Raw genomic sequence first — 72,089 nt, 5'->3', positions numbered from 1 at the left:
AGTCTATTATTTGATGTTTACTTCTCTGGGTTGTCTGTTAGAAATCAACCTTTGTAGTGGGTGAGGGCATGGATCGGGGCCTAGAACCTGCATTTTCAAAAGAGTTGGCAATATAGATAGATATGTATAAGCACGGTGTTAAGTGAAATAACTTTTATTAATTAGGATTATGAATTTTTCTTGCTTTCACAGAATTTTAGCATTGGAAGAGGGCTTGAAAATTCTCTAGCTCTTTTTAATGTTTTTAACCTAGAGAAGACATCGAAAGATATCTGACTCTTTGCAACCCTTTGGACTATAGCCCACCAAGCTCCTCTGTCCATGGGATTTTTCAGGCAAGAATACTGGAGTGAGTTGCTGTTTCCTTCTCCAGGGGATCTTCCTGACCCGGGGATTTAACCCATATCTCCTGTGTCTCCTGCATTGCAGGTGGATTCTTTACCTGCTGAACCACTGGGGAAGCCAGAAGTGAGGCTAAAGCAGCTGGATTCCCAACACTCTCTACAATATATCATATTCTGCCTGCCACTTTAATGTAATTTTGAGGTCATTTTCATTATTGTTAAATCAATGTATTTTGGGGAAAATTAATATTTTTATTTTATTACTTTTCACTCGTTTGGGGATAGGAATAACACTGTTAAGTAAAAAGCAGAGTCAATTAAATATATTGACCATAGAGAAGAAACTGAATTAAAATTCACATATTTGTATTCCTTTTTTTGGATGAACAAATATGTATAAGAATGCATAATAATCATAACAGTTATCATCATCACAATCATTATCACCAATTCTTGGTTAAATTACTAAATTGAATTAATTAATTAATCTCAATCTTTGAAAACCTTAACAGGTATCTAAGATCCATGAGAAATACAATTCCTGTCTAATGTCAAAAGAATATCAAACAAACTAGTTGAGTCAAAGGACATTGCAAAACAGCTTTAGTCTGGTACCATAAACACAACTTCCCAGTCCAGGTAATTACTTAAAATTCATCAAAAATCTGAGACTATATGCTAGTTAGAAGGACTAATCCTGTAAGAAAGGCAGGTGTGTAGTCAAGCCACTATGGAGAACAATATGGAGGCTCCTTAAAAACTAAAAATAGATCAATCATCATATGATCCAGCTATCCCATCAACCCCACTGTTAGGCCTATATCTGGAGAAACCATAATTTGAAAAGATACATGCACCTGAATGTTCCCTGAAGCACTATTTACAATAACGAAGAGATGACTGTCCATCGAAAGATGAATGGATAAAGAAGATGTGTGTTTATACAATAGAATATTACTCAGCTGAAAAAAAAAACGAAATAATGCCATTTGCAGTGATATGTTTAGACCTAGAAATTATCTTACTAAGTGAATTGTCAGACAAAAACAAATATTTTATGATATCACTTATATGTGGAATCTTAAAAAAAAAGATACAAATGAACTTATTTACAAAACAGAAAGAGACTCACAAACATAGCTATATTTTTGATAATAGGCATTTGGACAGGGGTGAGGTGTCACTGAGGTTTTGATTTGCATTTCCCTGATAACTAGTGATGCTGAGCATATTTTTATGTGCCTGTTGGTCATCTGTATGTCTTCTTTGGAGAAATGTCTATTCAGATCCTCTTTCCCCTTTTAATTGTTTTACTTGTTTGCTTGGGTTTTGTTGTTGTTGTTGTTTGAGTTATATGCCTTCTTTCTATATTTTTTATATAAACTCCTTATTGGATAGATTGTTTACAAATATCTTGTCCCACTGAGCAGATTGCTTTTTCATTTGGCTGATCGTTTCCTTCACTATGCAGAAGCTTTGTAGTTTGGTATAATCCCACTTATTTTGGCTTTTGGTTCCCTTACCTGTGTGTGTTAGTCATTCATTTGTGTCTGACTCTGTGACCACATGGTCTCTTTTGTCCATGGAATTCTCTAGACAAGAAAACTGGAGTGGGTTGCCATTCCCTTGCCTGTGGAGACATCCAAAAAATATTGCTAATACTGATGTCAAAGAGTATATTGCCTGTGTTTTCTTCTAGAAGATTTAAGGCTTCCGATCTTTCACTTAAGTCTTTAATCCATTTTGAATTTATTTTTGTTTGTAATGTGAGAAAGTAGTCCAGTTTGATTCTTTTGCATCAAAACTGTCCAGTTTTCCCAAAACTACTTATTGAAGAGACTACTCCCTATTAGATATTCTTACATCCTCTGTTGTAGATTAATTGCCCATGTAAGTGTGAGTTCATTTCTGGGCTCTCGCATTCTGTTCCATTGACCTACATATCTGTTTCCTTGTCAGTGTCGCACTGTTTAGATGACTGTATCTTAATAGGATAGTCTGAAATCAGGGAATGTGATACCTCCAACTTTGCTCTTCTTTCTTAAGATTATTTTGGATATTTGAGTCTTTTGCAGCTCCCTATACATTTTAGAATTCTTTGTTCTGGTCAGTGGAAAATGCCACCTGGTATTTTGATCAGAATTGCATTAAGCCTGCAGATTGCCTTGCAGAATATGGCCATTTTCATTTATTAATTCTTCCAGTTCATGGTCATAGTACATCTTTCCATCCGTTTGTGTTGTCTTCAGTTAGTGTCATCAGTCTCATAGTTTTCTGAGTACAGATCTTTTACCTCCTTAGTAAGACTTATTTCCAAATATTTTATTCTTTATGATACAGTTGTAAATGAGATTTCTTTCTTAATTTCTCTTTCTGATATATCATTAGTGTATAAAATACAGCCAACTTATGTATACTAATTTTACGTGGCAACTTTACTGGATTCATTGATTAGCTCTAGTAATTTTTCTATGGGGTCTTTATATTAGTCTATGTATAGAGTTGTGTCATTAGCAAACAGTGACAATTTTATTTCTTCTTTTCCAATTGGGGTGTTTTAGTTTTTGTTTTTTTTTCCCATCTAATTGTTGTGGCTAAGACTTCCAATACTCTGTTGAATTAAAGCGATGAAAGTGGGCATCCTTGCCCTCTTCCTGATCTTAGAAGAAATGCTTACAGCTTTTCCCCATTGAGTTTAATGTTGCCTGTGGGTATGTCATAGAAGGTTTTTATTATGTTGAGGTATGTTCCCTCTATGCCTGCTATCTGGTGAGTTTTTGATGTTGAATTCTTCCAGAAGTTTTTCTGATCTGAAATGATCATTTTTTTAATGTGGTGTATCACATTGATAATTTTGAGGACATTGAAAAATCCTTGCATCCTTGGCATAAATCCCCCTTGATTCTTTCAATTTATCATTGGATTTGGTTTGCTGATATTTTGTTGAGAATCTGCATTCATCAGTGACATCAGCCTGTAATTTTCTTTCTCTCTTTTTTTTTTGTGTGGCATCTTTGTCTGGTACTGATATCAGGATTATGCTGCCCTCTTAGAATGAGTTCAGAAGCTTTCCTTTCACTGCAATTTTTTGGAATAGTTTGAAAAGGATAGGTGTTAACTCTTCTTCAAATGTTTGGTATAATTCATTTATGAAACTATCTGTCCCTGACTTTTGTGGGAGTTTACCAACTATGGATTTAGTTTCATGACTGGTAATTGGTCTGTAGGTATTTTCTATTTCTTCTTGGCTCAGTCTTGAAAAATTGTACATTCCTAGGAATGTGTCTATTTCTTCTAAGTTACCTATTTTATTGAGATATGGTTGTATACAGCAGCCTCTTATGATCCTTTGTATTTCTGTGGTGTCAGTTGTAACTTCTTTTTCATTTATTTGGCTCTATCTCACTTATATTTTTTTAATTCTTTTTTTTTTTTTTGGTGAATTTGAATGGTGCATCTTTTCAAAGAACTAGCTCTTAATTTCATTGATATGATAGTCTATCTTTTAGTCTATTTCACTTATCTCTGCTCTAATCTTAATGATTTCTTTCCTTCTACTAACTTTGGGTTCTGTTTTCTTTTTCTAGCTCCTTTAGGTATATGGCTAAGTTCCTCATTTGAGATTTTTTTCTTGCTTCCCAAGGTAGTCTTGTGTCATCATAAACATACCTTTAAGAACTGTTTTTGCTGCTCTTGAATGAGGAATATAGCAAAGTGTAGAGAACTGCCAGAGAGCCACCAGGGCTCTTTCTGAAAATTCTGGTGCTCAAATATTGATTCCTCCTTGACATCACTAGTATCCAATGGATTTCTCTACACAAATGCTTATTCAGGAGATTAGTTTTCTCTTTCTCATTTCAAACCCGATTTTCCACAATAGCTCAGATTTCAAATTTTCATACATTCTATTAACAAATATTCTTGAATTTTATATTTCTTTTATGTGATGTTATTATCTTAAATAAAGAGAATTTTTAAATTATAAAAAAAAGGTCACATGAAAATAAAAGTATTCTTATTTTAAATAGTTAATTTAAATAGAAACCTTAAAGCTGATAATTAGGTAACATATGAGCATTGTTTTATACCAACTCTAAGACTAGGGGCTAATTGTTTATTGCAATCCTGCATTAAGAGAACTTTTAACTAGTGACTTCAGAAATTTTAGCAGATAGCCTTGGTTTAGATAGAGGTGTTGCTTTCAGGAAAAGTTGAATACCTCCTATTTCAATGTCAAAAATATAGTTTACTGTGTTCCCCATCAATTTGGGGGTGCATCTTGGGAAGAGAGAACTTTCTGATTATAATCCTCTTCACATGCTCCACAGTATCTTTCAAGCATATTTATCTGTCTTATAAGCCATAGACTGGTAATTTCAACTTAACATCTTTTTATAGTTTAATTACAACCTTCTTGTTTTTGAGAAATACTTTATATTCATTCTGAATTGAAGAGTCTAGAGAACTAGACACTGGAGAATTAACTGCTTTTAGCTAATTTAAGTCAAACTCCTATGAGTTCAAATCTATTAAAGACTGAGCTTGAAGTCTGTGCATCAGAATTTTCAGAGAATCTATTTCATGATGCTTGAACATGCATCATAAAGTGATTATAAAACTTGTATATATTTAATCTATTACAAAGAGAAATGATAGTTTGTATAGTGTTGGTTAACATCATTATCATCAACAAGAACAGTCCTTATCTTCAAGGTAAAGACTTAGAAAAGGTTGTCACCACAAGGCAATGGCATCCTCTGGCCAAATCAGCATTGGGACCACAAGTGCTTTAGAGTTCAGAGAAGAGAGGGGAATAAACTCAGGGTGGGAGCTTTTGGGAACACTTCCACAGAGGGGTGGATTGTAAATGAGAGATGGATTTGGACAAGGGAATCTGGGCAAAGGCAGTGATATAACCACGTGGAAACATGAATAAATGATCAGCAATGATTGATGAGAAAAATGAAAAATAAATAATTGAATGACAAGTTTTACAAACATGAGAGACAGGAAGACATACTCAGATCTAGCCTCCTAGCTTTAGGGAGGTAAGATTTTATTATACAATTTTGCTGATTAAACAGCTGATGCTAAAACAGCTCTAGAGGTTAAATGAGGTAACTAAATCCTTAGTCCAGTGATTTTTTCAAACTTTAAAAAGAGATTTTTAAACATGTAGTTTTCTGGATTCAAATCTTAGTGAGTCTGACTTAGTAGGTGGGGGTGGAACCTAGGATCTCCATCTTTCACAAGATTTTCAGATGGTCCCCAAATGCAGAATTTGGGAGATTGTGCTTTGATATAAGGGGCAATCAGGGAATATCCTGTGCTATACTCTTATCTGAAAACTAATCCGGATAAACTTTCATCAACTCTGGGTAGATGGGCAAATATTTGGCTTGTTCCATCACTACTATTCTTTCCCATTTTCCTAGTTTTCAAATATTCCTTTACAGAAAGAAAATGGAGGCCTGACACCACTGCCCCCAGATTTGAAAATACCTGCTTATATCTGGATCCAGGTTCCTCAATGCAAGACTAATAATAAGAATCCCACAGAAGACCTAGGACTGATGGAGTGACTGGAATACTAAGTCAAAACCCCTGAGCTTGAGTTCTGGTTTGCCCCTTAACTGCCTATTGGTGCTTGGTTAAGCTTGGTCATTTTAACCCACATTTTAAATGATCATTTATATAATAAGACCAGTAAGGTTTTGACTGATTATGTTACACAATTATGGAAAGGACAGAAGGAGATAGGCTAGCAATTCTCTAAAACTATGAAGACCAACACAAATTTTTAAAAATTATAATGAGGATTCAATTCAACATAATTTATTTAATTACAATTAAATATCCACTATAAGTAACCCCCTGTCGCAGTTATAGTATAGTAGGAGCCTCAGCCTTGCTCTCAAAAAGGTGAAAATCCCATCCATTCCTATCATCATTTGGTCCATAACATTGATTGGAGAGTGGGGCCACCAAAAAGCAGTGACCTGACTCTCACCTCCAACAAGTCTAAGGCATGAAAAAATTAACAGGAGGGTTGAAAGGAATTGTAAGTATTTTATTCCTTTTGCTGTCTCTTTTTTTCTCTTCCTCTGTAGTCTGAGAAGACCTGGGGACTTGTGTATCTACTTCTTGGGGTTGAGAAATACTACCCTTTGGGAAAATTTTTAAAAGGCAATATTGGGGACTAAGAAAGGAAAAATGGAGTTGCTGTATATTTCATTTGGGATTAGGGTTTTCTGGAAAATTAAAGAGTCTTTTTGAAGTTTCTGCATTTCATAGTTTATCTCATTAAGACTGAAGTTATGGTGATGATGGTGGATGGGAAAAATGCATTTTGGCTCTATTTAATATAATTGTTTGGCTCCTAAGTGGAGTAATAGGCAGTAACATTCAAAGCTGGGTTCAAAGCAGAAAAAAAAAAATCCTATCTCAAACAAGCATACAAACCATGTGCAATGGTTTTCCAGAGAAGGGAGACTGTGGTCAGCTGAGTGGGAGCAGGAGATAAGATAGAGTTTTTGAAAGAAGCAAATGAGAGCAAATGCTGATACAGCAGTAAAAGGAGTGGAGTATGAAAAGCTATAGGGCTATAGATCAAAAAACCTCTCTATGCCACCCTAGTCAAATCTCTGGAAACCCTGGCGCCCGCCTTTATTCCCATCCTGGTGCACCCCCACTTTATTTTTCTTTTAGACAGCTGCACTAGCCTTCTAATTGGTCTCTAGTCACAACTGCCAGTCACCCTTTAAACTAAGGCACTCTGAAGCCAGAATTTTTACCTCGTTAAAACTTGAATCCGATTTCCCAATGAACTCCCCTACTGGAAAACGCAATGACGCTCATGTTGCTAACCATCACCTGGGCCTGACCTCCAGGTCCACCCCCTCAGCTGGCCCGGCCCCTAACGCAGACACTGTGTGCGCTCATCCTTACCCTCCCACACACTTTTGGGCACTAAAATCTGTACTTTTTTCTTTTTAATTGCCACATTTCACTTCTCCTCCTCTATCTGGCAAACTTGTAATAGTCCGCAATATTCAACTCCAGTGACACTTTTTCAGGGAAATCTTTTTTGTCCTTTCTTATTAATTACGAATTAAGTACTTCTGGATTGCAGGGAGACTTTTTTCTTTCCAAGACTTTTCTGAAATTTCCAGATCAAATGGATGAGCTACCCTGCCCTATTACTGACAGGGCTATGCTTCAAAAAATATTATCTTCTTGGTCTTCCTGGTGGTAGAAAGGAGAGTTAATATTATTCTCTGGGTTATTCTCTTTTCATGAACATTTACACAATAGAAATTACAAGAAGGTTCACATTTTACCTGAGGCAAAAGCTCAACCTCTTTTGTGCTTGCAAGTTCTTAAAAGATCTCTTGCTGGATGGAAGTCTGCCTAAATAGACTTAAATTCCATCTGAGTAAATCAAAACAGACATTTTGAGTTGTTACCATCACTCCCTTGAAAATTTTTCCAAAAGCATCTTTTCATCATTTTGAAACGGGTTAAAAAAAACCTGCTTCCATGTATTCACAGAGTGTCTTATGGAGCAAAAAGCTTTAATAGTCAATCCCATGAGGGTTTCATTAAACCAGAAAAAAGTAAGTAGTGGAAGCAGATCAGATCCAGTCTCAGTGATAACTCATGGCATAATGTTTTGATTCTGTAGGACTTTCTCCTTTAACTCTTTAATCTAATTTTAAGTCACATAAACTCTTTACTGCAGTCCTAGGCTTGGATGCTGATACAGCGAACAAGACCCAGGTAGGTACTTTTTTCATTGGTGTGATTTTATTTACAATTATTAGTTGTTATTTAATCCATCCATAGGAAAGTTCCTATCCTACCCGCCTTCTCCCACCCCAAACAGGTTCATTATTGGATTAGATCACGTTTAGGGCCTAAAATCCTCACATAGCCTGGCAGATGAGCAAGTAGAAAAGTGATGACCCTTGTTTTCTGAACTGGAAGCACAAGCATTACTTAGCTAAAGGGAGGGAGGAGCTGGAGAATGACTCTGATACAAATGATTAGATCAAAGGCAGTCTGTCCCACGTCAGGTGGTTTTCTGCCTGCTGTGCACCTTGTCAGGCATAAATTAAGTGCTGTGATCATTGGGAGCTATTCCTTCTCAAGAGCATCTCTTGAGCAGTAAGTTTAAGAAGGACCTTCTTCTTTCATCTTAGCTTCTTTGTTTTTTAAAAATCTTTTTGTGGTAATTCAATAAAATGGCAACTCAGTCATCCCTTTGTAATTACACAAGGAAAGGTTTGTGACTAATTATTTCATTTATTCAAACAGCAGAAGGGTAATTCACCAGGAAGTCACTATTAGGCAATGGTTCTCAAACTTGATGAGCATCCACCCCCAGCAGCGATCTTGCTTGCTGTGATATGAGGACCCCACACTCAACTCTAGACCTTCTGATCTCTGGAAGGACTGGGTCACAAAGGTTACTTTTAAAAAGTTCCCCAAGCTGGTTGTTGTTGTTGTTTAGTTGATCAATCATGTTCGACTCTTTGTGACCCCATGAACTATATAGCATGCCAGGCCTCCCTGTCCTTCACCATCTCCTAGAGTTTGCTCAAATTCATGTCCATTGAGTCAATGATGCTATCCAACTGTCTCATTCTCTGTCATCCCCTTCTCCTGCCTTCAGTCTTTCCCAGCCTCAGGGTATTTTCTAATGAATCAACTCTTCTCATCAGGTGGCCAAAGTATTGGAGCGTCAGCATCAGTCCTTCCGATGAATATTCAGGATTGACTTCCTTTAGGAATGGCTGGTTTGATCTCTTTGCAGTCCAAGGGACTCTCAAGAGTCTTTTCTAATACCATAGCTCAAAGGATCACTTAGCTAGTGGTCTCTTGCAGGACTTCTCAAAGTTATTCTCCTCTGCGGAGACTGTGAAAAGTATAGATTTGATGTCCAGCTCCAAGTGATTCTGATTGCTCCAAGAGGTCTAGAAATAGGTATTTCAAGAAGCCCTCAAAGTGCTCCTGAAGCACATGGCCAGACTTTAAGAAATGCTACTCCATTTAAGATGGGCTTCCCCAGTGGCTCAGTGGTAAAGAAACTGCTTGCCACTGCAGGAGAGGCAGGTTCAATCCCTGAGTTAGGAAGATCCCCTGGAGAAGGAATAGCAACCCACTCCAGTATTCTTGTCTGGACTATCCCATAGACAGAGGAGCCTGGTGGGCTACAGTCAATGGGGTCGCAAAAGAACTGGACACGACTTAGTGACTAAACAGCAACAACTTCACTCAAGGTTTAGCAAAAAGGAAGCAGGAGGGCAAAGATTTGAGAAACTCAACTGTCGTCTGTCCAAGGTCAGTTCCAAAAACCTTCTAAATGTTGTATCGACCTGTACCTGGACAACCTCAGTGCTAGAGAGAGAGAGCGAGGTTGGAGAGGGTGCCTGTCAGGGACAGGGCAGGATTCAGGGTTTATTTTGCTCAGGATGAAGATGGGAGAATTCCAGTTAAAAAAACATGGGCTAATGCCTTCAGGGTCCCCCCTGGCTTGTCCGTCTCCCTTTTCCCAATTGAATTCCAGCCCCAGTTCCCATTGTGCTGCTAGAATGAATTTTGTAAGAGGTGAATTGTGTTTCTCAGTGGCTTAAAAGTCTTTAAATCTCTGTAGCTTAAAAACCTTCTCAGTAGTTTTCCTATACCAAATTCACACTCTTCTGCAAAGAATCTAATGCTATCTGTCACGTAGCCTCTTGGTACATTTCCACCCTCTCCTGCCATCTCACTTCATGTAGGGTTAAGAAATGTCTTGGCCTGCAACATCCTTTTCGTGGACTCTTCAACTTTCAACTTAAGTTAAAACATGAGTCAACCTGTCAAAGCTTCTATGACTGTTCCAAGTAGAACTATTACTCCCTCGGAATCTTATACACACTTGTACCAGAGGACCTATAACCTATATTGCATTTATTTATTTTAAAGTCCAGTCTTCCCAGTAGACTTAATGATGTTTTAATGTTATTATTGTTAATATCAATAAAAGTAAAAGTAATAATAGTAGCTGGGTAGTAGATAGGCATTAAAATAAAACACACATGTGAAGAAATATACATCAAAAAATGACCTGAAAAGCCCAGTCAAAGGAGGAAGGTGGGAACTGTGCATGGTTATTATAACCCGTTTAAGCCCTGGTCACTCATTGTACCCCTCCCAGTGCTTGAGGCCACTTCATCCTTTCCTGGAGTCTCACCCTAGCTGTCCCCAGGAAGCACGAGCTGTATCTCGTCCTCATTTGGAGGCAGCGTAGTCACACCCTCCCATCTGCCAGCCCAGTCTGCTGAGCCTCAGTGCCTAGATTCTGGTAATTGGGCTTCCTTCTTATGCCCAGTGCCTATTTTGCAGACCGCCGTAATGAACTTGCTGCCTTACCTCAGCAGCTGGGCCTGGTTGTTGTTAATTAGCCTTCCGGTGGAGGCCCAAGAAGTACCCTTCCATTATGATCCTGCTACATGCCAGGGATGGGGGAGCCTGGTGGGCTGCTGTCTACGGGGTTGCACAGAGTATGACACGACTGAAGCGACTTAGCAGCACATTCCTGGGAGCCCCACCTGACAGTGCTGCTTGCCTAGGTCTCTGAAAATTCTAATGCAGTAAAAATACCCACAGCTGGCATATGAGCTTTTTTTTTTTGAGATACCAACTGGTTAAATCGATGATTAGTCTGTTTTCAACTCCATAGTCCATTTAGTTTTCACAGGGGCTAGACAGGTAGGTAACCACATAGAGATATAGAGACCCCAATCCCTGCATTGTTGCTGACACTAGAATCCACAGTCCTTCTAGGAATGCAGTGTTATTTATGTTTTACTGTCTTGGTTGCTATGGGAGCTGGGGCAGAGATCCCAAGAGACAATATCATGAAGAAAATCTGAAGAGATGTTTCAATGTGTTCAATACATGTAGTGAGTATTATAACTTCTAGCATGATGTACACTGGACAGTAATTTAGGGAAAATAAAATAGCACTAAGAAAATAAAATTTCAGTAGAAAGAGAGCATACAGAGAATATGAAAAGAACTCTATTTTCATGCTGGTTAAGTTGGTATCTATGTGAATTAGGACAAGCCATACAACATATTGAGGATATATTTTCTCATCTGTAAAACAAAGAGAATTCACAGAGTTCAGTGATGGCAGTATAATTCTATGATTTTTCTAATTATTTTTTGGTGTTATTGTAAAATGGCAGTAATTAAAAGAAACTAGGAGAAAAGTTAAGAATAGTAAAAATTTTAAGAATAATATACTTTATAGTCCATAAAGGATAAAAGCACATTTTAAAAAAAATTTAACTTAAAACACCAAATATATATGACATGTAAAATTATCATATGTTTTCTTTTACATATTTAGATTTTTCTCATTTACAGTTCCAAATTACATTATTAGACAAGTATCCACCAATTAGAAGAAATAAGGTATTTTTAAGAAGATCTTTTCACTAAGGTTTTATGTTCAAGATATTTTCTCATCTATGAAATTAGTGAGGTTGCACTTTGGACTGCTCTTCTGTGATTTTTTAAAAATAGAATGCTATTTTTGAATAAAGACAAAACATGATCAGAACTTAAAAAAAAGAAACATGAATATTGGGAACTGAGACTGTGTCATTGACTTGATTTAAATAGTCCATGGTCTGTAGCCCTGAGGAACTCAGAATTATGTCAAAGGACAAGGGGGGGAAAAGTCATCTAGAAAAAGTTGAGGACAATGTCCCTGGGTGTGATTTGGAAGGAAGCGAGAATGACATTTATATAATTTGGCAAGATAACTATGGGAAAGAGCAAGAGCTAGAAGAGCTGCTTCCAAGTTTTAGGGCAGTTGGGAATCAAAACCCTGAAGAAATCTAGATGAAGGGAAATTCCACTTTGGCATCCCTGGGACTGCTTAAGTGGATAGCCTTGCCTGTCCATATTATTGAAAGGATGCTGATCCTTTCCTTTGTCTAAAGCACGAAAGAGAAGAAAACACATCTTATAATAAAACTCAGACACATCACGGCAAAATAAAAAAAAAATGAAAAGAGTATTTCATATTAGATGTTTTCCCTAAGCCAGAATTCCTTTCTTTGATGACTTAAATAAATAATTAGGAACATTCTAAGGGACATAAATATACTTCAGGGAATACCTAGGAGCAACAACACATATATTAAAAATATAAGCTTCAATGATTTTTTGAAAAAGCACAGGCTTCAATGCATAAATAAATTTACAACTTTCCAAAGCTTAAAACCAAAACATGAAATGATTTCTCCAGGGGGAAAAAAGGAGATAAAAGAAAGCCTTGACAGAAAACCCAGAAATAAGTCCCTGTACAATGAATTTATGACAAAGGGAGCGAGACTGCTCAATGTTGGAAAGATAGTCTCTTCGACAATGTGCTGGGAAAACTGGACAGCTACACTTTTGAAAATGAGATTAAATCATTCTTTACACACAAAAATAAGCTGAAACTGGATTCAAGACCTAAATGTGAGACCAAACACTATAAAACTCCTAGAGGAAAACAGAGGCAGATTTTCTGACACAAATCGCAGAAATACCTTTTTTGATCTGCCTCCCAGAATAATGGAAATAAAAACAAAAATAAACAAATAAGACTTATTTAAACACACAAGCTTTTGCACAGCAAAGGAAACCCATAACAAAACAAAAAGACAACCCACAGAGTGGGAGAAAATATTTGCAAATGATGTGATGGATTTTGTTGTTTTTCAGTTGCTAAGTCATGTCCAACTCTTTGCGACCCCATAGACTGCAGCACACCAGGCTTCCCTATCCATCACCATCTCCTAGAGTTTGCTCAAATTCATGTCCATTGAGTCAGGCATGCAATCCAACCATCTCATTCTCTGTTGTCCCCTTCTCCTCCTGCCCTCAATCTTTCCCAGCATCAGAGTCTTTTCCAACGAGTTGATTCTTTGCATCAGGTGATCAAGGATTGGAGTTTCAGCTTCAGCATCAGTCCTTCCAATGAATATTCAGGACTGATTTCCTTTAGGCTTGACTGGTTTGTTCTCCTTGCTGTCCAAGGGATTCTCAAGAGTCTTATCTAGCACCACAGTTCAAAAGCATCAATTCTTTGGTGCTCAGACTTCTTTATGATCCAACTCTTACATCCGTACATGACTACTGAAAAAACTAAGGCTCTGACTGCAGGGCCATTTGTTGGTAAAGTAATGTCTCTGCTTTTTAATATGCTGTCTAGGTTTGTCACAGCATTTCCTCCAAGGAGTAAGCATCTTTTAATTTCATGACTTCAGTGATTTTGGAGGCCATGAAAATAAACTGTCACTGTTTCCATTGTTTCCCCATCTATTTGCCATGAAGTGATGGGACTGGATGCCATGATCTTAGCTTTTTGAATATTGAGTTTTAAGCCAGATTTTTCATTCTCCTCTCTCACCCTCATCAAGAGATGATGAGGTTTAGTTCCTCTTTACTTTCTGCCATAAGGGTGGTATCATCTGCTTATCTGAGGCTGTTGATATTTCTACTGGCAATCTTGATTCCAGCTTGTGCTTCATCCAGCCCAGCATTTTTCATGATGCATATAAGTTAAATAAGCAGGGTGACAATATACAGCCTTGACATACTCCTTTCCTAATTTTAGACCAGTCCAGATAAGGGATTAGTGCTCAAAATTTGCAAACAGCTTATGATGCTTAATAGCATCAAAACAAACAACCCACTCAAAAAATGGGTAGAACACCTAAATAGATAGACATTTCTCCAAAGAAGATATACAGATGGCCAATAGGCACATGAAAAGATGTTCAACATCACTAATTATTACAGGAATGAAAACCAAAACTACAATGAGCTATCATCTCACACCAGCCAGAATGGCTATCATCAAAAAATCCACAAGCAATAAATGATGGAGACAATGTGGAGAGAAGGGAACTCTCCTAAACTGTTGGTGGGAATCTAAATTAGTACAACCACTATGGAGAACAGTGTGGAGGTTTCTTTAAAAAAACTAAAAATAGAGTACCATATGACCCTGCATCCCACTCCTGGGCATAAATTTGGAGAAGAAAATGATACGAAAAGATACATGCACCCCAATGTTTGCTGCAGCACTGTTTACAATAGCCAAAACATGGAAGCAACCTAAATATCCATCTACAAAGGAATGGATAAATAAGATGTGGTAGATATATATGATGGAATATTACTCACCCCTTGAAAAGAAGAAAATAATGCCATTTGCAGCACCATGGATGAACCTAGAGAGTGTCATACTGAGTGAAGTAAGTCAGACAGAGAAGGAGAAATATCATATTCATCCTTTATATGTGGAATCTAAAAAGACATGATACAAATGAACTTACTTACAAAATGGAAACAGACTCACAGACTTCGAGAATGAACTTAGGGTTGCCAGGAGGAAGAATGGAGGGAAGGGGTAGTTAGGGAGTTTGGGATGGACATGTATACACTGCTATATTTAAAATGGATAACCAACAAGGACCCACTGTACAGCACCTGGAACTCTGCTCAATGTCATGTGGCAGCCTGGATGGGAGGGGAGTTTGGGGGAGAATGAATACGTATATATAGGTATGGCTGAGTCCCTTCACTGTTCACCTGAAAATGTCACAACATTGTTTGCTAACCAACTATACCCAAATACAAAATTAAAAGTTTTTTAAAAAGAAATCCTTGACAAAAAATTAATTTGTCAAAGTAATTCATGATTCTTCACATACGTACTAATGATTAAAACATTTAGAAATAATCAAGGAGTTAATTTTATTTGTGTTAGATGAAACTGCTGCTACATGGAGTTTTTATTTATCAGTATCTGACCCTAGAGGCAGTTTTTAACAGAGTAGCTCAAAGAAGATTTCCAGCATTTATACTCATTAATATGCCTTTGAAGGATGACTGATGCTTTTATGGAGGCAAAACAATTATTCTTGGCAGAATCCTTGTTCTGTGAGATACTAATGATCAGGAGGCAGCTTCCTGGTGTATGCAAGGGAAGGTAATGAAGGGCATAGGGTCCCAAAAGCGCACCCTTGAGCACGGGGATCAAACTTTAGGAAACACAATCCAGAGTTTCCTGAATTTTAAGTTAGATTTTATGTTAGATTTTTTCTATTTCCATGTTAAAGGAACTCTGTTTTGATGCACCTTTGATTATTATACATTTATTGCAGATTTACACTTAATTTGATGAGGCTACCTAGTTCCTTGACTGATAAACCCACTTGCGCAACAGTCTTTAATCTGTGTAGGGCAATCTTTCATATTTATACATGAAAGGGAATAAGCATTTCAGGAGGATTAGAATCACAGTAAGTCTTTTTATCCTAGAAAATTATGATATTACAAATTTGCTTCCTATACTTACTAACAGATTACCTCCATTGGGAACTATAAAAGCTAATGCTCAACTCCACAAATGGTACAAAAGAAATAAGCATACTTCATGAAGTCTTGATTGGCCTTAAGAGAATAGTTATGGCCAAAGTACAGCCATTGTGATTTTCCTGTTTCATTATTTGGAAAGCAGTTGAAAAGACACAATTAAAGGATGGGCACTCCACGTCTCTCTGACTGGGACTTGAGAAGGTCCCACCATCTCCCCTAAACCTTCTCAAGAGATGTTGCTTCAATGTCTTACACTTTTTTTTTTAAGCAGAAGACTGTTTGTACATAATATTACTTATTTCTTCATCCAATTCACTTGCATATCCTAAGTCAGGCCCTTGATGATCATGGCTAGATAGCCTCATACTCGAGTTTCTGTTGTCAACTTGTCTTGTACCCATGTTAGCTATTTCAAATGATAAGTTCCATTGAAAGCAAGCCCCATTTTTTGCCAGTTTCATTGAGAATAATTAGGTACTATCATTCACTATTGGTGGAAGTTGAAAGGGTATAACCTTTTTTGGGGGGCAATTCTATAGTATGTATCAATATCTAAAATGTGTGCAACCACTGACCCTTCAAATCTGTCTCTAGGCATTTATTCTATGGAAATAGTAACACAAATAGACAAAGATGCATAGGTACAACAATGTTTGCTAAAGTTTTTTAACAATGAAAAGTGGAAGTATTTGCGAAAATATGGTGCATATGTAAATGGAATACTTGGAAGCAATTTTTTTTAAATGAGATATAGTTATATTCCTTGGCATGAAGAGATGACTATGATGTATTACTAAGTGAAGATGAAAGCTATGGGAGACCAAATGTATACAAAGCCTTAACATATCCAACGTCTTTACTAAAAATTCATACTCAGATTCCATGTGTTTGTACATGGCTAGACTGAAAGAATACTCATCGAATCACTAAAAGGAATGATCCAGAGAGTAGAACAATTCCTTTCTCCTCTATATCTATATTGTTTGAATTTTTACATCAAGCCTATGTTATTTTTTAAAAAAATATTATGCTATTTCCATTTGGGGAGGAAAATTTACCCCCGTGAGAGGAAAGAAGGATTAACATGGTATCATGATAATGGTATCATGTTCTTGAGGAAAAAAACTTTCTTGTTCTGAACCATGGATATCAAGAAAACTTTTTTTGAATGTCATGATTCTTATGGTCTCATGACTGGACTTTCACTCTTGAATCATTGTTTGGAGAAAGCGCAACGTTTTGAGAGTTCTAAACCAAAGATGACTGAAAGTAAGACTATTTTGCATTAGAGAACATTTTCTAATTCTTCTCAGCCCAGGACTCATACCCCAAGAATGTGGTTTATCTTCTGGTGATTTATTATTATTATCATTACTACTTCTGTCAGTACTAACTGTCATATGTCATTAGGTGTATGCAAGGCAACATGTATAAGTATATGCTAGGAAACATACAAAGTATCTGACATTTAAGATTGCTAATTTAAACACCACCGTAATATAGTTTCTCAATTTACAGACGAGAAAGCTGAGTGTCCTAGAAATTAACTAGCTTGCAAAAGGTCACAAGCTAGTGAATAGTAGAAACAGAATTTCAACATGTCTCCAGAGCTTATGATTCTTTATATAACACTGCCTATAAGGCAACCAGAAAAATATCACAAATATATTAGTGTTCATTGAATAAAAAATTTAGCATAATGACAAAATTTTAATGAATGGCTGTATCCTTACAACCTAAAAATCATTATCAAGAATCTGGTGAAAGGGGTAATAATACTCAGATTTGGAGAATCTTGGCAAACCACTGAATATACAGGAATGCACATTTCACCCAGTGAGAGAGGATTTTCGTCAAGAGGGAAGTTAACACCCACACGGCAAACATAGTTTGCAGATGCCTGACATTTGAGCTTTCTAGGTCAGAGTTCACTGGAGGGAAGTCCTGGCCACAGCAAAAGGGCCCCACAGAAAGAATACTCAGTGTTTCCTCGTAATCAAAATCGTCCTTGGATGGGCTGCTCCTGTTTTGTCTCTATCAGCGTCTAGTCATAGTCGATGCCTGTTGTGGCATCTGCTCTCTGATATTTTCATTCTAGTATGTGATCCTCATTTTGTCTGCAACCTCAGGGTACCCACGTGTTCATCCCAAGCATGCTCTCTCACTATCCCTTCCTCTCGTCTCCTTTTCTTCATTTTTTCCTTCTTTTTCTATTCCTCCTCCCTGACCTCTTTTTCCTTCTCTCTCTTAAACTTTATTTTTTTCCCAAGTGTCTATTATGAATCCAAAACTATGTCAACCGTCAGCCAGAAACACTCTGGATGCATATCCCTTCACAGTCCTCACCTGCCTTCCCTGCTTGTTTTATTCATTCTGTGCCACAGTATCAAACACAAAGACTGGTACTTATTAAACATTTAATGAATACATTAAGCTGAATATCTTCTTCACTTTTAGCTTTATATATCTAATTTAAAACTATATGTGTACAATTTTAAAGCCTGTAGAAGGTAACTGGGGTGAGAGATGGGGAAAAGCAAGGATATGAATAGAAGTTTGGAAAAGATAGGGTGTGTTCATTGTTTGTGGATTGAGAAGAGTTCTTACAAGCACAAGTAACAGTTAGCATGCTACTAAACTTCAGGGCACCAAACTAGCTCTTCTCTATGGTTTATTCCCAACATCTGAAATTTTCCCCTTGTCACAAATTTGGGGAGTTTGTCAGGATTGTTTTAAAAGATGTAAACACTTCTAGTAATGTTACGATATTATCTGTCATATATACCTTAATGTGATGAAAGCCCATCTGATTGATTTCCTCTTAATTCAACAATGAACTCTACAGCAGGGATTCCCAACCCTCTTGTCAGGAACTGGGCCACATAGCAGGAGGCGAGTGGCAGATGAGAGCAAGTGAAGCTTCATCTGTATTTACAGCCGCTCCCCACCACTTGCATTACCGCATTCCTGCTCAAGCTCCACCTCCTGTCAGATCAGCGGTGGCACTAGATTTTCGTAGGAGCTCGAACCCTACTGTGAACTGTGCATGCAAGGGATCTAGGTTGCGTGCTCCTTAGTTGCAGGAAAACAAACACAAGCTCCCACTGATTCTGCATTATGGTGGGTTGTATATAATTATATATGTAAATATTATATTATTCATTATATATATCACAATGTAATTATAATAGGAATAAAGTGCACAGTAAATGTTATGCATTTGAATCATCCTGAAACCATTTCCCCAACCCCACCCCTGGTCTATGATTGTCTTCCATGAGACTGGTCTCTGGTGCCAAAAATTCTGGAGACTGGCGATCTACAGAACTACCAAGTCATACAGAGTAAAATCCCTACCTCTAAAGAGCTCATAGCTAGAAGAGAAAAATCTTGACAGTGTGCATGTGTGTTTCTGTCTTTCTGGACATTTTCTTGGTGATGTCTTCTGGTTCATTTGCACATTTCTTTCTGGTTTTTCTGGTTAATATTTTCACTTTTGCCTACGGTCAATTCTCCATAATGATGCTTGCTTTATGACACAAAGAAAATGCAGGGCACACTCTATGTTCAGAAAGTGCTTTGCCAGCTCTTTAGTTGATTCCTACCAGTGCCTACTACACTATGGATGAAGAATCCCTTTTATGAATAAGAGGCCAAGTGAAGAAGTTATGCAACATGCTTGAAGCCGCAACACAAGCCTGTAATTAGCCACTACCTTTTTAACTGACTCATAGTGTACTGGCTTACTCACTCTTATCAAAATCATCACCATTCTGAAGTCAGAGTCAACAGTCAGTCACTGGGAACATATGTTCAATGAATGGTACACAAACTAATACAGGTTACCTTTATGTTGCTTCTTAATTCTAAAATATGTAAAACCATTCTCAAATGATCCAAGTAGTGTGTGGGGGGAGAAAATCAAGTGAAATATGACTAATTTTTTTGCAAAATTTCATCTTAAGACTCTGACAAACTCTAAAACATTGGTAATGATATTGCATTAACACAGCAACTTTGCTTCAGTAAAAGGAGAGCCTTGGCATGAACTCTTCTTTAACCTATCACCCACATGCTGTGAAAACACTCCCTCTCATCATGGCTTTGTTTCTGCTCCTTATTATCCAGTGATTAGGTATGTTTCCTCGTCAACTTAAAAATTGTCAGAAAAAAAAAAAAATACCCTGATTTCCTCCAAAAGAAATAAGCAGAGGCAAAGGTCAGAGGGATACAGTCCATGGAAGCTGTCCATCGTAGAGCAAAGTGCAAAGCAGCTGGCCTGAATTAAAAAGTGCCTGTCCCCCCAGCACATACACACAGCCCACCAACAGCACTGAGAGTCTGGGACCACATCTCCCATCTCCACATTTTTAAAGCAGAGTGAGACTCTGGTTGTTGAATACCCCTTTTCACAACTCTGGGGGAAGAGGCTGGCTTTACATGTGTGTATCAATGCTGTATTTGAATATCTATGAACAAAACCATAGTTTCCCCTTGTGGGAATTCCTTTTCTAAACAAAGTCAAATTTTCTCCCATGGGCCTTGTCTATGGGAACCAGGCTCCTCCAGAAGGAAAGAGCTTCCTGTACCATTTCTCAGCTTGTGCTGTGCTTAGTCTCTCAGTTGTGTTGACTCTTTGCGACCCCATGGACTATTGTCCACCAGGCACCTCTGTCCATGGGGATTCTCCAGGCAAGAATACTGGAGTGGGTTGTCATACCCTTCTCCAGGAGATCTTCCCAACCCAGGAATCAAACCCAGGTCTCCCACATTGCAGGCAGGTTCTTTACTGTCTGAGCCACCAGGGAAGCTGGTGGCTCAATTTATCCCACTGCTTTCCCACCATCTTGTTGCTATTCTTTTGCTCAGTCTCTCACCATCTCTTAACTCTTGCTTTGTAAATGAATTTATATCTGCTTACTCTCCCCTTTAAAATCCACCCTTCCCAGTGCCATTATATCTTTGTAAAACACAGATTTGAGCCCATGGCTTTGTTGGTTTAAAACTCATACACAAGCATTAAGGATGATTCAGTTCAGTTCAGTTCAGTTCAGTCACTCAGTTGTGTCCGACTCTTTGCGACCCCATGAATCGCAGCACACCAGGCCTCCCTGTCCATCACCAACTCCTGGAGTTCACTCAGACTCACGTCCATTGAGTCAGTGATGCCATCCAGCCATCTCATCCTCTGCCGTCCCCTTCTCCTCCTGCCCCCAATCCCTCCCAGCATCAGGGTCTTTTCCAATGAGTCAACTCTTCACATGAGGTAGCCAAAGTACTGGAGTTTCAGCTTTAGCATCATTCCTTCCAAAGAAATCCCAGGACTGATCTCCTTCAGAATGGACTGGTTGGATTTCCTTGTAGTCCAAGGGACTCTCAAGAGTCTTCTCCAACACCACAGTTCAAAGGATGATTAAGTACCCTAAATGCATACCTCATTCCTTGTGTTAATCAATGTATTAATCCAGAAAATATTTGGTGAAAGAGGTATTAAGAAGTTTAAGTCACGGATAGGATATGGTTTAGGATGGAGAAGGGAGGTAAGGTACGAGGGGAAACCGGGTTTGGAATGAAGATATTGCTTATCTTTTATACTGTATATGCTAATGAAAGATGCTAAAAGAATTTTAAAAACTTTAGGAGATCAGCAAGAGATTCTTGTGCAAAAAAAAATTCATATTAAGATGATTGACAAAGCAAAACATCTAAAAACACTTTATATTGTATTTTATTTTGGTCCCAGGCTGGTAACAAGAATGGGAAGTTGAATCATTAAGGAGAGGCAAAAGTCACATGTTATTTATTGTTACACTTCCTCACTGCATCTAGGCTAATGTCTTGGACACAGTAGGTTTGCCAAAAAGATTTTGTGAAAACTGTTCACTAGTTTGAGCTTCATACATTGAAACTAGGTTTGAAAATGTAAATAGTATAATTTCTACTAGTTTTCATGGAAGGCTGATCAATAAAATTTAGTTAAATCTGATTTTTTTCATTAATACAAAGGGAAAATATTTTTTCTTTCCTTCATTCTTTTTAACAAATTTTTAAATTTAGTTTGGAGTATGGTTTATTTACAATGTGCTAGTTTCAGGTGTAAAACAAGGTGATTCAGTTATACATATACCTATATCTATTCTTTTTCATGTTTTTCCCCATAAATGTTATTATAGAATATTGTGTAGAGTTCTTTGTGCTATACAATAGGTCCTTGTTAAAGAATATTCCTTAAAAAGTGTTGACTGTAAGGTTGCATAGCATTAAATCTTTTTTTAGTGTGACTCTCCTTATCATAAACCACTTTACTCACATAGCAGTCCATTGGATGCTGTGGTGAAAGATAATTATTTGGTGAGGGAATATTCTATTTTATTTATGTATTTATGTAGCAAGAGTTCATCTTAGGAACTGAGATGAAGATAAATTATGGAGGAACTAGGCAGTTACTTGTATTCCCTGCTACCCTGTAGAGCAGATGCATAAAACAGGAGGTATGAGACTCTGCTTTAAATTTCTGGACTGCTTACTGCAAGGCAGAAAGAATCTTCTATCTTACCTGATACATAACGTAAAGGACTTGAGCATAGGAAATACATTAGCATCCCATAGAATGGCCCATGCGTTTGGAACAAAAATAGAGCTGTTGCTGCTGCTAAGTCACTTCAGTCAGTCTGACTCTGTGCAACCCCATAGATGGCAGCCCACGAGGCTCCCCCGTCCCCGGGATTCTCCAGGCAAGAACACTGGAGTGGGTTGCCATTTCCTTCTCCAATGAGTGAAAGTGAAAAGTGAAAGTGAAGTCGCTCAGTCGTGTCCGACCCTCAGTGACCCCATGGACTGCAGCCTTCCATGCTCCTCCATCCATGGGATTTTCCAGGCAAGAGTACTGGAGTGGGGTGCCATTGCTGCTTTTATTTATTTCTTTTTAAATTTAAATTTATTTATTTTAATTGGAGGCTAATTACTTTACAATATTGTACTGGTTTTGCCATACATCAACATGAATCCGCCACGGGTGTACACGTGTTACCCATCCTGAACCCCCCTCCCACCTTCCTCAGTGTACCATCCCTCTGGGTCATCCCAGTGCAGCAGCCCCAAGCATCCTGTATCCTGCATCAAACCTGGACTGGCGATTCATTTCTTATATGATATTATACATGTTTCAATGTCATTCTCCCAAATCATCCCACCCTCTCCCTCTTCCACAGAGTCCAGAAGACTGTTCTATACATCTGTGTTTCTTTTGCTGTCTCACATACAGGTTTATTGTTACCATCTTTCTGAATTCCATATATATGTGTTAGTATACTGTATTGGTGTTTTTCTTTCTGGCTTACTTCACTCTGCATAACAGGCTCCAGTTTCATCCACCTCATTAGAACAGATTCAAATGTATTCTTTTTAATGGCTGAGTAATACTCCATTGTGTATATGTCCCACAGCTTTCTTACCCATTCATCTGCTGATGGACATCTAGGTTGCTTCCATGTCCTGGCTATTATAAAACAGTGCTGCAGTGAACATTGGGGTACATGTGTCTCTTTCAATTCTGATTTCCTCAGTGTGTATGCCCAGCAGTGGGATTGCTGGGTCATAAGGCAGTTCTATTTCCAGCTTTTTAAGGAATAGAGCTGCTTTTAAAGACATCTCTTCAAGTAAGTAATTCTGAAACACACAGCTGAATTAGTTTATTTATTTATTGTGTATTATCTTCTCCAGTACTAGAATATAAGCTCCATAAGAGAAATCAAGTGCCTGGTGTAGCTTGTGCAGTATTGAATCCCCAGTGGCTAGTAAATGGCATATGAGACATGTTGAATATATGAATGAAACTTGGTGTCATGGTACTCTAAAACAGCACTGCTCAATAGAAATGTTATATGAGCCACATATATAACCTAAATTTTTCTTGCAGCCACACTAAAAAGTAAAAATAAACAGTAAAAATAAAAGTAAAAAATAAAAATAATTTAGGGTTTGTTTAAAAAACATTTTTTAAAATTTAGGGCTTTATTGGGTTATATTTTATCTAACCAAATACATCTAAAACGTTGTCATTTTGACATATCATCAATGTAAACATTTTTAATGAGATATTGTACTTTTTTCCATATTGTCCTCAAAATTCAGTATGCATTTTATGCTAACAGTGCACCTCCACTCAGACTCTCAAGTTTATTTTGAAATGGTTGATAGACATTTACATTGCATAAAATTTATGGTTGAAAGTGTAGATTCACATATTCAGGTTCTTTCAGTTTAGTTCAGTTTATTCACTCAGTTGTATCTGACTCGTTGTGACCCCATGGACTGCAGCACCCTAGGCCTCCCTGTCCATCACCAACTCCCAGAGTTTACCCAAACTCATCTCCATCTGGCATCAATGATGCCATCCAACCATCCTCATCCCCCTTCTCCTCCTGCCCTCAATCTTTCCCAGCATCAGGGTCTTTTCAAATGAGTCAGCTCTTCGCATCAGGTGGCCAAAGTATTGGAGTTTCAGCTTCAACATCAGTCCTTCCAATGAACACTCAGGACTGATCTCCTTTAGGATGGACTGGTTGGATCTCCTTGCAGTCCAAGGAACTCTCAAGAGTCTTCTCCAACACCACAGTTCAAAAGCATCAATTCTTCGGCACTCAGCTTTCTCTGTAGTCCAACTCTCACATCCACACATGACTACTGGAAAAACTATAGCTTTGACTAGACAGACCTTTGTTGGCAAAATAATGAATCTGCTTTTTAAAATATGCTGTCTAGGTTGGTCATAGCTTTTCATATGTTTAAAAGTTTTATAACACCTGAATCAAGACCATTTTTAAAATTTTAATTAAAATTAAGTAAAATAAAAATGTAGTTTCTCATTCATACTAGCACATTTAAAGTATTCAAGAGCCACATGTGATTACTGTATTAGACAGTCCATCTCTAAAAAAATGTTTAAATTGTAATGTCACATACACATGATATATGTTTAAATGTGATACTCATTTGAAAATCTATTTGAGACAATTTGTTACTAGAATAAAATGTCAACATATATTTTGAAAAGTAAACCATTATTTATAGACTGGGAGAAAATATTTGCAAAAAACACATTTGATAGAAAACTGCTACCCAAATGTACAAAGAACTCTTAAAACTAAATAATAAGAAACAAAGAACACAATTTTAAAAATGGGCAAAGACTTTAACAGATACATGGGTGGCAAATATGCATATGAAAGAATGTTCCACATCATACATCATCAGGAAAATGCAAACTATAACAATGATACCACTGCAACATATTAAAACAGCCAAATCAAAACACTGACAGTTACCAAATGCTGCTGAGAACGTGGAGCAACAGAACTCTCATTCGTTGCTGGGGGGAATGCAAAATGGGTGCATTCACTTTGGAACTCAATGTGGCAGTTTCTTATAGAACTAAACACAGTATTACCCCATCATTTACTCAAAGAGGTTGAAAACTATGTCCACACAAAAACCTGCATATGGATGCTTATAGCAGCTTTATTCATAGTTGCCAAATCTTGGAAACAACCAAGATGTCCTTCAGAAGGTGAATGTATGAATGGACTATAGTACATCCAGACAATGGAATATTTTTCAGTGCTAAAAAGAAATGAGCTATTAAGCCATGAAAAAATATGGGGGAAACTTAAATGCACATTACTAAGTGAAAGAAGCCAATCTGACAAGGCACATATTATATGATTCCCGTTATACGACATTGAGGAAAAGCCAGAGCTATGGAGACAGTAAAAATGACAGGGGTTGACAGGGTTGTGGGACAGTGGTGGGAGCATGGAAGGGAGATGAATAGGCAATGCACAGAGGGTTTTTAGGGCAGTGAAATACTCTGTATGGTGTTATGAGGATGAATATATGTCATTATGGGCTTCCATGGTGGCTCAGTTGCAAAGAATTCCCTTGCCAATGCAGGAGACACAGATTCAATCCCTGGGTCAGGAAGATCCCCTGGAGGAAAAATGGCAACCCACTTCAGTATTCTTCCCTGGGCTATGCCATGGACAGAGGAGCCTGGCAGCTTATGGTCCATGGGGCTGCAAAGAGTCAGATATGACATAATAACAGGTCATGGTGGAGAGGTCTGACAGAATGTGGTCCACTGGAGAAGAGAATGGCAAACCACTTCAATATTCTTGCCTTGAGAACCCCATGAACAGTATGAAAAGGCAAAATGATAGGATACAGAAAGAGGAACTCCCCAGGTCAGTAGGTGCCCAATATGCTACTGGAGATCAGTGGAGAAATAGCTCCAGAAAGAATGAAGGGATGGAGCCAAAGCAAAAACAATACCCAGCTGTGGGTGTGACTGGTGATAGAAGCAAAGTCCGATGCTATAAAGAGCAATATTGCATAGGAACCTGGAATTCAGGCCCATGAATCAAGAAAAATTGGAAGTGGTCAAACAGGAGATGGCAAGAGGGAACGTCAACATTCTAGGAATCAGCGAACTAAAATGGACTGGAATGCGTGAACTGAACTCAGATGACTATTGTATCTACTACTGCAGGCAGGAATCCCTCAGAAGAAATGGAGTAGCCATCACGGTCAACAAAAGAGTCTGAAATGCAGTACTTGGATGCAATCTCTAAAATGACAGAATGATCTCTGTTCGTTTCCAAGGCAAACCATTCAATATCACAGTAATCCAAGTCTATGCCCCAACCAGTAACGCTGAAGAAGCTGAAGTTGAACGGTTCTAAGAAGACCTACAAGACCTTTTAGAACTAACACTCAAAAAAGATGTCCTTTTCATTATAGGGGACTGGAATGCAAAAGTAGGAAGTCAAGAAACACCTGGAGTAACAGGCAAATTTGGCCTTGGAATACGGAATGAAGCAGGGCAAAGACTAATAGAGTTTTGCCAAGAGAATGCACTGGTCATAGCAAACACCCTCTTCCAACAACACAAGAGAAGACTCTACACATGGACATCACCAGATGGTCAACACCGAAATCAGATTGATTATATTCTTTGCAGCCAAAGATGCAGAAGCTCTATACAGTCAGCAAAAACAAGACCGGGAGCTGACTGTGGCTCAGATCATGAGCTCCTTATTGCCAAATTCAGACTTAAATTGAAGAAAGCAGGGAAAACCACTAGACCATGAATGGTATGACCTAATGGAAGACCTGAAGGTATGACCTAAATCAAAACAACAACAACATGTCATTATATTAATACTTTTGTCCAAACACATGGAACATACAACACCAAAAGTGAACCCTAAGGTAATATATGGACTTTGAGTGATTATCATATACCAGTATAGGTTTATTCTTAGTAAAAATTACCATTCTGGTGAATGATATTGATAATGCGGGAGGCTATCCATATGGGGGGCCAGGGAGTACATGAGAAATCTCTGTACTTTCCTCTCAATTTTGTTATAAACCTAAAACTTCTCTAAAAAATTATCATAAAAGCAAAACAAACTAAAAACAAAAGCCATTTATTAATTTAGAACATGAAGTTATCCCTGTATGAAACTTGATCATTTTTATTTTCTTGTTCGATGAATTCATAATAGTAAGCCTACCCTGAATGGTACATCACCCACAGTCTATATATCTGTGCAACAGTTCAGACTGAATGAACATTATCACTGTGCGGTTAACATTTACAACCATTAAAAGTTACTATTGTAACACAACTTTACCAGTTTTTCTTAGCAAATTTCTCGCCTACAGAAAATCTGTCCTTTACAGAATCCTCTTACTCAACCATTTCTGGGAAGCCCTTAGGATTCTTACAAATCAATGATATGCTAAGCAGATACTGTTCAGTGTAATACGCAGTGCAGTGATAAGGAACACACCCCATGATATTTTAATTTCTTTTTTCTTTCCTAAAATCTGGATGTGTTCACGGGAGTTTGTTGTCCATGTGACCGTCTTCCATCATTCTGGTGGGGGTGCGGGAGGACTAATAAACATGGTTACTTTAGAAAAGCATTCTCATGACTTATTTACTATGTAAAAGAAGGAAATTAGATTTCAGAAGCTTGTGACTACCCCACTCCAGATTGTATTTAAGTAAAGCAACACCATTTAGATTTGGATAAATTTAGAGCTTATAATATAGGTCAGGAACAGGACGAATTTTCTCAGTGAGGGGAGTATATTTTGGATCGGTGCCTTTTTTTTAGGAAGTCTGTGGAAATCCACACTATGCTCTTATTTAGGGAATGAAAAGAATGAGGTGAAATGATCATTTGTCAGTTAAAACTGCTGTCTAGATTCCTGGTGGAGAATTAAACTTACTTTTTCTTTTTCATTCACATAAAACATTTGAAATAAGGAAGCTGGGATACTTAAAAATGCCATTACTTATTTTGTTTTAATTTCCAGGTAATTCCTAAGACAGTACTGCCCACAATAGCCTTTGTGGGCAGATACTTAAGAATATCCAAGGTAATTCTTATGTTCCTCAATTCAAACGAACCACATAATTACAATTTTAATAGGAACTCTAGAAAAGGGAGTCAAAATTTATCCCAAGATAATTACACTGGGTCCACTCTACACTGGGATAAATATGTATGAAAAAAATAGGAAATTCAATGCACCGAATTTTAAGCTGTCAAAACAAGATTGTTGAAAACATTCTGTTAAAGGTTAAAAATAAGTTGTACTCTGAGTCCAGTGACCATTTGCCAAGGAGATCCAAAGTTGAGAAACTTCTATTAAAAACATGACTCAGAGGGAAAACTGCAGAGGCTGGCAATGAAGGAAATGATTGGATATCATTCCCAATTGGTTATGCCCAAGATCACATGTTCTGGGCACCTTTAAAAGGAAGTTATCTGGACTCAGAGGGTAACAGCATCTTGCTGAAAGCTGCACTTCTTTCTCACCTTGAAGAATTCTAGAAAGCTCACAAAATGTGTGATGCATTTGTAGGTACCTGGAAACTTGTCTCCAGTGAAAACTTTGATGATTACATGAAAGAAGTGGGTAAGGAAATGCATTGTTGAATGGCTGGGCTTATAACTTTTTCTCTAGGAAAGAGAGGCCTATGGTTCTTCTTCACTCTGGAAGCACTGGTCCGACATGAAATGCTGCTTTCTATACAGAGGTGATAAAAATAACAAGTGAGAATCATTTGTTTCCAGAAACATTCTAGATGGAAGTCACAACTAATACTTCCTAATGGTGAACTGATATGAAAAAGAGTATAAGTGGCATTGTAGAGAAATGAAAAGATTGTATTTGATTGCTAAACTTGAATATCTTTGGTTTACTTGGCTTTCTGCCTCTTTTTCATTCATTCCTTTTGCATATAAAATAAGCAATAACTTGGAAATAAGCCTATATTTATTCCCTAGCATGTGATAATTTCCATTTGAAACTGAAAGCACTGTATTTATCATCTTAACATAATTTTTTGAGTAATGTATGTTAACCAATTATTTTATTGTTTTAAAGTCAAGCTGTTAAAATGTGTGGTTGTATTATGGAAGGAAAAAATCTAATTTCTGAAAATGTTTTCCTTAAAAGTCTTAGATATTTCTTTGACTTAATATTACAAGGCATGACACAGAATTACTGAGAATAGAGGCTTTCAGGTTTTTGGATTCTGCTAAGATTGCCTGTATGTTCCCCACATAATTAGAAAGGTAAAGCAAAGGAGCAGAGAGGCGGGAATTCAGTCAGGCAGCCACACCCATGCATGATGAAGATGTATCCATGGGTTGCAAATTAAGGAGGGATTTTCTTTCACAATATCTTTATTAGAGGTTATAATTTAATCCCTAAATCTCAAGACTTAACCTTCTTCTAAATCTTATAGTTATTTCTTGCTTGTTTATAACTACTGTTTTCCATGTTTATAGACAAGAAGGAAATCATGAACGTCAATATAAGTGAGAACTAGTTTTCCAGACTACTGACTCGTTGTAACTCAATAAACTAATCAATATGCACTGATATTGATATTACAGGACTTGAGTCTATTTACCTATTTATTTTTAGAAGCATTTTACACTTTTAGTATTTTATTTAAATTCTTATACCATTGCATTTGGGCTTCCTATGTGGTGCTAGTGGTTAAGAACCCACCTGCCAATACAGGAGATTTAAGAGACACAGGGTTCGATCCCTGGGTCAGGAAGATTCCCCTAGAGGAGGGCATGGCAACCCACTTCAGTATTCTTGCCTGGAGAATCCCATGAGCAGAGGAGCCTGGTGCACTATGGTTCATAGGGTTGCAAAGAGTCAGACATGACTGAAGGGACTTAGCACACATGCAGGCACCATGGTCTTTTAAAATGATTAAGTATTGATGATAATGAAAGACAATAAGATACATTATGAAATTAGCTGCTCTATTTGATTACCTTCAGTCAGCAGGTATCGTTTTCATCAGTGAAATGAAAACAGAATCAAGCAAGAGGAGAGTGTGATGTTCCTAAGCTTGGCGAATTTGGAACCACACCCGATGTCTCATGCTTTCACTGTGCTGACTCACTCCATGAATTTGAGGTTACATTTTGTAACAGAGACAAGACTTGATGAAGCAGCATATTATCTTCCCACCTGTCACCACTTTCAGACAGGGAGCTATATCAGAGCCTTGGCATTGCTTGTTTTGTATGATATATCGCCTCCCCACTATTCTTAAATTTTGGTATCTATACATAGTCAAAGAAGTAGATTTGTGCATGTGCATTTAAAAAGTCCAACACACCTATGACTGTCGTAAAATCTCTATAAAATATGCAGTGATGGTAAGGTACTGTTTTCTATGTTAAGTTGTAAATAATTCAACCCAAAGCTGTAACATCCCCCAAAACACATTCATATTTTTTCTTTTTTTAAAAAAGAGGAGTTTGCCACTTAAGTAATTGGAAAGCAAAGTATTCATTTCTGAACTTACTAAAATAACGATTTCTTAAACTTTGAAATTTTCAATTGGTGCCTAAGCCCTCTTTAAATTTTTCTATAATTTATTGGGAATACCATCACCATTCTAAAATGGTATGAATGCAAGAAAAGTTTTGCCTTTCAGAAAAAGTAATCAAGATCTTCATTTCAGAGTAATTATGAAAAGCCAAGAAAACTAGGCGTGGCAGCGAATCCCATGAAATGTGGTTTATGTACACCCAAATTAAATTTTAACTGAGTGACTCTCTATTGGTCCCCTGAATCCTATTAAAAGTTCTACCTTTGACTATGGATTAGATCATTTTTGTTATTCAAGAAGCAATGGTTGAGATTCCCAAGTGTTTTATGAACTGAGTCAAATGAAGTGGCTGCTCTCATGGTTAAGATGGCCAGTTATTTTGAGAATGCAGTGATTTTTAAGATATGTATGTCCCAGAAAATTTAATCTTTTACATATGCTTATGGAAAATTAACAATGGGTCTCCTGAAGAGTCTCATCTGAAACCCAGAGGGGGAAATTTAAAGAACAGACTTAACATCTAATTGTGCCTTGGATGTTCTTTAAGTATTAGCTGATTTTACTTACTTTCAGGAGATATTTAAATAAAGACTTTAATAATAAACTCTCTGGAGTCTTTCTCCTTTAATATACTCACTGGAGTGTAGATAGGTACATGGGCACACATGCATCTGTCTAAATACACATACATACACACACACACACACACACACACCTGCTCTTTCTTAGATAAATATATGAGAGAAAAATTGTATACTTGACATTTTTCTTTTCCCAACAATAGGCGTGGGCTTTGCTACCAGGAAAGTGGCTGGCATGGCCAAACCCACTTTGATCATCAGTGTGAATGGGGATGTGGTCACCATTAGATCAGAAAGCACCTTTAAAAATACTGAGATTTCCTTCAAATTGGACCAGGAATTTGATGAAGTCACTCCAGATGACAGGAAAGTCAAGGTGAGAAATAAAGAACTAGAGCAGAGTAAAAGCCTGATTTATAAATGACTGCTGCCTATAGCAAACCATTTTGTAGAAGGAGGAAAGCCATTCCATTATAAGCCAAAAATCTCAGATTGCTAGATCTGAACCATGTTACCTTTGATATTTAGCTGGTGAATTTTCTCCCATTTAATAAAATTGTCCTTATTACTTTAAAATGTTTAACATAATAATTTACTTGTCATACCATATATATGTGTGTATTTATATATATATATATTATTTGAAGTAAATTGAAGTAACATAACAATGTTAGAGAACTTTTAAAAGAGTGGGGGGAAAGGAAAAAAAACCACCTATGATGCTATTCCACATAAATTTATTATCTATATTCTTTCACAGTATTTTTTTTCAAATGCATGTTTGTATAATATTCTGATCATAATATATATGTAATTTTGTATGTTGTTTTTGGCATTCATTGTTTTCTTTTGCAACATTTTCTTGTAATTTAGAATTGCTAAGTACCTCAAAATAAGCAAATAAAAGCACTCTATTTTTTTTCTTTCCCTCCATCATTGTAATCACTTTTAATTATCCCCACAGAGCATCGTAAACTTAGATGAAGGTGCTCTGGTACAAGTACAAAACTGGGATGGAAAATCAACCACCATAAAGAGAAAACTCGTGGATGATAAGATGGTGCTGGTGAGTATCTTCTCACTACTTAATTCTAGATTTTAGTGCTAGGTCATCCCATAATCGTTATCCTACCTAGAGAAATAGACAATCGCCCTTGTAGAATGAAAAGTTAGTCTATTGGGATTATGGTTTCACTCTGGCAATTATCCTTCTAAGCTCCGTCTAGGTATACTGTGCCCCCGGCAGTATTTTCTTATCCCTCTCAATGTGAACTATATTGTATTGTGCATTTCTAATTATGTTTTTCACTCACCACATAGATGGTAAGATTCCTTGAGGCCAAGACTTGTATCTTCTTGATCTTTGTGTCTCCCTAGTTTATTACAATATCAGGTATATAAGAAGAGCCAAGAGGGAATATCTTTTGATGAACTCTTTTTCCTTCTCAACATTGAAGGAGACAATAAATAAATAAAACATAAGTTGTTTAGTCCTGAGGATTTTACCAATATTTTGCTTTTGTGCCTAGGAATGTGTCATGAATGGTGTCACTGCTACCAGAGTTTATGAGAGAGCATAAGCCAAGGGATATTGAAATGGATGACGTTTGCATTGAACTCCATGACTTTCTGTTGGATGCATTGTCCAAACATATATTGTTATTTTCCACTAATAAGCAAGAAACTGATTTTCTTCCAGACTGATTTTGATATGGTTGTGTTGGTTAAATAAAACTTTTTAGATTTATAAGGCTATGTAATGATTTATTCATTATGTTTAACAATTTCTTACTCATAATTTAGTCATGGAAATATAAAATTGTATTATTGCTTTGTTTCCAGTATAATATGATTTGTAAAATAATAATCCAAGGTGAAAAAAATATGAATTTCCCATAGTCTTAGGTAGAAAATGATAAATATATACTATTACTGAATATGAAGTCCTTCTTTACCATAGCTACAGTCAAGCAACACGCTCTCAGGGACCTAAGATACATTTAAATGCAGTGAAATTGTCCACAGTCGGCTGGCCCATGTTGTCATTTCACAAAAATCTGTCCTAGAGCATCAAGACAGAGACGTGGAGTAGCAACGAAGAGTGTAGAAAAAGACTTCTGGGCTATAAATTTTAACCTAAAAAATTATTAGTAAACCAAGGTATCCCTGGAATCTGTCTAGAATTAAGTCCAAATCATCACGTTACATTTATTCCAGAAAAGACATGACAGGCTTGTAATGAGTTATGATGTAAATGTTCTTGTAGTCATTTCCAACTTTTTCTTTTTTTCTTACTAGTGGAATTTTTTTTTAATAGATATTGAATATGTCCTGGAATTTTTTATGCAAATAAAATTTCCCTGGAATTTCATTATATAAAACAAACTAAAATGATAATAAAGCCAGTAAGGGCGTGTTTTCATTTGTGTGTGTGTGAGAGAGAGAGAGAAAATTTGTTTCTTCTGCACTTTGTGGAACTTTGAGGCACCTCTATAGATCCTTGGAGTTCCATGTACATAAACTGAAATTTCCCTATCACATAGGAAATTAGCTTTTATAGGAAGCCAAAATCGTTTAAAGTGTTTCCTGCAATTGATACATTCTGTTTGTGATGCTTCCTTTAAAAATAAGTTTATTAGAGACTTCCTGGTGGCTCAGATGGTAAAAGAATCCACCTGCAGTGCAGGAGACCCAAGTTTGATCCCTGGGTTGGGAAAATCCCCTGGAGGAGGGCATGGCAACCCACTCCAGTATTCTTGCCTGGAGAATCCCGTGGACAGAGGAGCCTTCTGGGCTACAGTCCGTGAGGTTGCAAAGAGTTAAACACAAAGAGAGTGACTAACACTTTCACTTCCAGCAGTTCAGTGGTTAAGATTCCATGCTTCCACTGCCAGAGGAGTAGTTCAATCTCTGGTCAAGTAACTAAGTTTCCACATTCCACACAGCATGGAAAAAAAGAAAACATTTATTGTTTTCTGAATATAGTCCATAGGGTGGCAAAGAGTTCGAAACAACTGAAGCAGCTTAGCATGCACACATACACCATATGCATAGGTGGCGTTAGTGGTGAAAAACCCACCTGCCAATGTGGGAGACATAAGAGATGCAGATTTGATCCCTGGGTCAGGAAGATCCCCTGGAGGAGGGCATGGCAAGTCACTCCAGTATTTTTGCCTGGAGAATCCCATGGACAGAGGAGCCTGGTGGCCTATAGTCCATAGGATCACAAAGAGTCAGACACAACTGAAGCGACTTAGCACACACAGACACACACACAGACACACACACACACACACATACACACTATATGCATAACACCAAGATACAGAGAAGCCAGAAGAGGTAAATTAAGTTTCTGATCATAATAATTTACTTTACAAAAGCAGAGAGTTAAACTCTCACTTTGAAATTACTTAAGAATTGGAGAATTCAAAGAGAGGTTTATAGGAATTGTTTAGAAAAATTCTTGGTAAATCAATATATATTAAACACTTACTATGGTCCATGCTCTTCGTATGCTCTAACTTATTATCAAAATAATCCTATGATGAGGATTTGGTATTTCTGTTTAAAGATGAGAAAACTGAAGTTCAAAGTTTAAGTCTGTAAAAGTAAGTAGGGAATAGACATAGGAATTTGATATTTAAGAGAGCAATCCTAGCTGGGACATAGATCCAGAAACCACCAGTATTCAGTGGGCTTCCCTGGTGGCAAAGTAATAAAGAATCCACCTGCCAATTCAGGACATGTAAGAGAAGTGTGTTCAATCCCTGGACTAGGAAATGACAACCCACCCTAGTATTCTTGTCTGGAAAATTCCATGGACTGGGGAGCCCGGTGGGCTACAATCCATGAAGTTGCAAAGAGTTGGGCACAACTGAGCACGCACCATCAGTGTTCAAGTGGTAGCTTAATTCATAAATGGTGCTGTGATCATTCAAGGATTTTTTTTAAAAATCTACTGTTCAAGTTTAATTCTTATTTTTCAGTTGATGTGGAAGCATAGAATAAGAAGATTCAGTCCAACGTAAATTTGCTAGATAAGTCAGTTTCTTGTTTTCTACATTTTCACCATAAAATTAAAGCTGTAGAAACAAGATATATCTTCAATGTCAGTTCTCTGATTTATCCTCCCTGGGACCTCTTTGAACCTCACATAATTTTTCGTTAACATTGCTTCTATCAACACACACACAGAAATATAGAGGCAATTCTACTTTTAAAGGAAGAGAGACAGGATCAAATGGCTACTTCTCAGACAGAGATGTGTGGATATAGAGCCCATCTATATCTTAAAACAGATATGAAAAAAAAAGCCACTCACTCCCTCCTTGGAAATATTAAGAATTGAGTGAAAAACTGGGCCAACTTATACCTTCTTTTATGCAATTCCCATCACTACTAGCACTGAGCTCCAATTTCTGTGAATTATTGACTTGGAATAGGTAAGCCTCCAAGATGGCCTTTGGGTAGCAATGTTTTTGGTATTTGAGATCTGGCTTCTAAGCAATGTGGTTATAGCACTTCTAACCAGAGTCTATGAGTACCAAGAATTTCTGGATTAGGGAATGAGACATGGCACTTGGATCACTTATCAATGGACATCCCTGTGCTCAGTTATGTGGAAAACACAATTTTAATGTTATATCTGATTATGGATCTATCCATCCATTTGTGCAACCACCCCATCTCAATTTACAAAATGTTAAAATAGTTTATGTGTAGCCAAACAGCCAGAAAATGCTAGGCAACAGGAAAAACTCAGTTACTGAGAGCATCTTAAAGGCAAGGATTGTGTCCTATTTGTAGCCATGTCCCCAGACCCTGGCACAATAAGCAGCAGATTTGGAGTTTAGTAAACAGTTTTTGAGTGAGTGAGTGAACACTCTTCCCTGTGCTAAGTGTGGTTTGTAACACAGAAACAGTTCATGATCATGCCCTCGGTGTGGCAGAGAAATAACATGAACATCATCACATCCCCTGGGAAAATTTTTTGATAGTTCCTCCTCCTCCCTCACCCTCCATATCGAAGAAGAGTTAAATTCTTCCTCCCATGACTACAGGAAAAATACATGTTCTTACTATAACATGATATTACCACATTTTAATTTCTCATCTTTTCCATCACTAGGCTGACACAGCCTCAGGACACTTATGTATATATGTAGTATCTAGTACAATGCCTGAAATATGGTAATCACTCAATAAATTTTAGTGGAATGAATGAAGACAAAATATAGAGGAGGACATGAATTATATGATGAATTGTGTGGTATATTTTATGGATTGGAAGGAAGCCGAGGGCAAGCAGAGTACTTGGTATGTGCTGGAGGAAGGTTTTCAGCATAGAAGATGTAGTTGAGCTAGGCCATGAAAGATTACTATAAAATTAATTAATTGCTTATTAATTAATTTTACAGTGGAATGACTTGGCAAAAACCATCTTAGTGTTAGTCGCTCGGTCGTGTCTGGCTCTTTGAGACCCTATGTACTGTAGCCCGTCAGGCTCCTCTGTTCTCCAGGCAAGATTACTTGGATTCTCCAGGCAAGAGTACTGGAGCGGGTTGCCATTCCCTACTCCAGGAGGTCTTTCCAACTCAGGGATCAAAACCACCTCTCCTGCAGCTCCTGCTTTGCAGGTAGATTCTTTACCACTAAGCCACCTAGGAAGCCCAGTGAAGACCCTATCCTCCAAATACCTGGGATATGTGTTCTAATCACTGATTGCTGCTTCTGATCCTGGAAGTGCAAAGAGGGAGGTGGTGGCCACTATTGTTGCATTTCCTCCCATTGTTGCAAATACCACCCTCCTCCCCCTCCTCAAGTGATTGTCAGGAAATTTAAAGGGCCAGCACCTTTTCCTTCCCTTCATTTCTTACTTTTTCCTCTTTAAGAAGCCATAATTAAAGACCAGGACATTCAAAAGCAATTTCATATACAGAGGATATTAGAATGTCACTGTGCATTCCAAGGAAAAGGCACAGGGTCAGAAAGGACATGAGAAGACCTTAAGTCTATTCCTTAGGCTGGTCCTTGGCACAGAGCCAGACCCCAGCAATCAGAAAACAAAAACAAAAAGCAGCAAACCCTAGAGAAGGAGGAGAATCTAATTTCCAGACTTAGCACATTATTAAATTCAAATTTTCAGTTTTTAACAGCAAAATCACAGGACATAGAAAGAAATAGGAGAGTTTGGCCCATTCAAAGAAAAAGTTAAACCAACAGAAACTGTCCCTGAGAAAGACCTGAAGTCGGATTCACTAGTCAAAAATCAGTTACATTTCTATACATTAACAATGAACAATTCGAAAAGTAAATTAAGAAAACAATTCCATTTACAATAGCACCAAGAAGAATAAAATACTTAAGAATTAACCAAGGAAGTGGAAGTTTTGTAGTATGAAAACTATAAAAGATGTAAATAAATGGAAAGATATTCCATAGTCATAGATTGGAAGTTGTCAATACTATACCATTTGAATTGATTTACCAATTTAATGGAATCACTGTCAAAAGTCCAATGATATTTCTTCCAGAAATAGAAAAGCCCATTCTAATATCAAGGGAACTGAAAAGCCAAAAAAAAAAAAAAAATCCTAAAAATGAAGAACAAAAGTTGGAGAATTGATACTTCCTGATTTCAAATTTTATTACAGAGCTACTATAATCAAAGCAGTGTGATACTGGCCTAAAGACTGACATATGGGCTAATGCAATAGAATAGAGAGCTCCAAAATGAACTCTTGCATATTCCCAAGACCATTCAGTGGATAAAATACAATCTTCTCAACAAATGGTGCTTGGAAACCTGGCTGCATGCATGCTCTGTCGCTTCAGTCGTGTCCAGCTCTTTGTGACCCCATGGACTGTAACCTGCCAGGCTCCTCTGTCCATGGGATTCTCCAGACAAGAATACTGGAGTGGGTTACTGGGCTCTCCTCCAGAGGATCTTCCCTGACCTGAGATTGAACCTGGATCTTCTGCATTTTTGCATCACAGGTGGATTCTTTACTTCTGAGACACTGGGAAAGCCCTCGAAAACCTGATATCCACATGCAAAAGAGTGAAACTGATGTCTTTTTTTAACACCACATGCAAAAGTTAACTCAAATGTAAGACCTAAAACTTGAAACTTTTAAAAAAACTTCACAACATTGGACTTGGCAGTGATATCTTGAATATAATACCAAAGGCACAGGCAACAAAAGAGAAAATACACAAATTTGATTCCAGGAAAATAAAAAATCCTGTGCCTTAGAAGACATTATCCACAGAATAAAAATGTGGGTCATAGGACTTCCTGGTGGTACAGTGGTTAAGAATCCCCTGGCCAATGCAGGGAACATGGGTTTGATCCCTGGCTCAGGAAGATTCTACATGCCGCAGAGCAACTAATCCTGTGGGCCACAGTACTGAGCTCCAGCGCCACAGTTATTGAAACCCACCTGCCTAGAGCCCATGCTCTGCAACAAGAGAAGCCACAGCAATTAGAAGCCCAAGCCCTGCAACAAAGAGTTGCCCCTGCTCACCGCTAGAGAAACCCCATATCCAGGAACAAAGACCCAGCACAGCCAAAAATACATACATACAGACATACATAAATATTTAAGAAGTGACCCACAGAATGGGAGAAAATATTTGCAAGTGATATTTCTGATATGGAACTAATATCCAGAATATATAGAGAGCTCCTAAAAACAATAACAAAATAACTATTTGATTCAAAAATGGGCAAATATCTTGTATCAAAGAAGATACATATATGGTCAATAAACACATGAAAGAATGTTCCGTGTTGCTAATTATTAGTGATAATGCAAATCAAGATCATAATGGGATGCATCTCACACACACTAAGATGGAGGCTATAAAAAAATAACTTGTTAGTGAGGATGTGGAGAAATTGGACACCTTGTACAATGTTGGTGGGAAGGTAAAGCAGTACAATTGCTGTGGAAAACAGCAGGACAATTCCTAAAAAAATTAAAAATAGAATTAACCAGGTGGCATCAGTGGTAAAGAACCTGCCTCCCAATGCAGGAAACTCAAGAGATGTGGATTCGATCTCTAGTTCAGGAAGATCCCCTGGAGTAGGAACTGGCAACCCACTTCAGTATCCTTGCTGGAGAATCCCACAGACAGAGAAGTCTGTTGGGCTGTAGTCCCTTAGGGTTGCAAAGAGTTGGACATGTCTGAAGCGACTGAGCATGCACACACCAGCAATTCTACTTCTGGTTATACACCCAACATATACACAGCAGGGTCTCAAAGAGATACAGGTATAACCGTGTTGGAAGGACTGATGCTGAAGCTGAAGCTCCAATCCTTCACCCATCTGATGCAAAGAGTCAACTCATCGGAAAGACCCTGATGCTGGCAAAGATTGAAGGCAAAGGGAGAAGAGAGTGGCAAATGATAGGATGGTTAGATAGCATCACCGATTCAATGGACATGAATCTGAGCAAACTCCATGAGATAGTGAAGGACAGAGAAGCCTGGCGAGATACAGTTCTTGGGATCACAAATCACTGGACATGACTTAACAGTTAAACAACAACAAAAGTTCATAACATTTTTCATCTATTGCTAAAATGTAGAGGCAATCCAAATGTTCATCAAAGGATGAATGTATAAGCAAAATATAAATAACACATTTTGCTTTATCCAACAGAATATCATTGTTAAAAAGGAAGAAAATTCCTACAACATGAGTAAACCTTGAGGACACTGTGCTAAGCGAACTAAGCTGGTCACATACACACAAAAACAAACACTCATGATTCTACTTATACAAGGTACTTACAGAAGTAAAAGTCATGGAGGCAGAAAGTAGAATGGTGGTTACCAGGAGGCAGGGGTGTGGAGAATGGAGAATTACTATTTAACGGGTAGAGTTTCAGCTTTGTAACATAACATTCCTAGAGATGGATGGTGGTGATGTTTGCACAACAATGTGAATACCACTGAAGCATGTGGTTAGAAATGGTTAAAGATAGTTAATTCTGTGTAATGTCTATTCTACAGGAATAAAACAATTAGAAAAAAAAATCTAGTGTAGCTCCAGCTATTTTATGTACAGCAATAAAGTAGTAGATGTATTGCTGAATCATTTTGCAGCTTTTAGTACATGTTTAACTTTATCAGCGTCCCTCACCAATGGAGAATGTAACATCTCAAAATTAAAATTTATTTTATTTTATTTTATTTTTATTTTAAAAGTGTTTAATAGCTAAATAGTGTCAAGAAACAAAGTTAATGTAGAAAATGAGATACTGGAAAAGCATAGAAAAATGAGATCATGGAGAAATAAGTATTTCAACTGTCATGAATATAAAATGTGTAACTGTTCTATAACAGAATATTGTATTCTAGTTCCTTTGTTGGGATTAACAATTAAGAACATTTTAATTAAAAAGTTTTTTTACTGGAGGGAATGATAATTTTAAAAACCATTTGTTTATTTACGGCTGCACTGGGTCTGTGTTGCTGTGCTCCATCTTTCTCTAGTTGCAGCTATTGGAGTCTCCTCTTTGGTGTGTGGGCTTCTCATCACAGTGGCTTCTCTTGTGGAGCATGGGCTCTAGACCTCAGGCTTCAGTAGTTCAGCAAACAGGCTTAGTTGCTTCACGGCATGTGGAATTTTCCCGGACCAAGGATCGAACCTATGTCCCCTGCATTGGCAGGCAAAATTCTTATCCACTGTACCACCATGGAAATCCCAAATGGTGTATTTTTTCTTTTTTTTAAATCAAACAAAGATGCCAAAGCTAGTAGTGATTGCGGCAAGACTAGATAGAAGAGAACTTTCTTGGTTGAGAAGGTAGATGTGCATGATAACAATGAAACACTGAGCAAAGATGAAAGGAGTCTGAGACTCCCTCTACCGTCTGATGACCACAATGAAAGGCGTGGCATATGAGCAGGTCAGGAGAGAGCAATGTATTAAAAGTGAAGTCGCTCAGCCGTGTCTGACTCTTTGTGACCCCGTGGACTGTAGCCCACCAGGCTCCTCTGTCCGTGGGATTCTCCAAGCAAGAATACTGGAGTGGGTTGCCATTTCCTTCTCCAGGGTATTTTCCTGACCCAGGGATTGAACCCAGGTCTCCCTCATTGCGGGCAGACGCTTTAACTTCTGAGCCAAAACTCTGTCTTAAATACAATTTGATTCCACTAATATGGAATTATCTGTACCTAGAATAGTCAAGTTGATAGAGCTGGAGATTACATTGGTAGATGCCAGGGACCCAGCGGGTGGGGGAGGTGGGGATGAGGGTGGGGAGTTACTGTTTAATGAGGACAGAGTTTCAATTTAGGAAAGTGAGGAAAATTTCAGAAGATAGATAATGGTGAGAACTGCACAGCAATGTGAATGTACCTAATGCCGCTGAACTGTACAGTTAAATATGATTAAAATAGTATGTCTTATGTGACTTTCACCACAATAAATATTTTTTTTAATTTAAAAAATCTTTGTCTTTACTTGTTAAATTAATATCAGTGATGAGGGAAACTGTCAGTTAAAACAAAATACACATTTTATTCCTCTTGTCATTCATTCATAAAACATTTATAGAGTACCTACAATATACCGGGCACTATTCCTCAAGGATTCAGAAGTGAATCAGAAATATTTTCTTTACTTGATGTACTCATGAAAGAGATCAGGGGTCAGCTGGAGGAGGACTCAATGCAATACTGTGAGAAAAGTTCCAGAATATACTTCTATTAAGGTATAATCATATCACATAAACAGGGATCTGCCAGCTTAGAACCAGTTTCACATAGGACATGATTCTGATGAGTTGGATCTGGAGACCTGAGAGTTACTGTGCATGAAGCCAATATCACATGATACATAGGATTTTCTTTTAATAATTTTTTTTTTTTTGCCACACCAAATGGCATATGGAATCTAATTCCCTGTTCAGGGATCAAACCTGCACCCCCCGCACTGGAAACACAGAAACTTAACCACTGGACAACCAGGGAAGTCCTGGAATTGGTTTTCAAAGTCCAAATTTAGGTGGAGCTATTTACAAAGGCATATCAATTATGAAGGTTTAAACTGCAAGGAACAAAACTCAGACACAACGTTTTTTAAATAATAATGGAATTCATCAATTCTCCTTATAAAGATTCCAGAAACACAGTGGTCTTAAGTTCTTCCTCCTTTTCCTCTCTCCCATTCTCAGTTTTGGCCTCATTTTTGAGTTGGTAACACAATGGATGCAGCAGTTCTAAATACTGTGTGTGTGTATGTGTGTGTGTGTGTGTGGTAAGTCGCTTGAGTTATGTCCAGCTCTTCGCAACCCTATGGACTGCAACCTGCCAGGCTCCTCTGTTCATGGGATTCTCCAGGCCAGATTACTGGAGTGGGTTGCCATGGCTTTCTTCGAGGTATCTTCCTGACCCAGGGATCGAACCTGTGTCTCTTGCATCTCCTGAATTGGCAGGCAGGTTCTTTACCACTAACTTCACCTGTGAAGCCCTAAATATCATACAAGAGAGCAAAAGTTGCCAAGGAGGGGACCGTCCCTCTGGTTCTCTCTTAAGGGTGAGGGAATTTTATAAAAGGCAGAAGTTTGACCTTCTCTTTTGCCTCATGGGCCACAGGATTGATTTCTGAATCAGTCAATGGTAGAATACTTGGAACAAAACTGGTTAGACTAAGGGGAGACCTTGATTATGCTACACAACCCCCACAAACATAGTCTTGTTTCCCTGCTATGTTTCAGGCTGAGTACATACAAGTCCAGAACCAGTAAAGCAAGATCAAGTCATTTGCTCTTTACTTGAGCATCACCTCTGAGTGTGCTTTCAACTGCTAAGGCACTTATATTCAGTCCAGTCTCAGTTCCCTAAAACTGACTCTAAGGTTTTTCCTTTCCTTGTTTTGCCCTCCAGATATTTTAACTATTTCCCCTATATTGCATTATAAATAACTTTTTTATACGTTTCCATCAAAATAAATTCTTTATACCACTTAAAATTTAACTTTGTGGTGCCAAAGCATCTGCTTGTGTGTGTGTGTGTGTGTGTGTGTGTGTGTGTGTGATTTCCCCACAAATAGATGGTCTGAATGAAGATTTCTTTGACTTGAAGGAATATTTTGACCTAGGCAGATGATAGTATAAATACTATTCTTCACTCTAATTTTCCAGCCTTCTTTAAAACAACTGGAGTTCAAAGCTGTCATGTAAATCTACAACCTCAGAATCCAATCCTTCCCGGTAAAGGCCTTACCTGCCTAAAATTCACTTCCATTACTTGGGTTACAGAAAATGATTTTAGAAGTAATGGCACAGACATTTAAACTACTTCCTGCCTTCATCTTTCTTTTAGAATGAAGATATCAAAATACCATATTTCTACCTAAAACTTCCATTCACAACTTCAATATCAATATTTCTTGATATTAATTATCAAGATTAAAATTTTAATTAATCTTATTTTCACATCAAGATATTTTGATATTTATTATCAAGATTAATATTTTAATTACTCTTCTTTTGATATCAAGATTTCTTTGTTATCCTAAAAGATGACTTTTAGCGTTAGCTTCCCCTCATTTTTAGAACTTAAATTATAAAACACCATCAATGATAATTGCTAGTTTTCTTCCCACTCTGCAATTACTCTTAATTAACAGCAATGATACCTTACGCCTCACTCCAATCAACGGTAGACATTTCAGTTACATTAAGTAGTATCAATTTATCAGCCCTGCAAGGAAGGGAGGGGTGCATATTCTTATAATGAAGAGATTACTCTGGCACTGTGACTTGTCCAAATAAAAAGCAGCTGAGGTAGAGCAAGCAAGGATGTCCCTGTATCAAGTACGAAAACATCTCAGTCAGGTGTTCATTAGACATTTGTTGGGTTATTTCTTTGGAGTTGACTCAGCATTCATAGTTCAAAATGCTGATCTCTATTGAAAATTGTCTCCATTTCACAATATTTATCAGATGACTCTCAGGTTATCAATCTGTTTATTGGAAGCTATAATCATTGACTTAAATTCAACTTAACATGTTAATTTTCTGTGTCTTTATTTGAAAGTAAATAAAATGAGTCAACACTGGTGCCTAGAATCTTTGGTCTTGCTGCTCCCCATTGGCCATTTCAGAAGAGTCACATGATGAAGATGTCTTTTAAATTAAGATTCTGGTAGCAGTGTGTTGCTTAAGTTTCTTTGGATTTTGGTTGTGAGCACCTCTTCTCTGCAAGCTTTCCATCATGATTGAGCCCTTCTTGGGAACCTGGAAACTGGTCTCCAGTGAAAACTTTGATGAATATATGAAAGAACTGGGTGAGAAATAGCTTTCCAAGATTTGGAAACTGGCAATGCTTTTTGTGATGTGGTTGGGTTTGCACTTTACAATGAATTTTCCTACAATTATCTTGTTCATTTGGGATCTTAGGGTATATTCATGGGGTTAACAAAGTTTATGTATCTACATTTACTCTTTTATTACTAGTAATAATTACCTCTTTCTGCAATACTAGGCTCACAGATACGTCCTTCTAATTTATTATCTATATTTTTAGACCATATATCCTTTTTGAAAATACTTCATCCTACCCTCATAATAGAGTTTTTTTTTATCTTGGTAATTTCATTTAATAGCTTTTTCCAGCTCCACATTTTAGATAGCAATACCTATCTATAATTAAATTTATTAACTATATTCGTTTCAAGGTTTACTTTAAGTTATAACTTCAAAAGAGTAATAACAACAAGCAAAATTTCTAGTGGGTTAATTTTTAGAGTTCTGATACACATGGGAGATTTTTAAAACCTTATTTTGAAGAGTTTCAAATGTTTTGTTGAAATAGAACACATAGAAATAGAATATTTTTACTCATGGAATTTCCCACCATTGGACATCTCACAGAATTGTAAGTTCTGCCTACTTTAGCTCTTATTCAAGTTGAAATGAATATAATTTACAATAGCTCAGATAACTAATAATAACTAAACTATTCTTTACTAATGCTAGAAGAATAGTAATTTTTTAACATTTAATTAAGCAATTTTAAACATATACGAGAGACCTCCCTTTTAATAAAAAACTATATATAAAGGTTTTTTGCTTTTACGTAGTCAGAGGCTTCCCATCTGCCCATAATATGAATATGAAATTGATTTCTATATCAATATTAAGAGATGGGAGTCAGCCCTTCTGCTCAACTATTGCAGGAGACAAGTTCAACAATGGACAATTCCCAACGTGAATAGCAGGGCCAGGCTCTCAGCCAAATTGTCTAATTTGCCTCAGTTCAGTTCAGTTCAGTTCAGTCGCTCAGTCATGTCCGACTCTTTGCGACCCCATGAATCGCAGCAAGCCAGGCCTCCCTGTCCATCACCAACTTCCGGAGTTCACTCAGACTCACGTCCATCGAGTCAGTGATGCCATCCAGCCATCTCATCCTCTCTCGTCCCCTTCTCCTCCTGCCCCTAATCCCTCCCAGCATCAGAGTCTTTTCCAACGAGTCAACTCTTCGCATGAAGTGGCCAAAGTACTGGAGTTTCAGCTTTAGTATCATTCCTTCCAAAGAAATCCCAGGGCTGATCTCCTTCAGAATGGACTGGTTGGATCTCCTTGCAGTCCAAGGGACTCTCAAGAGTCTTCTCCAACACCACAGTTCAAAAGCATCAGCTTTTGGCTCTTCGGCACTCAGCTTTCTTCACAGTCCAACTCTCACATCCATACATGACCACTGGAAAAACCATAGCCTTGACTAGACGGACCTTTGCTGGCAAACTAATGTCTCTGCTTTTCAATATGCTATCTAGGTTGGTCATAACTTTTCTTCCAAGGAGTAAGCATCTTTTAATTTCATGGTATTCAGCCAGATCTGAATTGTACCTACAAATAAGAGAAGCCTGCACTTTATAAGTCATATTCTTTTAGAGTAGATTAGATACTTTGAAATTTTTTTTTGTTGTTTTTTTTTTAAGGAAAAAAAAGCATGCTAAAGTTTATGGACAATTAGAAAACTTGTGTTTAAATTTCAGTTCTGCTAATTACCAAGGAAATCATCTAGAATAAGCCTTTCTACCTCTCTGGGAGTCAGTATACTCATCTCTAAAATGAGGGTAATAATACCCTATGCTACTGAAATATTGTTGTTGAAACATTTCATGAGGTAAAGCCCAAGCATACGATTGAAAGGCACCACACAAGTATAGATTTTAGATGAAGTGTAAGAGTCTCAGTGATTTTAGATGAAGCACAATAGTCTCAGAAAGTGAACTTAGCTTTCAAAATGTCAAGCATAATTACTAGACATGTCCTCTGATTGGGAGGTTTGGCTCAACCAGCTGATATAGAGAGCACTAAAGAAAACATGGCATACTATCCAAAATGTCAATGGGGAGAGGATGCGTTCTTTTTGAATTGCTTTCCAAAATGATTGCTAGCACTTCTTCCTAAACTTCTTAAGAAGGCATGTTGTTTCCTGTACTCATTGAGTTTTCTTCTCACTCATTCCCACAGGAGTGAGTGTTGCAGTCCAGAACCTTGCAGGATCAGCAAAGCCAAGAATCATTATTAGTGCCGACAGGGATAAGATTAGCATCAAAACTGAAAGTTCTTTCAAGAACTCTGAGATCTCCTTCAAGCTGGGGAAAGAATTTGATGAAACCACCATAGATAACCGGAAAGTGAAGGTAAGAACTAAATCTTCCTGCTTCATAATCAGGAAAAATCTAGAAGGCAGTTAGGCATAGTTCATTCTAATTCACCCAGTCAGTTTGAGTTTGTTAATTAATAGAGCACATCTCTAAAGTTAATTCTTTGGCAAATGATTTAGGGCCCAAAAACTCAACGTGTTTTCACTGCTTCTCTGATCTCTCTTTGTCATTTCTTGTTTGTTTTTAATGTTATTTATTTATTTATTGGCTGTGCTGGGTCTTTGTTGCTACTTGGGCTTTTCTCTGGTTGCAGTGAGGGGGGGCACTCACTAGTTGTGGTACAGGCTTCTTCTTGCAGTGGCTTCTCTTGTTGTGGAGCCCAGGCTCTAGGGCTCTAGGGCTTGGGCTTCAGTAGTGGCGGCTCCCCGGGTCTAGAGCACAGGTTCAGTAGTTGTGATGCACGGGTTTAGCTGCTTAGCGCCATGTAGGATTTTCCCAGATCAGTGATTGAACCCTTGTCTCCTGCATTGGCAGGTGGATTCTTTACCACTGAACCATCAGAGAAGCCCTTTCTTTGTCATTTTATAAAACAGAATATGGAACTATCATTCACAAATAGTTTAGGTATTGCTTACCTGGGGGAAAAGAGTATCACTTGAATAATCTTTTGAGACTTCCCTAGTTTGATGGTATTAAATTAGGACAAGAACTGATGTAAGAATTTTGGAGAAAAGAATTTCAAAATGGAAATTAAAAACTAAATATCTAGTCTTGTGTCATTAGGATGTCATGAATTGCTATTTCTGACTGATTCCTTTCTACATTTCTAGAGCATCATAACACTAGATGGTGGCTCAATGATTCATGTTCAAAAATGGCTTGGTAAACAGACAACGATCAAAAGAAAAATTGTAGATGGAAAAATGTTAGTGGTGAGTTTTCTCTAAATTAAAAAAATTTTGATTTTTTGACACATACCTTTCGAATCATTCAATTGTCTTATGGCCTGAGTAGGCAGTCTGGGGAAAGAGGGACAGAGCAAATTTAACCTATCATGTACCAACTCTAATAGATCCCTCTTTGCTTTTAGGAATATATCATGAATAATGTTGTCAGCACTGCTGTCTATGAAAAGGTGTGAAGAAATTGTATGCATCAGTGAAAACTTGTTCACTAACAGGAAGCTGGGACTTGAAGAAGATGTGCTTCAGAGCCAGTAATTTTTAAAAAATTTCTCAACATAAAATTGCTCAATAAAACCAAACTAAGTGCAGTTATGGAGCTGTGTAATCTTGAGAGTTAGAGACAATCTAAATGGGTGATACAAGAAACTACCTGTCTCTGGCGTGATTTTAAAATCACTTAGTGCCTTTTATTCTTTGCACAATTGACTTCTGCAATCCTTGCTTTTCCTTCAGTGGACCCATTCCAGTTAGGTTAAGGCTTTCTGTCAAAGGATGGGTGCTCTGTTGAAATTCATGTGACTTCAAAGAGGGATCATAATCATTGGAATCTGCCTGCAAAGCAGGAGACCTGGGTTCGATCCCTGGGTTGGGAAGATCTCCTGGAGAAGGGAATGGCAACCCACTCCAGTATTCTTCCTGGAGAATCCCAGAGACAGAGGAGCTTGGTGGGCTATAGTCTATGGGGTTACAAAGAGTCAGACATGACTGAGCAACTAACATCCCCCTTACACAACATAAGTGTTGAAAACCAATGTTGCTATCTATTTTTGCAGAAGGTTGGCCCTACTTAAAGTCTTGTAGATAGGATAGATAGATGATAGACAGATAGATGATAGATAGATAGATAATGAATAATAGATAGATAGATGAGAGAGACAGGGAGAAGGGAAGAGAGACAGACACAGAGACAAAAAGGCTACAAAATATAGCCTGAACATTCTACCCTGTGCTTGAATTATTATAGAACATTTAAAACAATCATTATCCTACTTTTCCATAAATGTGTTTAACATAATCAGGCTAGTACATCTGTCACCAACACTTACAACTTCGTCTTTGCAGAATGATATTTTATTAAATGCCAGTGCTGGACTTCCAAACACCTAGTGGGAATGTAATTGTTAGAGCTTCATAAAGTCGCTTAATAGTTTCACTGATTACTGTTGCTAGGAAGTACTCTCCGGAGAAGGCAATGGCACCCCACTCCAGTACTCTTGCCTGGAAAATCCCATGGATGAAGGAGCCTGGTAGGCTGCAGTCCATGGGGTCACGAAGAGTCGGACACGACTGAGCGACTTCACTTTCACTTTTCACTTTCATGCATTGGAGAAGGAAATGGCAACCCACTCCAGTGTTCTTGCCTGGAGAATGCCAGGGATGGGGGAGCCTGGTGGGCTGCCATCTCTGGGTTCGCACAGAGTCAGACACAACTGAAGTGACTTAGCAGCCGCAGCAGCAGGGCTTAGAGTGAAACAGAGTAATTACAGGTAAAATTTTAAAATTGAGTGTGTTTGTGGCAGTGGGAAGAGGAAAAGGAGAAAGAGGAAGAATTCTGTATATCTCATGCTGCAAATTAAACGTAAACCAGACAGTAGTTAGTCAAAAATAACCCCTGAAGGTAGTGTTTAAGTTGTGCTAGTTTGTCATCTAAACTGAATGAGAAGTGAAAAGTGGAAAGAGAGAGGCACTATCAGTAATCACACCTGGGCCAAAAGCATAAACTGGACTGTCCTAGGCAAACTAAGAAGTATGGTTACCTTAATAAGGATGAAATTAAAGAGTAATGAAAAGGACTTAGCATGGGATTGGGACAGTAACTGAATTCTTGTCCAAGGAAAGGAGCTAGGACTGTCATATTAAACCTGAAGACCTCAGCATAAAACTGTGCACTTGAAGTAGCCACACTACTGCCAGATGTGGGCAGTGACAGTCCTTCCCCCATGCTTGTCTCTGTCCTTCCTAAAGGACTCAAGCATGTACAAAATGTACCTGTATGCATTCTCCAGAAGTCCAAGAGGTTTTCAAGCCCCAAGGTAGCATCCTGTGCACAAATGGGAGCAGAGGCTGACACGGCCTTCATCAGAGTATGGTCTCTGCGATGGGAGCGCAGATGACAGCACGTCAGCAACAACTCAGATCACTGGTTGAAGTGTTTTCCACAAGGATTCAGTTCAGTTCAGTCGCTCAGTCGTGTCCGACTCTTTGCGACCCCATGGACTGCAGCACGCCAGGCCTCCCTGTCCATCACTAACTCCTAGAGTTCACCCAAGCTCACGTCCATTGAGTCAGTGATGCCATCCAGCCATCTCATCCTCTGTCGTCCCCTTCTCCTCCTGCCCCCAATCACTCCCAGCATCAGAGTCTTTTCCAGTGAATCAACTCTTTGCATGAGGTGGCCAAAGTATTGGAGTTTCAGCTTCAGCGTCAGTCTTTCCAGAGAACACCCAAGACTGATCTCCTTTAGAATGGACTGGTTGGATCTCCTTGCAGTCCAAGGGACTCTCAAGAGTCTTCTCCAACACCACAGTTCAAAAGCATCAATTCTTCAAGCTCAGCTTTCTTCACAGTCCAACTCTCACATCCATACATGACCACTGGAAAAACCATAGCCTTGACTAGACAGACCTTTGTTGGCAAAGTAATGTCTCTGCTTTTCAATATTCTATCTAGGTTGGTCATAACTTTCCTTCCAAGGAGTAAGCATCTTTTAATTTCATGTCTGCAGTCACCATCTGCAATGATTTTGGAGCCCCCAAAAATAGTCAGCCACTGTTTCTACTGTTTCCCCATCTATTTGCCATCAAGTGATGGGACCAGATGCCATGATCTTAGTTTTCTGAATATTGAGCTTTAAGCCAACTTTTTCACTCTCCTCTTTCACTTTCATCAAGAGGCTTTTGAGTTCCTCTTCACTTTCTGCCATAAGGGTGGTGTCATCTGCATATCTGAGGTTATTGATATTTCTCCCGGCAATCTTGATTCCAGCTTGTGCTTCTTCCAGCCCAGCATTTCTCATGATGTATTCTGCATATAAGTTAAATAAGCAGGGTGACAATATTCAGCCTTGACGTACTCCTTTTCCCATTTGGAACCAGTCAAGGATTGGGGTATTCTAAAAAGCACTAGGCACTTACTCATTTAAATCTTTGACTTTACAGAGGCAAAATTTTAAAAAGAATAACTTAGTTTTGAATTTTCAAGACTTATTTCTCTTCTCATAATGTCACAGCTCAAGTTATAGAGAGCCTAAAGGAGATAAAAATTCTGGTGTGGAGTCTTTAGTAGGTAGAATCAAACATGCTATTCCTGAGAAAGTCGTTCATTCTGCAAGTTCTTACTCAGTGATGACTATCTGTTCAATGCTCTATTGTTTCAGTCGTGTCCGACTCCTTTGCGACCCCATGGACTGTGGTTCACCAGGCTCCTTCTGTCCATGTGATTTCCCAGGCAAGAACACTGGAGTGGGTTGCCATTTTCTTCTCCATCAATACTCTATTAGGTGATGGCAAATAGAAATGAGTTAAGGATAGTGTTCACAACTGCCTTTTATTGTTACAAGTAACAGAGTCATCTTGAAACCCTATTGATTTTATTTTTATTCTCAGTCAAATTGTGTTAATATTTCTATAAGAAAAAATTCATTAAAGTTTATACTTAGAATTATCAGTCTTTAACTAAGGACATTCACATGATCTGACTTACCTTTAAAAACTGTCACCATTTATCTATAAACAATTAACAACTTGTCAAGTTGCACTGGATTTCTAGAAAAAGGATAATAATGACAATTATTGCTAAGCAATAAAAAGCCATTATTCACTTTCCATAAGGGTTTGAAGTAGAGGAAATGACAGATTTTATAAACTATAAAATAAAATATGTATTTTTGAATATTTTTAGACTGAAAAACTTAGTGATAAACTATTACATTTTAAATTCACACTGAAGTTTACAGAAAAGAAATAATTATCCAAATATCAAGCATACTAAAAACATGATTAATACTGTTATCAATGAATAACTCACCAGATTTCTTTTTTTGCTACCCAATACTATTTAGAAAACCGCTGACAAAGATAATTTATTTTGAACATTTTTAGTGTATTTAATTTTCATACATTTGCACAAAAGTGTAATAATCATAAAAGAACATGCTTTGAAAGTGATTAAAAGACAACTGACTATTTCAAAGGTAGTAACAGAAAATAGAAATTTAGGATGAAGAAATCAGGACATAACCTAATCCTTGATTTATTTATATTTTAAACATTTACATAAAACTATAATCTGTCCACTTTGAAGGTTGGTATCTAGATCTTGAGTAATTTTTTGAGGGGGTCAGAGCTGGGAGGAACCTTCTAGCAACCAGCCTCATGATAGAACGGGAAGTGACTGCTACCCTTGAAACACATTGCAGGAAATGAAATTTGAGAACCAGACAGAGCAGGACTTGAATCCTGCTTCCGCCATTGACTGTTTTGTGAGCTTGAATGAGCTGTTCACCCACTTTGGTTTTCTGTTTTGCAAAATGGAGACTGCCTACTTCACAAGTTTGTGATGAGGCTAAATGAGACATTCTTCAATGGGCCAGCACAGGGAATCCCTCATGTCTTCTCATTTTTCCCACATCCCCTTCCCAGATAATAGGGCAATTAGAATGCAAAGAATAGGAACCACAGAATTGAAGGCATGTGCACTGAAACAGTGGGCAGACAAAGTTGCATTGGAAGAGTGTTACAGCAGAGGTAGGCAACTAATCAGTTAGAAATGGGATTTGGGAGAAATCAATTCTGGTTTACTTTGTAACATAGAGTTCATGTGTCAATACATAAGTTACAAAACAATTTCACAAAGGTTTTCTTTTTTTGGTTCTCAGAACAATCAATATTGTATAGGTGATAAAGCTACAACTCAAATGCTATCCATTTGGTAGGTGGTAAAGCTAGACCAGTATCCCAAGTTCCTCATAACATTCTATCAGAATATAGACTTTAAGATAGTTATTCAGACATAATGTCAGGACTTAGTGTGCCCAGATTTGAATACAGAAGAAATAGTTAATTTCCCTCTAGATATCTGGGCTTGCCAATACAGTATTGGCATTGAGAAGCATCTGCAAGCCAAACATGGCTAAGTACCCACCTGTCTCCTTGGGGTCATGTGACTATTTCCTGCATCAGAGTCTAAGTGGAAGTGACATGTGCCACTTCTAGGTGAAGAGAATAAAGAGGCAAGTGTGTCTTTTTCATCTCCCCCAACCCCTGGCTGCTTGGAGGAGAGGATTCTGAAATCTGAAGGGTGCTATAGGCATGAAATGAATGGATTGAAAGCCTCTGAGCCTTTCTCTATGGAGTAAAGCTACCCATAGATCAGGAGCACCTGCAATGGAAATAGAGGGAGCAAGAAATAAACTTCTGGGTTAAACTTCTGAAATTCTGGGTTTCATGGCAACAGCTCACATTACTGAGTCAGTGTGCCCATTTAAGATAATGCATTTTCACCAGGTATTCCCAATCATGAGCATGTTACAGGCTAGAATTTAACTACAAAACTAGTTTTCCATTGTTTGAAGGAAGGCATGGTTTGAAATGAATAAATGAAAGTACAGTTTATACATGAATTGATCCTCTGATCTAACTTTACCTTATCTGAAATACGTGTTTGTGTGTGTGTGTGTGTGTGTGTGTGTGTGTGTGTATACATATACATATGTATGTGTAAACCACATTGTGTGTTCTCAATCACTCAGTCATGCCTGATTGTTCATTGCCCCATGGACTATAGCCTACCAGGCTGTCCATGGAATTTTCCAGGCAAGAATAATGGAGTGGGGTGCCATTTCCTCCTCCAGGGGATTTTCCTGACCCAGGGATCAAACCCACATCTCTTGTGTCTTCTGCGTTGGCAGGTGGATTATTTACTGCTAAAGCCAGCTGGGAAGCCCATAAACCACATTATATCATCTCAATTATTGAAAAACTTTGTAAAACGCAATCAAGGAAATAAAGTAGGCAACCTGGATAACACATGGTTAGAAAATCATCTGAATTTTTGTGAGTTTATATTTGTTCCTTATGAAATAAAGCTACACACACACACACTCACACATATACTCACACACTTTTCACTATGCTTCACAAGTGAATTATTTTGAAGAGATTGCCTCCTCCCATAGACTATAAGGAAGCAGATGGCTGAGTCCTGAAAAGTGTTTCCCACAGCTCTTTGTGCTAATGCCTGAAAAATACTACCTATTTTAATGCTGTTGATATCACTTTCTCTCTAAGAAGAAATGCAAATGGAGTAGAAAAAACTGTGACTGGCTCTGTATATTCTGTAATGACTAGAGAAAAACACTGAAATGCAGAAATTCTGTCTTTGGTTACCTCCCCAGTGAATGAGTAACCAGATCTCAAGTGTTCTATTAAGAATAATGATGTGAAATCTTAGACCAGTCTCTGGCCATGTATGTTCAAGCCTAGTAAAAACAAAGCTAATTGCATTGTTTGGAGGAATGACAAACTACTTCTTCCCTCTATTCATTGCCATTCAACAAAAGAAAAGCTATTAACTTCCTTTGGGCAGCATAATGCAACGGTCACCATAGGAACTAAAAAATCAAATACCCCCTGGTGGCTGAGAAAGCTCCAAGAAACGGTTTTCATTAAGAAAACAACTTTAATCTCAGCATTTTTAAGATGAGACGAAAATGCTTACTTGCAACATGAAGGAGGAAGCTATCAAGCCTGAACTGCCATTGTCGCATTCTGTCAAATAGCAGTCTGGAGGAGCACCAGATGCCCTAGTGTCTGAGTTCTGAAGATAAATAAGACGATTGGTCTCAGGGCATCTGGCGTGTAAGAAATTATGAAAAGTATCTTCCAACATAGAAATGGCTCACTGACGCTTCAGTGTCATTCACTGTCTCCATCTGCAAATGATAAAAAAAAATAATTGCATATTCTAAAATGTCTCTGAGTGTCTGTTTAATGCATGTCTTCCTAACTGCAGTATAAAGCCCATGAGGGCAGGAAGAGTTGTTTCATTCACCATGTTATTATCTCCAGTGCTACTTCAGTTCATAAATTCATGTTGAACAATTATCGGTGTGCATGCAGTGAGCATATGTACAACGAACCCTGGAATTATTTCACATGCACTTTCCTAGTGCCGTCATGAGATAGTGTCATCCGGAATAGGGAAAGAGCCATCTGCTTTACCACTGACCAGTGGAGTGACTAAATGAAGGAATGGGTACTACAACTAAGTTTTACACTTCAGTGTAACTCACAGCCTTGCTCTTTCCATGACTCTAGAGTGTATGAAAATGGAAGGAAGAGAAGAAGAGGAAAGGAAGTTTAGAAGAATCATATTATTGATTATAAGCATGAATTTTAGATGCTTTCATATTTGCTATATGATTTAATGCAAAGAAAATCCCTCATAAGTACAAAATTTACATTTCATTTATTCATTCAGGCAGTAAACAAATGATTACCTACTGTATACATGCATGGGGTTAAGTACTTGGACCTTTATGTGAATAGTTGTTTAGTCATTCACTTGTGTCTGACTGTTTGCAACCCCATGAACGGCAGCACGTCAGGCTTCCCTGTCCTTCACTATCTCACGGAATTTGCTCAAACTCATTTCCATTGAATTGGTGATGCCATCCAACCATCTCTTCCTCTGTCGCCTCCTCCTCCTGCCCTCAATCTTTTCCTGCATCAGGGTCTTTTCCAGTGAGTCGGCTCTTTGCATCAGGTGGCCGCAGTATGGAGTATTGGAGCTTCAGCTTCAGCTTCAGCATCAGTCTTTCCAATGAATATTCAGGGTTGATTTCCTTTAGGATTGACTGCTTTTATCTCCTTACTGTCTGAGAGACTCTCAAGAGTCTTCTCCAGCACCACAGTTTGAAAGAATCAATAATTTGGCACTCAGCCTTCTTTATGGCCCAACTCTCACATCCATACATGACTGCTGGAAAAATCACAACTGACTGTGTGGACCTTTGTTAGCAAAGTGATGCCTCTGCTTTTTAATACGCTGTCTAGGTTTGTTATAGCTTCTCTTCCAAGGAGCAAACAGCTTTTAATTTCATGGCTGTAGTCACTGTCTGAAGTGATTTGGGAGCCCAAGAAAATAAAGTCTGTCACTGTTTCCACTGTTTCCCCATCTATTTGCCATGAAGTGATGGGACTAGATGCCATGTTCTTCGTTTTTGAAGGCTGAGCTTTAAGTCAGCTTTTTTACTCTCCTCTTTTACCTTATATTATGTAAATAGAATCACATATTATCCACACACATGGAATCAAGACTTCGGTGCATGACATTCATGTTAATGAAGTAATGTCTAAAATTAATAAAAGTTAACATGTTAAATGATTAATTGCTTTGAGTGCTAAATGAAGGTATACTAGAAAATGTCAGGAAAGATGATTGAATTGAAATTTAAAGACTGTCACTCCAAAGGTAGATAAGAATGACTGAGCTGAGAGTTCAGGATTAACCCTATGGTCATGGTTATTTATTTTTTTATTGAAGTATAAAGCTGAAACTCCAGTACTTTGGCCACTTCATGCGAAGAGTTGACTCATTGGAAAAGACTCTGTTGCTGGGAGGGATTGGGGGCAGGAGGAGAAGGGGACGACAGAGGATAAGATGGCTGGATGGCATCACCAACTCGATGGACATGAGTTTGGGTGAACTCGGGGAGTTGGTGATGGACAGGGAGGCCTGGCGTCCTGCAATTCATGGGGTCACAAAGAGTCAGACACAACTGAGCGACTGAACTGAACTGAACTGATAGTTGGTTTACAACATTATGTTAATTTCAGATGAGTAGCATAATGATTCAGTCACTTTACAGATTATACTCCAAAAAGTTATTAAGAGATAATGGCTATACCTCTCGATGCTAAATAATATATCCTTGCTGCTTATCTGTTTTATACAAAGTACTTTGTATCTCTTAATCCACACCCCTAACATGCACCTCTGCTTTTCCCCCTCTCCACTTGTAACTGCTAACTTGTTTTCTCTGTGAGTCTGTTTCTATTTTTCTATACACATTCATTTGTATTACCTTTTTAGATTCTACATATAGATTTAGGCAAAATACCTAAATTTTTGAAGACACAAATCCTAGCATTATTCATTTTTAGTAACTGTTTTAGAAAATAACACATTCTGCTCATCAAAAACCCTTTCTTTCATAACTGTTTCTTCTATCCCAGTACAATATACTTCCTCCAGTTACATTCTCCTGGCCTAGGACTGGGTTAGCCAGCTAACAGAGGAATTGTTCTAGTTACTATTTCATTCCCACCTTGAGTTATCCAGGCACAAGTAATTTAAGATGATTCTTGGGCCCACTGTGTATGATTTTGCATTTTTTCAATCCAACTTGGACTCTAAACACATAACTGCCATGGTTATGGTACGACTATGGTATTGGTAACCTGCGACCTAGAGGTCAGTGATTCTACCTGTTGGGGGTAAATTGATAATGGGTTATTTTAATTATTGGGAAGAGAGCCAAGCTGTGTACTAAACATGTAACCTGGTAATATCCATTGTCTCAAGGCCAGGATTAATGTCAGTGTGAAAAACCTGTTAGGAAAGGGTATGGTATCAACTTGGTATTCCCAAGAGCCACACTTATGCTCAAAATGTTTTCTTATTTGCTGCCCTTGGTCTAAGACTGGGAGTCTGATGTATCATATAACCTGGATACTTCATCTTTTGACTTTCACCCCTTTTGTTTTTTTAAATGATTTATTTATTTTCGTCTGTGATGGATCTTCATTGCTGTGCAGACTTTCTTGAGTTGCCACAAGCAGGGGCTTCTCTTCATTGTGGCGCACGGCCTTCTCATTGGCGGCTTTTCTTGCTTTAGAGTACAGTCTCTAGGCATGCGGGTTTCACTAGTTGCAGCACATGGGTTCAGCAGTTGTGGCTCCTGGGTTCAGTTGCTCTGTGGCACTTAGGATCTTCCCACCCCAGGGATTGAACCCATGTCCCCTGCATTGGCAAGTGGATTCCCAATCACTGGACCACCCGAGAAGTCACACTTCTCTTGCTTTTTGAGCAGAGAGTGAATGTCTCTATCCTGTCATGGTGATGTCAGTGTGTTGCCTGATCTTTGGCCAGGACCTCCAGCATATATATTATAGCAGAAGCGGTATAAAATATTGGTCTAACATCTATGCACTGAGAAACGATACCAGGTTCAAATCATACCTCTCCTTATTCAAGTTTGGACACAAGTTACCTAACCTCCCCAAGTTCCAGTTTTCTCATTGGTAAGATGGATGTAATAATAATGCCTTACTCTTGGAGTTGTTGAAAGGATCATATAAAATAATCCATAAGAAGCACTTAGCATGGTGACTATTGAGCTCTCAATATATATTATTTTTATAGACTATCCTTTCTAAAACTATAGACTTATTTTAAAGGACTTAAACTTGTTTTATTAACCAAGAACCTGCTTAATTTGGACCTAAAAGGTTTTTTTAAGATTAAAATCTTTGCTATGGTCAAAGAGCGTGTTTTAGTGCTACTTTTTTATTCACCCATGAAAGCAATTTCTGTGCTCTGCTGTAAACTGACCGTATTGTCTGCCTACTCTGCCTGCCTTGGATATGCCAACTATTCCAAGCCTCCCTTACCTATGAATACTTCCTCACACTGTTCTCCTGCATTTCTCTCCCACAACATATTTGAGGCAGTTATCACAATACTCATGGACATTTTTCCTCTCTTTCTTCTCTTTCAATAAGAATTCTTAATTGTGCAGACTCAGGATTGAGAGTGAGCAAGATGCCTAAACACACACACACACACGCGCACACATACATATTCATTCATTCATGCCCGTATAATTTAATACAGCATAGGCCTCAATTTATGGACTCTTTTTCAAAGTGTTAAGGACCGAAGCACTTCTTAAAAATGTAAGATCGACCAAAATTTTTAAAGATTCAAATAGTACTCTCATTGATTTTTATAAACATTTTTGGAGACTGAAGGAGACATTATGTGAGGTTTTCTTTTGTCCCAGTGGATGATTGAAGAGCCATTCATTGCCCAGTCCTGACACTGCTTTTCCCCATTGGGTCTCTGTGAGAGTCACATGCTTCAGACATCTTTGAAAAGAATCCTCTGAGGCTTCAGCATCTCATTTGAGTCTCCTGAATCTCACCTATCACTGGGTTGAATTCTCATCCATCACAATGAGCAACAAATTCCTAGGCACCTGGAAACTTGTCTCCAGTGAGAACTTTGATGAGTACATGAAAGCTCTGGGTAAGAAATGTTCTTTATTGTTCTAATTGAGAAGATCCTTTTTGAGAAAAATGCATTGACTATTTCCTTCTAACTCCTTTCCCAGGAGTCTGGGAGCTTCACAGGTTGAAGTACAATCCTCTTCTGGGATTAATCTTCCATTGTGTCAATCAGATAATTTTCACTATGTTTGTGGCAATTTTAATAGACTTTAACTCAAATAAGAGCTGCTTAAATGCATTAGAATGCCTACGGATTTCAAAGGCAGTTTCATATTAATAGAATTTTGGTTCAAACCCAGAGGAATGAAATCTTAAAAACTTAGTCAACCCATTATTTGGCTTTTCTGAAAGTTAAACATACTAAAGTTAATGAAAAACCTCAATTTAAAAGTGCTATTTAGCTAAGCCAGAAATTTTCTTTCTCTACCTCTAGATTGTATAGTATTACATAAGTATGTGGATAAACTGTTTGTGAAAAGTGAATACTTCATAAAGCAGGATATTCAGTCTAGGAAAGTTATTGAGAAAAAAAGAAGTTTGTTGTGAGAGTAAATTCAAGTTTGATTACACTAATATCATACTTTCCTGCAGTTGGAGCAGTGGATAGAGACAGAAAGCCTAGTCATGACCACCATCAACTTTATTTGCAACTATTTCTAGGAAATGTTCCATAGATATGAGCACAAGAGGTGTGAATAGTCTTTGGAAATTTCCAGAGCTGTATAAATAAGGAGAGAGAGAAGCCAATGACCTCAGGTTTCTATGCTCATCAAAATACCAGTAATTTTACCTATTCAGAAAGCTTCTAAGACAGCTTCTATTTTTAGATAAAATAAGCAAAATCATGTTGTGTTGCCTGGAAAACTATGGGAACTTATGGGAACAGATCCATACTCTAAGTTTGGTTAGATCTATGGATTTCACTGTACAGCTGAGGTAGAAGCAAAATATAAGAAAATCTCAATAAAAGACTCCCTAACTGAATCACTGTTGAATTTTAGAGTGCAAAAAGACACTTTGAGGCTTGGTAAAATGTAGATTCTTAGGCTCTATTGAAGAAGTTTAGTTTGAGAAACATAGTCCAAATCACATCAAATAAGAAACAATTAATCAGAATTAGAAAAAAAGAATACAGCTCATAATCCTTTATTGGCTCTAATTCTTCACACTTCTTTATGTATGCTACTGCTGCTAAGTCGCTTCAGTCATGTCTGATTCTGTGCGACTCCATAGACGGCAGCCCACCAGGCTCCCCCGTCCCTGGGATTCTCCAGGCAAGAACACTGGAGTGGGTTGCCATTTCCTTCTCCAATGCATGAAAGTGAAAAGTTAAAGTGAAGTCACTCAGTCGTGTCTGACTCTTCGCGACCCCATGGACTGCAGCCTACCAGGCTCCTCCGTCCATGGGATTTTCCAGGCAAGAGTACTGGAGTGGAGTGCCATTGCCTTCTCCATCTTTATGTATATATAGCCATAAATACATGTATATTTATATATAACTAGTTTTTTCTTTTTGTGTCTCTCTCATTTCACATTTCTATTTTTCTATTTATTTCTATAATCTTGAGTAATACAGTAATGATACCTGAGTCTAATTTTGTTTTACTATCAAACAGAAAAATATTTTTTTTATTATTTTATTTATCTTTATCATTTGCAGTGGTACAAATACATTTAGAGGCTACAACAAGCTTTCAGAAATGAGTTTTCATCAAGGATGTGGGAGGAATTCTTATCAATATTTATGATATATTACAGAGGGAAAAAATCATAGAAGAGTATATATAATTCACAGTCTCATTAAAAATATATATCTACAATATTTATTTGTACAAACTAAAATGTCTGGAATGATCCATACAAAACTATAATTAGTGCTTCTCAATGGAGCATGGGATTGGATGAGGTAAAAGTAGATGACTTGCACTACTTAGGCTAAATACTTCTGTGTTTAAAATCTTCAGACATTACTTTTGTAATAACAAAATTTTAAATATCCAAGTTGGTGGGCATGTGTTTCCATCAGGTGATGAAACATGGGAGGAGATCCTTAGTAGTAAGTGATATTACCTGCCGCCTACACACATGAAGCACAGCTGAGTATAGACTATAACCACCCATATAATGCCTTTAGGTAGATGCTGTCTTGGTCAACGAAATTCTAACACTGTCTTGATTTTCAGGTGTGGGATTAGCCACCAGAAAACTGGGAAACTTGGCCAAACCCAGAGTGATCATCAGTAAGAAAGGGGATATTATAACTATAAGAACTGAAAGTCCCTTTAAAAATACAGAGATCTCCTTCAAGCTAGGCCAGGAATTTGAAGAAACCACAGCTGACAATAGAAAAACAAAGGTAAACTTTATTGTTTCTCTTCAAAGTTGGTTCCATCGACTGCTTTGAGACAGATTACTCCCACTAGTGTTCATAAGGGTAGCCCACTTCATTCTGTTGAAAAATAAATGTGCCTCATGAAACATCTGTTATGAAAATGATTCAATACTGAATGAACTGCTTCTTTAATCAAAGTCCTAGAAATTCAATTATATGAATGTGTCTCTGCAGAGCACTGTAACCTTGGCAAGAGGCTCACTGAATCAAGTACAGAAATGGGATGGCAATGAGACAACAATAAAGAGGAAGTTGGTGGATGGAAAAATGGTGGTGGTGAGTAATTTTACTCTAACTATGGAAATAATTAGAGTTGGGCTTCCCTGGTGGCTCAGAGTTAAAGCGTCTGCCTGCAATGTGGGAGACCTGAGTTCGATCCGTGGGTTGGGAAGATCCCCTGGAGAAGGAAATGGCAACCCACTCCAGTATTCTTGCCTGAAGAATCCCATGGATGGAGGAGCCTGGTGGGCTACAGTCCACAGGGTCGCAAAGAGTCAGACACGACTGAGCGACTTAACTTTCACTTAACTTTCATGGAAATAATGCTATTTAAATAGAGAAAATGGTTATGTTATTTTCAAAATAGTCTATCTTATTTGGACTACAAATGGAAAAAATGGTTAAGAATAAAGGCAGAGTTAATGTTTGATATTCAAACTATAGAGTCATCAACAGGTACTTCAGGTTCAGATTCAAGAATTTAGAAATGACAAAACCTATCCGCTATTTTAGAAACAATATCTAAAAATAATTTTTTTTTAATGTATGGATAAGTTAGGTTAGACTCACAAAGAGAAAAGCAAAAGCAAATCTAAGTTTTACAAGCAAAGCACATTGCAAAACGGTCAATTGCAGTATATTTGTAGATATCCAAGCATATTGTTTTCAAGAATCCATAGTAACTTAGACTAAAACATGTCATCAATATAAGCTGAGCTTATTGGAGACCTTTTGTAGATGGCAGATAAAAATGCTGACAAAGGTTATAGAAGATGATCTCTAACAATTTTTTTTTGTCTGAGGTGCTATTCTCACTAATCAACACATACATTGACTATAAATAGATTCATGTAGTGCTTTGAATGTTTTTTCCTTTAGTACAGAGGGTCTGATCCCTAGCTCCATGGCAGATTTACATAGAAAGTAAATACCAATATGGAAGCCCCGATACAGATCAACTGAAGCAAATTTCTTAAGGGAGGAGGAGCCATTGGTATTTTTAAATATTCCCCAGATGATGCAAATGTGCAGATTGTCCTGAAAACCACTGTTTTAATAGCTTTCAATTTGTGCAAATAATGCATAAAAACTTGCCACTTAGAAAATATAACTCTGTTGTAACTTAGATCAATGTTAAAACTTTTTCCCCTATTTCAACAGGCATGATTCTGAATTCCCAGATATCAACTGACATATTTATATTTTATTTCTGAGTTTAATCTTATGAGATTTCTTATAGTGTCTGTTATTAATACAAATTTGCTGTACCCTAGTTAGAGGTTTAGATATTCAATTAATCTCTTTCTTTTTTTTTAAGGAATGTAAGATGAAGGATGTGGTCTGCACCAGAATTTATGAGAAGGTCTGAGAAAAGTTTTCTTACTGAAGTGATATTTGATCATCTGATATTGGAAATCAGCTGTTTCCATCGGCAAGGCCTGCCTACACTGTAGTTTGTTTTTGCTCTTGTCTTAATAGATCAGATAAGCAAAGTCTTACACTGAGGATTAATCTAAATTTCAGTATTATTTAAACATTTTCAATTTGTATGCATGTTTACTATATTAAAGATTAAAGTATGTATATTGGCCAGACCTAAAGAATGGATAATGTCATTTAATTATCTGTCACATTCTAACTTATGCTGTATTTTAAATATTTGCAATGATAGTAAAAGGAAATAATAAGATAGTCAAAGGAAGTAAGTAAATTGATCAGGGTAGCAAGCTCAAGTGCATTCAAAGACCAGGAGAGTGATGGGGGTTAGAGGATCGGAAGTGAGGCATACTAAAGGATCTGTTTTAAAATGAGGAGGTCTAGCTTCAGCTAAAAATAGCAGCCAGTACTCCAACCAATTTAAAAATTGAGCGTTAATTTACAAACAAGATCAGGTGTGTTCAGGGTGGTGTGGTCATAGACAAGGTGGCTAATTCACAGACAGTGAAATGAACAGATATTAAAGACAGAGTTCAAACCATTGTGACAAATGTGTGCACTCATATAATTCACATCCTGACTGAGATATAGCACATTTCCCTAATCCCAGAATGTTTTCTCATGCTTCTTCCCAGTCAATGTCCTGTCCTGTCCCAACTCCAACAGAAGCAAGTAGTGATTTAGTTTCCATCACCATAGATTAGTTTTGTCTGTATTCAAACTTGATACAAATGGAATCATGCATTATGTGTTCTTTTCTATTTGCTTTTTTAAAGTCAGCATAATGATTTAAAAATTCATTCATATTGTTTTATGCAGCAATAATTTGTTCCTTCTTATCATGGAGTAATATTCCATTGTATAAATATATCACAGCTTAGTTATCCGTTCGTCTCTTAAGACAATAAGCTATTTCCAGGTTTTGGCTTCTATGAATAAAGCTGCTATAAACATTCTTGTATAAGGCTGTTTGTGGAAATATGAGTTCCTTTTCTTTTGAATATTAACTAGGCATGAAATTACTGAGTCCAACTTATTTTTGGCAGGCAAGAATAGGGTAACATTCTGCCCAAGTAATAAAACTATTTCAGATATATTACATGATTGAGCAAATGAGAAGATGTGTTGATGTTGTTAGCAGCTAGAATTTTCCTTCTGGAAGAAGGAACATGCAAATATGGCAGAGGGGAGACAAGAGAGAACCAGGTACAAATAGATTGGAATAAATGTAAATTCATATGTATGGGTATGTATGCACATGCATATTTTTCTTAGATTTTTCTACCTAAGGAACTCAGAAGCAAAGACAACTCTGTAGGAATGAGTATGCCCAGTGCTCAGATCTTGGTGTCTAATATATTCTCCACTAAAAGGAATGATGGTTCCTTAGAGAAATGGCTAATTAATATGTGAGAGCAGAGCAGGTACAACTTAAGTGTAAAATATCTTTTTATGCCAGAAATTAAGGAAGTTTTCCAAAAAATAATAGAGATAGGTCACCAAAATATCAGAGTCAGCTTGAGGGTACTCTCAACTGACCAAAATGGGGACAAGTTGAAAAAATATAAATTAATAAAACATTGGGAGAAAGAGAATAATCCATGAATACACTGAAAAAGAAAAAAAAAAAAAAAAAGATGGTGAGAGAGAGGAGAAGAAAGTGTCTTCCTTACAGTAGAATGTCACAGTCTGACTGGTAAATGTGGGGAAAATGCTGGGATTGGAAAAACTGACATTTTTCCAACCATTTCAGTCAAAGCTGGTTCAGATAAGAATTGTCAATGGATATAAAATTTAGAGGACTTCCCTGGTGGCAAAATCTACAGCAAAGATTTGATTAGGAGTAGGATATTCATTCGGAGAAGGCAATGGCACCCCACTCCAGTACTCTTGCCTGGAAAATCCCATGGACGGAGGAGCCTGGTAGGCTCCAGTCCATGGGGTCGCGAAGAGTCAGACACGACTGAGTGACTTCACTTTCACTTTTCACTTTCATGCATTGGAGGAGGAATTGGCAACCCACTCCAGTGTTCTTGCCTGGAGAATCCCAGGGACAGGGGAGCCTGGTGGGCTGCCGTCTATGGAGTCACACAGAGTCGGACACGACTGAAGTGACTTAGCAGCAGCAGCAGCAGGATATTCATTTGGTCTTAAAATATCTTCATACAGATTGCTTATAAGTTACAAGGGAAAAAAATAATAACCATGCAGTAGAAGACCTGGACCACCTCTTCTTTAATCAAAAAACCCTCATCAATAAGGGTAAATGAAAACCAAATGCCTTCAAATGTGATATCCTGAGAAGGAAGCAACGTGGCTTATGCAGTGTTCTGGCCTGGAATCCTTATCTGGATCTAACCATGAGGAAACAGCAGACAAATTCCAAATGAAGAATGTTCTGTTATAAAAGAGGAGGGGGTGTTGGTGGAATTCCTCAAAAATGTCAGTGTCCCATGAGACAAAGAAAAGCTCTGTTGAAATGTTTCAGATTACATTAAACTAAAAATACCTGACAACTAAATGCAGTAATTTATCCCAGACTGGATCCTGTACTAGAGACAAAATAAATATTCCAAGTGGCAGTATTAGGTTAGTTGGTAAATTGGAATATAAGGAGTAAATTAGATACTAATAGAAGCTTACTGTGTTTATGCAAGAGAATCTCCCTGTATGCAGTGAACTCTTTTGGAATAGTTAACTATAATGTATATGATTTACTCTCAAAAATTTTAGAAAAAAATATTTTGGTTGTGATTATGTGTGTGATACAAATTACATAGAGATACAGAGAGAAATCAATAGGTAAAGCAAATGGAGTAAAACTGAACAATAGATGAATCTCAGTAAGAGCTTTATCTGTTCTCTTTGAAGTAATCAGATTCTTGAAATTTTATACAACTTTGAAGTTATTTCCAAATAATTTTTTTAAAGCTACACTCGATTCTTCTCTGCCTCTGGGCATTCGGTCAACACGTGTCTGGGAGACATCATAACTGAGGTATGTTTTTTTTTATTTTTGTATTTTGGCTCCAGCCAGATAAACCCATAAAAAAGAGACTTTAAAAACTATGGTGTTATTTTTAGAGGTCTGTGCTAATATGAGTCACCATAAAATGTATTCCTCAATAAATATAATTGCATTATTATGCAAAAATCATGGGAACTTTTGCTCTCATAACAGGAAAAGTGGAATTAAGCTGATAATGAGGAAGATGAAGTAATTATTTCAGCAGGTACTACATATTGTTAGATTTGAAAAAGATCTTCAAACAACCAGAAGAGATGAGGGGAAAAATTAGATTCAAAAATAATTTCAGAAAATAATTTTGATTCTTTAGTTATTTTTTCATGTAAGCTGATTACAAGCAGTCAGACTGCCTAGCTCAAATTCCAATTTGCTACTTTCTAGCTGTGTGTCATTGGGCAAGTTACTTCACCTCTCAGAACTGCATAAAGATTTTATCTTTACCTGTAAAAATGGGGTTAATAATAGAATATACCTCAAGGAGTTTTAAATAAGAAATAAGTTAATACATACTTACAACAGTGCATGGCACAAGAAAAGCATTATAGAAAGGTCTTTATTATTGTTATTTACCTAGTAATGCACACGAGGTTCATATAGATGAGAACTTCACAGGATCTCAGAGCTGTTGACATTGATTACTATACCAATTGACTAACTTTATTAAGAATATTATTTACACAAAAGTAAAAACAACCAAAAATCCTACTGAGGTAAATTCAAAGAAAACCCAACAAACATTGCTATATAACTGCTAACCTAAGTAACCTTTTAAAATGTCAATTGATGATTATCTACTCTGAGCTAAACAAAGCCTAAATAAATACATTTAATCCTCAAAGGGTAAATAACTTATCTGATATCAACTTTCCTGGAAGTCATTCTTTTAGCAGCAGTGGTGTGCTGGAGCTGGCTCAAATTGTTTCACAACAGCTGATAGATTTTCAAGAATTTGGCAAGCTGGTTGTTAAACCACTGGTAGCTTGAAATCAGCCATGATGGGGATATTTATTTACATCATGATGCTGCTGCTGCTCAGTCACTTCAGTCGTGTCGACTCTGTGCTACTCCATAGATGGAAGCCCACTAGGCTCCTCTGTCCCTGGTAGTCTCCAGGCAAGAATACTAGAATGGGTTGCCATTTCCTTCTCCAATGCATGAAAGTGAAAACTGAAAGTGAAGTCGCTCAGTCATGCCCGACTCTTAGCAACCCCATGGACTGGAGCCTACCAGGCTCCTCCGTCCATGGGATTTTCCAGGCAAGAGGAAAGAGGCAAAGCACAACCAATGAGAGCTTTTTTCTTGAGACAGCTTTAAACACTTACTAGCATATCACTACCTAGAAGTAACATAGTACTTAGATTTTACTACTGGGAGTCTTAGCTTCATGTTGACCAAAATATTTCTAATTCTTGACTAGAGATTTACCTGGTGATTTCTTAAAAAGACATTGCTGCTCAGCTTTTAGGATGATTTCTTCTAAACCAGGCGGTACCTCGCTAAGTATAGCTGCACATTAGAATCATCTAGAAGTTTTTAAACTTCTAGAAGTTTTAAAACAAGATGGCATCACAGACCCATTAAGTCATAATATATGGGTAATGGGTGAGACCCAGGCATCAGTATTTTCTGAAAACACTCCAGGAAATTCCAGGGTGTGGCCAACTTCAGAACCACTGTGCCAAAAAGTCTTCCAAAGTTAGACATTTAATGTAGTCTCTCACATGGTTATCAATTAAAATGGAGTAAAATGTCATAAAAAAAACAGGAGTACCAAGTGTCCCCAATGTGACAGTAAATTGCAGCACATAGTGAAAATACTACCATAAAATCAACTCAGATATAACCAGGTCCTTCGTAAGCAGGAAGCCAGTGTTTACCTCTTTGTTATTTTCACCGGGAGCGACATAATTGGCTGTTATCCATGACATATGGAAAAGTGAAGGTTTAAAAATAGCTAAATGTAGATCAACAGGGAAAACAAACTAAAATAATGCTAAACCTTCACAGAATATAAATCACCTTTCAGCAGAATTTAGAAAGTAAGTTCAAATTACTCAGAAAAAAAAAAAGTAGTACAGGACTACATTTTGAAATAGCATTTATCACATTTTACTATTAAAAAAAAAATAGATTAGTGGAATGCAGTGTGCTCAGATCCCAGTTATTGGATTGAAATTCTGGCACTATTATTGAAATATAAAATCCTGCCCATAGTAACTGACCTGTGCAACAGTTCTAATAGGTCTAGTAGTGCAAGGTGAATATTCTAGAACCACCAAAGAATGGATGTCTGCAGTTAAAGGGTTTTGAAAACTAATCTGTGACAAGTCTAAAGTTTGATATCCATGAAGATAATAATATCACTTTATTGCTAAAATTCAATATGAACATGAATTTTTTCACAATCTAGCATTAGAGTACCATTATTTTTCTATAATTACATTTTTCTCATATTATTAATGCATATAAATTACATTACACAAGTAACTAATGCAAAGTAAGTTGATGATAAGAGTTCAACTTTAAGATTTACAAAATAAATCATCAGTGGGCTTGTATTCCCCTGATGTAATTTGACATCTGAAGAATACTGCTAAACTTAAAGTGAAAGTCACTCAGTCGTGTCCAACTCTTTGTCCGACCCATGGATTATACAATCCATGGAATTCTCCAGGCCAGAATACTGGAGTGGGTAGCCTTTCCCTTTTCCAGGGGATCTTCCCAACCCAGGGATCGAACCCAGGTCTCCCACATTATAGGTGGATTCTTTACCCCCTGAGCTACAAGGGAAGCTCTTGTAGCTTCAATTCAGTTCAGTCACTCAGTCATGTCTGACTCTTTGCGACCCCATGAATCGCAGCACGCCAGGCCTCCCTGTCCATCACTAACTCCTGGAGTTCACCGAGACTCATGTCCATCGAGTCAGTGATGCCATCCAACGATCTCATCCTCTGTCGTCCCCTTCTCCTCCTGCCCCCAATCCCTCCCAGCATCAGAGTCTTTTCCAATGAGTCAACTCTTCACATGAGGTGGCCAAAGTACTGGAGTTTCAGCTTCAGCATCATTCCCTCCAAAGAAATCCCAGGGCTGATCTCCTTCAGAATGGACTGGTTGGACCTCCTTGCAGTCCAAGGGACTCTCAAGAGTCTTCTCCAACACCACAGTTCAAAAGCATCAATTCTTAGGTGCTCAGCCTTCCTCACAGTCCAACTCTCACATTCATACATGACCACAGGAAAAACCATAGCCTTGACTAGACGAACCTTTGTTAGTAAAGTAATGTCTCTGCTTTTGAAATGCTATCTAAGCTTAAACTTAAACTAAACTTGAAGCTGGTACAAATTTGGATTTTTTATTAAAACCTATCTCATATTATGTCTCATTTTATTCAAGTACCATCTTCCTCAACCAGATTGTACACTGTTGAAAATAAAATCACATTCTAAGCTGCTTAGTGTTCATGAAAGCTTCCAGAAAATTGCTAGGTCACAGAGACTGTTAACTAAATACCTGACTGATATGGGAAGGTGCAGGTATTTACTGAATATTTCAAGTGTTAGAGAAACAATGGGAGTATTCTAGCAAGAGTCCTGCAACTGTAGTGGAAAAATATGGATTTGAACCCTGACTTTGCTACTTTGAACCTGTGTGTCATTCTGTCCAAAAGTCTGATTTGCAATTTCCCAGTGTGTACCATGGAGGCAATAACTGCACCCACACATTTGATATGGGAGGACAAAACAGCGTGCATGTGGAAATGCTTTGTAAAGTGTGAAGCATTACTCATACATGAAATATTATTATGTCTCTTCTTACCTAACACATAAATATGAATTCCTATATTCATCATATAGGTTCTTTGGGGGTTTTGTTTGTTTCTGTATAAGAATAATCCAAATAATGTCTATATATAAGACCTTTTCTATTTATCATGTTTCTAAATGATTAGGTGTTAAAGAAAAGTGAATAAAGTCAAATGTGTTATACTCTTCATACATTCCACTAATAAAGGGAAACTAAATAGATAAGATGCTTCAGCATCTGAAATTATGGGCTAGGATCCTGGTTCTACAGCCTCACAGCTGGGTGACCTTGTGTAAATCATTTACCATTGCATGGTCCAGTTTTTCTATCTTTAAAAGGGCATCTGGGACTTTCCTGGTGGTCCAGTGGCGAAGACTCCATGCTCCCAAGGCAGAGGGCCAGAGTTTGATTCCTGGTCAGGGAACTAGATTCAACATACTGCAACTAAGACTCAGTGCAGCCAAATAAATAAATAAATATTAAAATTATAAAACAGCATCTTATCTGGATGATCTTTAAGACCCTAATTATTTCTAAATTTTATTCATTGTATCAATATAATTGGCTATTTAATATTCAAATAACCTTATTATATTTGCAAATGTTTCAGCTATTTTAATAGCTGCCTGCTTCCCAAACTTCTGAAAGTTCTATGGAAAGAGAAATAAGCATTTTATATTTTTTCACTTTCCCATCTCACCCTATTTCCCATCCAATAGATTCCTCATCATTTTTCAAGAACTTTCAATCCCATGCTGAGTTCTCTATCCTGTCTCAAAGGAGGAGAATTTAATAACTCCCTCTACTGTGTTTCACTGCAATATAGCAATGTATTCACATCTATAATTCCAGATTGAGAGTGCAATTGAAGAAATTAAAATATTCTGATTTTAAAAATTTCCAGGCCACAGGGTTTAACTCCCAGAAGAGGTTTTTGCAAATATTTGCTGAATAGATAAATGCATGGTTGAGTACAACTTCACCCCTTCTGACCACAGTCTCCTGAACACAGAAGCTCTCTCCATACTGAGTTTGAAAATAAACAGATGGTTAGATGTCTACACAGATTAGTCAAGGTAAATCCTTTCCCAGGAGTTTTACAGACAATAAAAAGCAACCAGATGCCACTATAATGTGCTGTCACATCTAACTTTCCTTTATTTCCTCTTTAAATGACTGGTCTGGAGTGCTACACTATAAACAGGAAATCTGTCTGCTTCTGTTTCTCTGGGAAGTCACATGCATAACACAGAGAGAGTTAAAAACCTGACTTAACAGATTTCCTGTTACATTCCTGATTCCACAGGAAAGCCAAGGGATTTTCTTGTTCAGAAGTCACAAAAGCCAGGGAATCCATGAATTAGTAATATGATGAAGATCTATTTCCACTTGTAACATGGAGTAGAGATTAGAACTACCATTTCCAGGGGCATCCTCAGTACTTATCATGTAGAAAATTCGCGTTGATTTTAGATTTTGGAATTGTTGATGTGACTATGAAAACATTTGCGAGGAAAGGACACAGGGAATAGTCAGAAAAGCACAGAAGAATAAACTCCTTTCAGTTTTCCATGTATTTGGGAACTGTACTTATAGCTCATTGAATCTAGAATTCCTGCCGGTTTCAACAGAGATCCATTCAGTCTTCCTGCTGATTTGTATCTGTTCTGCTGAGTCATCTGGAAGCTGTGTGAGGGCTCTTTTAGCCAGCGCATTCTACAGCCAGCAAATGTCTAAACTGAAGCATCTTTGCCTCCTTTGGGTCAAAACTCTCTGGTCATCAATAGGTCAGCAGTGAGAAATGGAGTGAAGGTATTTGAAATAACTCCCAGGTAAGCACTGAAAAAACATACAAGTGAACAAAAAGGAACACATACCTATTTTTAGAGAGTAGAAAGAAGTAGAAAAAAGCAATATCACCAAATATTCAATTGAGCCTATCACTATTTGCAGTATTTACTCAGAAACTAAAAGTATGATTCATACTTAAACAATAGAAATACTAAATTATTTTCCCCACT

General features: G+C 37.6%; 3 protein-coding genes across 3 annotated transcripts; all 3 read left to right on the top strand.

The window, feature by feature from the left end:
• The first annotated feature begins 28,611 nt into the window (after positions 1 to 28,611).
• LOC129626850 (fatty acid-binding protein, adipocyte) lies at positions 28,612 to 33,718 on the top strand. Its single transcript, XM_055546350.1, has 4 exons — positions 28,612 to 28,766; positions 31,499 to 31,671; positions 32,260 to 32,361; positions 32,825 to 33,718. The coding sequence occupies exons 1-4, from the start codon at positions 28,694 to 28,696 to the stop codon at positions 32,873 to 32,875; spliced, it is 399 nt and encodes a 132-aa protein (XP_055402325.1). The 5' UTR covers positions 28,612 to 28,693; the 3' UTR covers positions 32,876 to 33,718.
• Positions 33,719 to 44,531: 10,813 nt separating this feature from the next.
• Positions 44,532 to 48,073, top strand: FABP9 (fatty acid binding protein 9). Its single transcript, XM_055546857.1, has 4 exons — positions 44,532 to 44,604; positions 46,796 to 46,968; positions 47,763 to 47,864; positions 48,023 to 48,073. Exons 1-4 carry the CDS (start codon positions 44,532 to 44,534, stop codon positions 48,071 to 48,073), a joined length of 399 nt encoding a protein of 132 aa, XP_055402832.1.
• Positions 48,074 to 59,097: 11,024 nt separating this feature from the next.
• Positions 59,098 to 64,176, top strand: LOC129627245 (myelin P2 protein). The gene is made up of 4 exons (XM_055546856.1): positions 59,098 to 59,207; positions 61,372 to 61,544; positions 61,755 to 61,856; positions 63,118 to 64,176. Exons 1-4 carry the CDS (start codon positions 59,135 to 59,137, stop codon positions 63,166 to 63,168), a joined length of 399 nt encoding a protein of 132 aa, XP_055402831.1. The 5' UTR covers positions 59,098 to 59,134; the 3' UTR covers positions 63,169 to 64,176.
• Positions 64,177 to 72,089: the final 7,913 nt, after the last annotated feature.

This window comes from Bubalus kerabau, chromosome 14, assembly GCF_029407905.1.
Source record: "Bubalus kerabau isolate K-KA32 ecotype Philippines breed swamp buffalo chromosome 14, PCC_UOA_SB_1v2, whole genome shotgun sequence".
Taxonomy (NCBI): domain Eukaryota; kingdom Metazoa; phylum Chordata; class Mammalia; order Artiodactyla; family Bovidae; genus Bubalus; species Bubalus kerabau.
The sequence above is the reverse complement of the archived record's forward strand: the minus strand, read 5'-3'. Positions and strand labels throughout refer to the sequence as shown.

Bases quoted from the DNA above. Each gene is read 5' to 3' on its own strand.
- LOC129626850 (XM_055546350.1), top strand. From the start codon at position 28,694: ATGTGTGATGCATTTGTAGGTACCTGGAAACTTGTCTCCAGTGAAAAC. The intron at 28,767-31,498 runs GTAAGGAAATGC...TCCCAACAATAG, and splicing joins TGATTACATGAAAGAAGTGG to GCGTGGGCTTTGCTACCAGG. The intron at 32,362-32,824 runs GTGAGTATCTTC...TTTTGTGCCTAG, and splicing joins TGGATGATAAGATGGTGCTG to GAATGTGTCATGAATGGTGT.
- FABP9 (XM_055546857.1), top strand. From the start codon at position 44,532: ATGATTGAGCCCTTCTTGGGAACCTGGAAACTGGTCTCCAGTGAAAAC. The intron at 44,605-46,795 runs GTGAGAAATAGC...TCATTCCCACAG, and splicing joins TGAATATATGAAAGAACTGG to GAGTGAGTGTTGCAGTCCAG. The intron at 47,865-48,022 runs GTGAGTTTTCTC...CTTTGCTTTTAG, and splicing joins TAGATGGAAAAATGTTAGTG to GAATATATCATGAATAATGT.
- LOC129627245 (XM_055546856.1), top strand. From the start codon at position 59,135: ATGAGCAACAAATTCCTAGGCACCTGGAAACTTGTCTCCAGTGAGAAC. The intron at 59,208-61,371 runs GTAAGAAATGTT...CTTGATTTTCAG, and splicing joins TGAGTACATGAAAGCTCTGG to GTGTGGGATTAGCCACCAGA. The intron at 61,857-63,117 runs GTGAGTAATTTT...TTTTTTTTTAAG, and splicing joins TGGATGGAAAAATGGTGGTG to GAATGTAAGATGAAGGATGT.